The following is a 72,089-nucleotide window of genomic DNA, read 5'->3' on the forward strand; positions in this document are numbered from 1 at the left end:
TCTCGGTCTAGGAGGTATGTTATGTAGGCAACAACTGTTCCTAGGTTGCTCAATCGTAAAAGGCCAAAGAATCGATTACTAGCATGCCTGATATTGCCAGAAGATCGATGAGCCTTACCAGAGCGCATATTTTGAATAAAAAAGTCTTCTAAAAAGCCAATGATCAAAGAAAGAAAGATCTTATTTTCTCTAATGATGCAACTACAAGAGCCCTATCCCCATCAGGGTGGAGAACTTCATTTTCAGATGGTATATCCAGGTGACTGCCTTGAAGTTTCGTAGTAGAGGTCGCCCCAATATGCCATTGAAAGCGGACAAACAGTCTACCACTAGAAACTCAGTCATCTTGGTTATCTCGTTGGTTTTTCCCAACGTGACTGGGAGCGAGATCGTCCTCTTGGGGATTAAATGATCCTCGGTGAAACTGTACAAAATGATAGAGGCAGGCTTCAGACTTGCCTCGTCCAGTTTCATCTTTCGAAGGCTTGCTGGAACAAGATATTCACAGCGCTTCTATTGTCCACCAACATCCTGTGGACTTTGCACTGACCTATTTCAGGCGTGATGATGAGAGCATCATTGTGGGCATGATGCAATTGCACCGCGTTTTTCTCGGAAAAGGTGATTTCCTCATTTCTAAAAGCCTTGGCAGGTCGAGGCGTCATGCTTATGACACTTACGAGGTCATGACGGGCTTCCCAAGCATATCTTTCCTGGGCACCTCAAGAATTCCCCACGAGGTGCGGTCCTCCAAAGATTATCCCCACACTGTAGAGACCTTTGTGACCATGACGCTTTTTCCCTGGTTCCTCCTGATTTTTCCCCTGAATGGGAGCTGAGTCATCGAAAAATTCTTTGAAGTTCCCTTGCTTAATGAGGTCTTCAATTGCCTGCTTGAGGGCCCGACACTCATCGGTGTGGTGCTCAATATCCCAATGATAACGGTAGTACTTTTTATTGTTTCTGGCTGAGGAGGGATTCTTCATTGGGCTTGGGCTCTCTGAGCAAACCAACCGCCTATGATTTATCCAGAATAGCCGATACCGAAGCATTTAGAGGAGTATATTGACTCTTGTCGCGATCGCGACGAGGAACTAGGGCATAAGATTTCTTGGGCTTGTGCCGCTGTTTCTTTTCTTTTCGCTGATCATCATTAGCCCATTTGCGATCAGCCCTCCTATTTTCTCTCCGGTTGGGAGTACTGCCTGAAGGACCGGGGTCGTGGCAATTGAGAGCGGCCATGAAACTTTCAATGCGGAGGTACTTTTCAATAAGGTTGTAGAAGCGAGTGAGGGAAACATCATCCTCAGATTGTAGTTCCTTGCACAAGTCTGTATGTGGGCGAACTCCCGCAATGATGAGAGTTCGAACAGACTCTTCGAGAATGTGAGCCACTTTATAGAGCTCCCTGTGGAACCTGTATATATAAGATTGGAGGAGTTCACCCCTCTCCTGCCATATATTGCTTAGGTAATTTAGTGGCATCGAGAACTTTATGTTTTCCTGGAAGTGCCTCAGAAACGTCAAGCTCATGTGAGGCCATGAGTCGATTGATCCTGCTGGAAGTGACCTGAACCAACGCTTGGCATGGGCAATAAGGGTTATTGCCAAGCAATGACATTTTGCCAAGTCAAGGACTTGGTGGAGTTCCATGAGGTCGTTGAACTCGTATAAATGATCTTGCGGATCAAAATTCCCATCGAATGCTCGTATGTCGGGCATTCTGAATCTCAATAGGAGAGGGGCAGCCAATGATAAGAGCTTGAAAGTATACATTTTATTAGTGATTCAATTGGTTTATTTGTGGAAAAAGGTGTTTAATTGTTGGAATTTGAATTTATTATTTCATAAATACGTTTTACGGGATCACGGGTGTATTTTGAGTATTTTCAGGCTCAAACAGGTTGTTGAAGGGAAAAGAATGATATCGATAGGATTCACGACGCGTAGGAACAAACGGCACAAGAATCAGGGTCGAAATGAGGGAGTTGTGTTACGTCGAAGATGTTACAGAAAATCTGGAAATTCTTCATCATGAGTATGCCTCGATGTTTTATATTCGGGCAATCCGAGCACTTACCTTCTGATTCTTGCACTGTTGCCAACTTTTGTCCCCTTTCGCTCATGTTCTAGTAAGCATCAATCAGACAAACTCAGTTGATGATAAGAAGCACTTGAATGCTTTCTCTGCAGTTGCTCTCACCTTGGCTGCCTATATTATGATAATTATAATTATGGAGAACATCTTTAGTTTTCCATTTTGGGCTCACATCAGTACATCATTATTCTGGTGCTGCTACTTGCCTATCCTTTGAAAATCGCAATCACAGCACAGAGGAGAATACAGAGAGATTTGAACAACATTTTATGCGGAGAGGAGTCCATTCGTGGACTACCCTCACCTGGGACAGCGACATCCCCCAGGTTTTCGACAGAGCAAGATTCTTCGCGTATCATGAGCTGCCTGTGATGCATCTGAAGTGAAGCATGTTTCTTGTGATAGAAAATTGCCAGTTAAGAAGACATGAATCTTGCAAGCAATGGGCACTGGAAACTTCGGGCTTTTGTTCATTGCCATGATTTGCGGAATGGGCTCTGGGATGGCCACATAAATAATCTCAGTCATAGGAGAGTCTCTTGGTTACACAACGATTGAAAACAATTCTCTAGTCTCTTTATGGAGTATATGGAATTTTCTTGGCCGTTTCGGAGCCGGTCCGTTTCAGATATATTCCTGCACAGAAATGGGTGGGCAAGGCCATTTTTCACTGCACTTACTCTAGCAACAATGTGCATTGGTCATAAGTTATTGCTTCCGGCATTCCTAAAATCCTGTATGTGGGTACAGTTATAGTGGGTGTTTGCTATGGTTCCCAGTGGTCATTAATGCCAACAATAAGTTCAGAATTGTTTGGTGTTGGGCATATGGGAACTATATTCAACACCAAGGCATAGCAGTCCTGTTGGATCTTATATTTTCTCTGTAAGAGTAATAGGATATTTTTACGACAAAGTGGCAAACGTGAAAACGACTCTTCTATGGCACACATTGCTTCATGTTATCTTTTCTGATCATGGCATCTGTTGCTTTCCTTGGATGTCTTGTTGCCTTCCTGTTGTTCTTTAGGCAGAAGGTTCTATAACCAAGTAGTTTTCGGAAGGTTCAACATTCTTCAAGAACATGAAAATTAGCTGGGAGATAATATTGGCCAATAAGGTGGTTTGGTATTTTGTGCACAAATGAATTGAAAAAAAAAAGAATTCTAGATCTATAGTGTTGACTGTGAGTTTCAGTTTATCTAAAAAGCATTTGTCTTCAAATTGTAGAGGGAGAGTGAAATAGGCTAAATTTCTATAAGAATGTGTTCTTGCGGTTGTACGTTAAATTTACCTTAATTTTATTAGAATGTTAGCGTATGATTAACACTTGAGCAAAGCATCACTCGGGTCAGGTTGATTCAAGTTTTAATATTGAATTTAGAAATAGTTCTTTTGTTTTTTTTTAAAAGAAAAAAGTTTTTTTTTTCTTTGAGCTTCGCGCTCAAAGCAAAGCAAGATCTTGGAGCAAGAAAAGGTATCGAACTGTGGAAATCCCTGGTAAAGCACATCGCTCTCTCCAGGAGGTTGGCCGCCTTCCTAGATCTTCCCATTTTCAAGAAGATCCCGGACCGACAAACTGGAAAAACTGCTATTGCTACATAGAAGTGAGATAGAAAAATGATAAAAGATCCTGAAAATCTTTTAAAAACAGTCAAAAAAATTAGAAAAGCAAATTATATTATATTTTCCGACATCGAATAGGATCACCAGATCCAATTCCAAATCAGTCAGCTTTATTCTTTCTGATGATGATTCTCGTACACCAAATGGAGAACCTAAACTAGAGTGGATAGCAACGGTGGCCAGCATATGGATTCTATCAGCAACAGTCATCCTACACCGTCTCAGTCTTCAAGATATCGGTACCAACGTGGTATTCTCTCAGCCTCCTCTACTCCTTCGTCACACTCAACACAATATGGACCATGGGACGTCTATGTGGCTGGTGTCGGTTTCATCGGGTACTTCTTCAGTGGGTCTCAGTGGTGGGACTGATTCACAGACCTCCGCTGCCGTTGATGTGCTTCGTTATGTTTATGCCGGCTCAAACTCCGGCATTTTTTAGCACAGCTGATGTTTGTGACTGGTGTCATCAACTTTATTTATTCAGTGGCTCAATTATATGGGTATCTTGTTGTATCTGTTGTGACACACATCAGTCACATAATTAGTCTCATTCTTGGTTGCTTCAAATGGCCCTGCCTTTTTTATTTTATTAGGTGATCGCTCGATTTTGACACCAACTACTCGCACGTGTGAAATGCTAAAGCTTAGAAGTTACACGTGATATAAAAAGATCGATTAATAAAGGAAGAGCAATATTTAAAGTGATTTGAATGCTCAAAAGCGAATCCTACGTCCATACTATTGTATTAAAAAGAGAGAGATCAGGTCGCATTCAGCAAGCTGAGTTACAGTGTAGAGTGAGAATACAAAGAGGGAGAGAGAGAGAGAGAGGGCGCTATTTCAGCGTAAAGTTGGCTAATCCCCCAAAAATGAGAGGAAGTCCTCCATTTATGTGGGAGAGTTCAAGGTAATGATTATAAAAGCTGTAAGTGGGTAGTGCCATGCAAATCCTTCCCTGTGTCCTATGATTACCTGCCCGAGGGATTTTCTCGACTAAAGTAGAGCTTTGACACGTGGGCGATCTCCAGCCGCTGGCTGGCCTGGCACTCACCTGCTGTATTGACATGAGCCATACCACTTGCGCTAGCGCGACGTCAACCCAGCCTTTTCAGGCATATCAAAGTCTCCTAGTTTTTAAGGTTTAAGGATCGAACCTTGGTAACTGCATAATTATGCCATGATTTGACATGTCCAAATGACGCCTGGTCGCCGACCTGGCTACAAGGAGGTCGTAGAACATTTTTAAATGAGCGACCTGAGATGGTCTTCTTCTGCAAAGTCGGCGACTTGGATTAGACCCTACTCAGTACCGTCGATGCGCCTCTCATCTAATCGAGGCCAGGGACCTGATTATACTTAGCATATTTCTACTAGAGGCAAGGAATCACAGATCTCCGCAACAGACATACGACGAAGAGTGTTCTATTTTAATGACCGCTTTAGATGTTTATCCATTGAACTTGACAGCTAATCCATTAATGAGTGTCCTTTATTCTAACGAATGTGTCCTGTGCGCAATAAATGCCAGTCATGCTCTTAAATGCAAGTCATGCTGAAACAACATTCCTTATCAGGGCATTAAATGCGGATGAGAGCTCATTTAATGTGGAGGAGAGAATCGAGCCGTCGCCGATTATTTCAACGGAGAGATACGACGATTGAATTTCTTGAAGCGGGTGGTACTCTTTCTTGCTGATTGATGACACTGGTCATGATCAACAGCCAAAAATGCATTCCGTCTAACGTTGCTTGGCCTCGAATCCCAATTGCCGTTTCCTCCACTATAAAACCCCAGGTTCTCTTTAAACAATGTCACAACACTTACATTTTTAGAAAAAAAGCAAGGAGCTCTCGTGAGACCAACTTTCATTTTTTAAGTTGGTGTGCATTTTCTGTTTACAGCAAGAAGTTTGACCCCCACAGAAAAAAAAAAAAAAAAAAAGGTAGGAAGACTTCCATTGCTTTTTTTTTTTTTTTTTTTTTTTTTGTTTCGATGTAGTTAACCAGTCGATAATGGCAGTTTTTGTAAAGAATAGGTTTTTAGGATACAAACCATTGGGGATGGTCCCCAAGGGTTTTTAGGGTTTTGCCCTTCCACGTCGTTGTACAAAATTTTGTACGAAGACTGAGTAATCTCCACGTGTCCCCCTTTTTCAAACCGTTGAAGACATGGACCCTACAACGACTAGATCGGATGAGGGGACAAGCTTGCAAGCACAAGACGCCCTAGTGGATCTTGCGTAAGAGATTCTGTCGGTACTACCCGAGGCGAAAATTAGGAGGCAGTAGACCAATACGCAATTAGCGTGGACGTCTACGGGTATTGGAGGCATACTACTTGGAATCTGCCAGAGGGAATGGCTGTGATCTCCGAAGCTATATTCAATGTGGAGCACTAATTCCCTTCCATCCCTTTATTAGTTGATCCTTAATCACTTCGAGGTCGCACCTTTACAACTGACGCCTAACGCATATATGATAGCCATGGCTATGTATATCGCGTGCGCCGAGTGTGGCCTCAGCCACCTGACTACGCTGGAGCTCGCTTGCTCGCACTATTTAAAGAAGAGCAAGGACAAAGATTCTTACTACCTCTCAAGGCGACCCACGATCGAGGGAGGCATTTACAATTACCCTAGCAATGTTGGGGCATACAAGACCAAGTTTTTCTTTTTTCATTATGATGGCATCTGCCACTTTAGGGAGCCGAGTAGGTCTTCCCTTTATTATACTTGGTGAATTTTTCTTTTCTTTTTGGCTTTGCTTTCTAACGTCTCTCTTATCTCTTCGCAGGGAACAAGTCGACTAGGTTGATAGTCTTTCTGCCTCTGCCAAATAGTTTCATTTGGCACCCTGCCAGATTACTGTTGGCGCGTGAAGCGACTCTGACAACCGCGAATTTGAGGAAATATGGCTTCTTCGCCCTAAAGCGAACTTGGAACCCCTACCTCGTAAGTATCCGTAGTCTTTTTAGATTTTACTTTTGCATGCAGCGAACCCTTTACTAACATTACCTATATGCAGCAAATATGCTGCTAGAGTGCCGAATTGTTGAGAGAGAGAGTGTTCGTTTTCCCTTGGTCGACGCCACGGACCAGTCGAGACGGCCCTAGCGACATCCCTACCCAAGGAACGCAAATGGGTGTAGCCACCCACCGAACAACCAGTTGAAACTGCTCACCCGCTGCTGCTCGCCCAAAGCAGAAAACCTGGCCCAAAGGCCAAGAAAAGAGGTGTTGCAGCCCAAAGAGTCAAAGTCCGAACCTGAGGGCTTGGGGGGCAACCTGAGAGGTCATAGCCTTATCAAGCTCTTCGCGTTAAGGGAGATCAAGGCGCGCGACCAGGGTTCAATTCTCCCTAGCCGTTCGTAGAGAGGACAAACCGCGGCTCCCAGGAGAGAGAAGGCAAAGGGTCAGCTAGTGAGGTGCCCTCGACCGCAGAAGTTGACACGCTAGTGTTGACTCCATGGGTCAGCTCCGAGCACCTGTAACCGATGGTGTTCACCCTTTTGGAGTGCTAACTTGCCAAAGTTTTTGAAGAGCTCGTGGCCTCCAACCCTACGGACCTGATGATCAGGCGGTCCAACTGCAAAGCCAAGTAAAACGGTTCGCCTTTTCGAAGACTTTCCAATACTTACCTTTATTCAAGGAGACGTCTAACACTTGCTTATTTCTTATGCAGTCTTTGCTGCCTTGCACTTGACCCAACAAACGACCCAATTGGAAGCTGCCGGGGACTCTTCGAGTTGAAGAAGAGAATGTGTAGCTGAAGTAGGACTTGGCAGCTGCGAAAGAAGAGCTGGACTTGAACATCGCTAGATAAATCAATACACGTCGAAGGGAACTCTGCTCTACAACGGTGGAATTCCAGAAGACCGATCTGGAGAAGAGGGAGAGGAGCTTAAACAGCTTCAAAGGACGGTGGCCAAGCTCACTAGAGAGGCTGGCAAGAAAAGGCGGTTGTGCGAGCGAACTCTAAGTAGGCCTTGCGGGCAGAGGAAGAGAGAGCTTGGTTGTGGTAGACTTCTAAGAAGTAGAGAAAGCTCTTGAAGTGGACCTAGAAATGTCCCAAGGGCGTCATTTCTTTAACTAAAGAGATGAAACGACATGACTGGAATCGAGAGAAAGGCTACTGACTGGTCGATCCAGTCAATTTATGCCCTTAAGCCAAAGAACCCAACCATAGACCTTACCGACCTTTCGGAAGATTACTAGAGGATCCTTGCCTATATGTGTATAGCCGATAATGAGCAGATTAAGGCTTTATCCGAAGATGATCATCCGAATGAGTATGTCTAGAGGACCCAACATCTATCCAAGAGGTCGGCGACCACCTGGAGATACCGAGGTCACACTGAAGACCGAGGTCGCACCGAAGGGCCTAGGGATGAAGACCAATGTCGCTTCTACCTCTACTTTTCCCACAATTGCTAAACTGTCTTTGCATAGTCCCCTGTACTAAATGTTTATGAATGAAATTGATCGCTTTTCAAATTATTTGTGAGCACTTATAATTTTTCGCACTTCACAACATTCACACATGCGAACAGGAGGATGCCTCTAACATTTTGCGATATTAAATTTTTGTGAGTACTTATAATTTTTCGCACTTACAGACATTACATATGCGAACAGAAGATAAGATGATGCGAGTAACAAAATCACATTCATACAAGATGAATTTGACTTAACAGCGATCTTAATTACAAATCTTCACAAAGGAATCTTTAAAGAAGAGACGAATTCGGAATTATTGATAATAAGGGCGAAGATGCTTAGAATTCCAAGCTCGCGGTACTTCAGAACCGTTGGCATTTTGAGGTGATAAGTCCCTGGGTGTATGACCTTAGCGATGCGGTAGGGGCCTCCCAGTTTGGTCCCAACACTCCCGTGCTTGGTTCCCTTATACTGAGAAGAACTCTTTTAAAACCAGGTCACCAACTGAAGTCTCTTCTCTTAACTTTAGAGTCGAAAAATCTTTCGTACGCTACTAGTAGGCTGCTATCCTTACCGAGCTTTGTCGCAGTGTTCTTCAACTAAGTCCAGACTTGCATGCAAAAGGGCTTCATTGCCTGTTTCATTAAACAAGTCTCTCTGAAGTGAACCAGTCCCCACTTCCACTAGGACCATTGCCTCGCAGCCATATGCTAGCGAGAAGGGTGTTTCTAAAGTAGAGGTTCTCGAGTTGTCCTGTATGCCCATAGGACTTTGGGAGGTCGTCGACCTAATTTCCCTTAGCTTGCCAAGCTTAGCTTTCAAAGTATGCTTGATGGTCTTGTTGACAGCTTCAACCTGACCATTGGTTTGCAGTCTTGCAACTGAGGCGAACTTTTTATGGATCCCCAACTCATCGCAAAACTGCTTGAATTCCTTGTTGTTGAATTGGTTTTCATATGATGAGCGTATGAGGAATTCCGTAGCGACATACTATATTTCTGAAGACGAAGTCCTGAGTTTCTTGGTGGTGATCGCGACCAATGGCTCAGTTTCGTCCACTTGGTGAAATAATCCACCGCGACCATAACATACTTGACTCTTCCCTTTCCAGCTAGCATGGGTCTGATAGATCAATCCCCCACATGGAGAATGGCCAGGGGCTGGTCTAGTTATCGTGGTGGGAGGAGCTCGCGGTATGTTCGCGAACCGTTGACACTCGTCACACTTTTTTCAAAGTTGAAGTATCTTCATGAAGTAGGGGCCAGTAGTGCCCTTGACGACAACTTTGTTGGCAAGGGATCATGTGACAGTGTGATTACCACGAGCCTTCATGTATCTTTCTCATGATATAGTCTGCTTCCTCATCGGTTACACATCGAAGGAGAAGGGTGTTAAACCCTCGTTTGTATAACTGTCTCCTATAAGTGTGTACGAGCAGCTTTGGTTCGTAGGTTCTTGCCTCAATTTTTTCATTGGGCAAGGTACCATCTCGAAGATACTGAATAATTGGGGTCATCTAGAAAATTAATTCTGTTGTAACCACGACCTGTTCGGGCGAGCAATACTAGGATCTCCATATACCGAATAGGAATACTTTCTAGGGCATCTGATCCAGCGACGAGACTATTTTTTCCAAAGCATTCTCGACAGAATTACTGTCTCTAGGAATCTGCGCGATCGTGAGTGCTTGAAATACTCGAGTGCGACCCTAGCTTTCTTCAGATAATTGATCATGTTTTTCTTCCTTGGTTTGATACTCTCCCAAAATCTAATTAACAACTAGCATGGAATCGCTATGAATACTGATTGCAGTTGAACATTTCTTTGCCAACCGTAAACCAACGAGTAGTGCTTCATACTCGGCCTCATTGTTGGTAGCTTTGAATCCAAACTGGAGAATATCGTGATGCGAGTCCCTTCGAGACTAAAGAGGAGAAGGTCTACCCCAACCTTCTTCCTGTTCGAAGATCCATCGACACAAAGACTCCAGGTTGATAGATTCTGAATAGTTTTCTAGGCGACTTCGCTGGACTGTTGCTCAGATTTCTGGATCGATTGGTATTAAAACTTCAAAATGATTGGCAACAACCTGTCGTTTGATGGTTGCTCTCGGTCTATATTGCAGATCAAACTGACTTAGTTTCATTGCACACTTGAGCAACTTACCCGAAACTTCTAGCTTCTAAAGGACTTGCCTGAGTGGTAGTTGGTTAATACTGAGTAATGGGGGTATGGAAATAAGTCTAACTTCTTGGAGGCGATCAGCAGGGCATAAGCTATGTCCCATTTCTGATACCGTATCTCTACGTCTAACAGAAGCCTGCTCGCGTAATTATTGGCCTGAACTTTTTTTTCTTCCTGAATTAGAGCTGCACTGACCCCGCCGCCAGAGAGATAGATACAGGAGAAGAATTTCTTGAGGAGCGGCTTGGATAGGAGAAGGGGCTTTCCGAGGTGCTTTTTTAAGTTATGGAAAACCATTTCAGAGTCCATTCAAACTTCTTGTTGCCCTAAGTATATTGAAAAATGAAAGCAGTATTGTTGCTCTTGATATAAAGCGACCAAGAGCCGTTATTCGCCCGTTAAGACTTTGAACGTGTTTTTGGTTGGTCGGACTGCTCATATCAAAGAGAGCTTGGATCTTTTCGGGTTGATTTCTATTCCCCTCTAGTCAACCATATACACTAGGAATTTCCTGAGGATCCCTGAATGAATATTTGAGAGGATTGATTTTCATTCTGTACCCTGGACATACCAAACATCTCAGCGAGATGTGCTTGTTGATTTGAAGCGACATACGACTTGACCAGCATGTCATCAACTAGACCTCTATTGATTTTCTGATTTTCTCAGAAACATTGGGTTACCAGCCGCGGGTATTTGTCCCAGTTTTTTCAGACCGAAGGGCATAACTTTAAGCAATACAGCCCTTGATCCATAACGAAGAGGTATGCTCTTCATCTGGTACGTACATCAGAATCTGATTATATCCCGAGTAGGCGTCCATAAAACTTAGTACTCGTGCCTGGAGGTGTATCGATGAGTTGGTCGATTCTCGCAAGGAAGTTGTCCTTTGGACATGCTTTATTAAGGTCGGTGAAGTCACACAGGTTCGCCATTTCCGTTGGGCTTCTTCACCAAGACTGGGTTGGCAACTTAGCTCGGGTAGAGTGCCTCTCGATGGACCTATTTAAGGAGTTATCTACCTCAACTTTCAAGGTGGCATACTGCTCGGAGTCCATTGCTCCCTTCTGAGGGTTGGCCCAATTATCCAATTAGCATTGTCTTTGTGCACAAGATATTGCCTCAGATAACATGTTACCTCAACGTCTGCAAAATCCAGGGACTGAAATGTAGTATTTTTGAAGTATTGTCCTTGACTAAAGTTAACTAAAATTATAAGGATGAAAAAGAGAATCCTCATAAGAGAGTTTGGAGATTTTGCTTTGAGATCGTTTTCCACACTGCTTAGCAAAGCCGTGGGCATGCATTTAATATCCCATGTCTTAATTGTTTAGGTAAAATTTGTAAGGTGTGACATACCACCTCGGTGAGGACTCCATGGCCCAATGGATAAGGCGCTGGTCTACGGAACCAGAGACTCTGGGTTCGATCCCCAGTGGAGTCGTATTATGCAAATATATTTATTTAACATTTTCTTTAATCTTTACACCGTTGATTTTGCATTCCAAATGTGTTGGAGGGATAAACTAATTGTTTATGCTCTAATCTTATGATTCGCTCTTAAGCAAAGCATCTACTGTCGTTCACGTTGGCTAAAGTTTTAAGAATAACAAACCACAAAGAATCGCATAAAATCTTTTAGAAAATTCAATAGCCTTCTGACATCCAATGAGATCACCAGATCCAAATCACGAAATCATTCTGTTTTATTCTTTCGATCGGATTGGTACAACCTGGACCCGTTTAAAATAACTCGCATGTGGGTTAATGAAAAATAAATTAATTAATAAACAAAATCTACCATTATTATGCATGTGTATGAAATAACATATATATGTATATATATAGTACAACAAAAAGCAGAACTGAATGTCGAACACAGGACATGGACAGCCTAAACGCAAAATGGATAGCTACGGTGGCCAGCATATGGATTCAGTGCAGCACCGGTGCATCATACACCTTTGCCATCTATTCTTCCACCCTTAAATCTACACAAGACTATGACCAATCTACGCTAGCCATAGTCTCAGTCTTCAAAGACATCGGAGCCAACGTCGGCATTCTCTCAGGCCTCCTCTACTCCTTCATCACACTCAAACACAATATCCGTTTCAAGTTTCTTCGCGGGCCATGGGAGGTCCACTTGGCCGGTTCTATCCTATGCTTCATCGGCTACTTCTTCATGTGGCTGTCAGTGGTAGGACTGACTCACAGACCACCGCTACAGTTGATGAGTTTGTATATGTTTATGGCGGCTCAAGCACAGACGTTTTTTAACACGGCTAATATTGTAACTGGTGTCATCAACTTCGGTGATTACAGCGGAACAATTGTGGGTATCTTGAAGGTATGTATACACAAATCTGTCACGTAATTAGTCTATATATTCTTGGGTTGTTTAAAATGGCCCTGCCCTCCTATATAAACATTCAACCAGTTCACACACGTGATCTGAAAGCAGAGACTTTGCTTCTATAATGTCAAGTCACAGGCTGTGGAAGATCTCTTTTGTCCTACACAGCCGAGCTTAATTACCACTTCAGTACTTACTCTTATGTCAGCTTTATCATATAGAATTTGATTAGTATAAGAATTTGAACATTTTGTTACCACTTCTCTTACTTTCGCGCTTTTGCATTGAACTTAATTTGATTAATTCTAGCTTCCTGGGGGCAGGGCTTTCTTGGTCTAAGTGGAGCAGTGCTAATCTAGTGTATGAAACCGTTGATGCGTGATTTTTACACCAACGAAACGCACGTGTGAAATACTGAGCTGGCCGAGAAGACACATGTGAATATAAGGAAATATAAGAGTAAATGCAATGGGGACAACTTTTAAAGTGGTTCGGATGCTAAGGTAGCAAGTCCTACGTCCACTGATGTTTATATTAATGATAAGGGTCAGGTTGAGTTAACGGACTGACATACATATGATAGTACAAGAGAGAGAGAGTGCTATATTATAGAGAGAGAGTGTGTAGCTAATCAAGAGTAAAAATGAGCGGATCCCTTGATTGGGAGAGGAGCTCTCTATTTATAGTGGGATACGTTGAGCTAATGATTACTGAATCTGTGAGTTGGTGGGATTAAGTATACAAATCCTTCTTTATGTCACATTGCCCACCTTCTAGAGTGATTTATGCGATTTGGAGCAGGGATTGGACACGTGGGATCACCACAGCTTCTGGCTGGTCTAGCACGCATCTACTGTTCTGACAGAAGCAGGCTGCCCCTTCCCTCACGTGACTCGACAGTGGGTGTACCCACGCTCTGACTTTTGCATGCTGATTAGACCTTACGTCAGCCCTATATTTTTCAAGCATAACAGAAGTTCCCTAGTTTTTAAGGTTTAAGGATCGAACCTTGGAAACTATAAGTCATGCCGCGATTGGATGATTTCTAGAAATTCTGGTGATTCCGACTTGTTTGAAAGTAGGTCAGGGTAGCACTTTTCGCTAACACGACCTCGCATGGTCATCGCTTGTTAAAGACGGGTGACTTGACTTCGTCAGGCGTTATCTGTTGTACTTTAGGTATGGGAGCATTTAATGAATCATTCTCTGCGCTGACAAACGTGTCCTGTGCATGATAAGTGCCAGCCAGGCGCATTAAATGCGTTGTATGCTAACACGTACCACTTTATTAGAACATTAAATGTGTGACATGCTGAAACGATAACCTTTATCACAACATTAAATGCAGACTGGGGCGTAATTAATGCTGAGAGAGAGAGAGTGCCGTCGCTTGAGTTTTTTAACGGAAAAGAAGAAGATTTGATTTTTCTTTAATCATGTTGCTCACTCTTCCTCACTGATCTGCGACACGTGATCGTGATCAAAGGTGAGAAAATTTGCTGCCCAAATGTCGTTTTGATTCTGAGAAAAACAAGCGTCGTTTCATGCACTATAAAAACTCAGATCTTTCTCAGGCAATGTCGCCACACTCGTCTTTTTCATAGAGAGCAAAAGATTTTCGCAAGCTTGGAACCTTTGTCTTCCAAACCAGCGTTTTTTTGATATTTGAAGCAGAAGCTATTTTCGTACTCCGAGAGGTAAGAATCTTTCTCTGTTTTTGTTTTCTTATTCTCCATAGTTGGTAAATGGCGTTAGTCTTTCGATAACTCATTGGAGACGTGACGCTCATGTCGGGTTCGAGCCATGAATGGCGGCTTGAATCATGCTGTTAGGGTTTTCTCTAGGTTTTAGGGAATTTGTTTCCTTCCATGTCATTGTACGGAACTGCATACGATGGCTAAATAACCCTCCTGCTTGTCACTTTTGCAGACCAGCAGAATGGACCCCTCAACGACTAGATCAGAGGAAAGAACCGGTTTGTCCTCACAGGATGCTCCAAGTGTCACTCCTAAGGTCTACTCGGTACTCAGCGGGGAAGAGCTTAAGAGAGTGACAAAGTAGTATGGTGTCGACGTGGAAGTTTTCTGCGATAGGACCCACTCATCTCGATACCAGTCAAGAGGGATGGCCGCGGTGGAGCTCAGCTGCTCGTATTACTTGAAAAAAAGCAAGGACAAGGATTCTTATTACTTGTCCAGGCTACCTACTATAGAAGCGGGGATACACAGTTACCCTAGCAATGCGGGGGCCTACGAAACAAAGTTTTTCTTCTTTCGTTACAATGGCCATTGCCGCTTTCAGGACCCGAGTATGTTCTTTTCCCTTGGTGAATTTATTAAATTTGAAGTGCACCCTTTTCCTAACGACCTGTTTCTTTCTGGCAGTTAACAAGTCGATCGACTTAGGGCTGCTCTTCGATCCGGACAGGATTGTAGCTTTCGGCTTCCTGCCCAAAGCTAGTCATGATGCGAAGAAGATCATGACAACCGCGAATCTACGGGAATACGGTTTCTTCAATGCAAGAGCGTCCTTAGAGCCCCCATTGCGTAAGTCTTGCTAACTGGGTCTTTTCTAGTCGTGCAATGAATTACTTTTGCTAACGATGCTTGCATGCAGCGACCATGCCTCCGAAGGAGTCAGAGCTGCCGCGACAAAGGTAATTCAATTTTCCGCGGGGAAGGACCACTGGGGCAACCGATGCTGCTCTTGCCGATCCCCCGGCTAAAGGTGCCACATCGGGCCCCCTGGTGGGACCTGCTGGGACTCAGAATCAACCTTTGGAGGACGCACCAATCCAACCCGTGAAGGCTTCCCAGCCATCGGCTGTTCACCCAAGGCTAAAGAAAACGGCTTAGCGAGCAAAGAAGAAGAGAAGGCAAATTCAGGTCGAAGTGTCAGAGACCGAATCCGAGGGTGATCAACAAGGGAGGTCATAGCCAGACGTCGAGAAGAGATCGGGTAAGGAATTGACGGGCAACACGACCTCTACCGAAGGCGCGAAGAAAGAAACCCCAGTGCTGGACTCGCTGGGGAACCTATCGGAGTAGCTACAGCTGATTCTCTACACTTTGCTGTAGTGCAGACTCTCAGAAGCATTCGACCAGCTTGTAGGTTTTAGCGACGTGGACCTACTGTCCATATTGCTCCAGCACTTAAGCAAGGTAAACGAACTGTTCTCGACGAGGACTTCCCTTAGTTCCTTTTGGTAAACTAACGCTATTTTTTCTTGTTCACAGGCCCTGCTTTCCATGCAACTGTTCCTAGGGAAGGTTCGGCTGGGAGCCGCAAAGGGGCAGGTCGCACTGAAGGAAGAGAACGCATAGCTCAAGCGAGGCCTGGAAGCCGCCGAAGCAGAAAAAGCAAAAAGAAACCTATCCTCTGAGTCGGCGAATCAGTACCTGAGAGAAAGAGACGCGACTCTTCGCACAGTGGACTTCCAAAAAGCCGAGCTTGAGAAGCATGGGGAGGAAATAAAAGAGCTTCAAAGGACCATAGCCAGACTCTCCAAGGAGGTCAGAAAGAAGGACTAGGAGCTCAAAGTGACCTCTTTGCGGGCTTGGCAAGCATAACAAGAGAAGGACGCCTTCGAGAAGCAAAGGCAAGCTCTTGAGGCCGAGCTCCAAGCAAGTCAGGGAAAAGTTGCTTTCCTGATCGAAGAGATGCAGAATTAGGCAGCGGAGGTCTAAGAGAATACTGCCGATTGGGCGATTGAGTCTATCTATGCCTTGTGACCAAAGAATCCGCTCCTTGATATGTCCGATCTCCCGGAGGACTGGTGGGAAACCCTCTTGTCAATGGCGTGACAGGATGATGAAGCGACAGCCGCCAAAAACTATGATCAGACAGAGGGTTTGGGACACGCCTCAGAAAAGCCCCCAACCGACCAACCTTAGGATGATGAGGTCAGTCCTCCAAGAGTCAGATTAGGGCTGACAGTTGTACCGTTTTGCCTGCTGTACTCTTCACATTAATGAAATGCATTTTGCTTTTACAATTTCTGTTCGCTTTATTATACATGAGTTTACATTCTGTCTACAATATTGGAACAAGTCTATGCGAACATGATAACACATTTATACAAACAAGATTACATGCGAAGACTGTTACAAGCGAACAGAATAATACTTTACAAAGATCAAAAATTAATTTAAAAGGAAAACTGCGTTCGAAATTACTGATAGTAAGGTCGAAGATGCTTAGCATTCCAAGCTCGGGGTACTTTGGAACCATTTAGTCTTTTGAGATGATAAGTCCCCAGTCTTATCACCTCGTCGATGTGGTATGGACCTTCGCAGCTCAGTCCTAACACTCCCGCACTTGGTTCCCTAGCACCAAGAAGAACTTCCTTTAATATAAGGTCGCCGACCTAGAAGTCTCTTCGTTTGACCTTAGAATTGAAGAACCTCTTCGCGTATTGTTGGTAGGCTATTATCCTTAGCGAAGCCTTGTTGCGATGTTCTTCAACAAGGTCTAGACTTTGTAGCATAAGTGCTTCATTGTCAGCTTTATTGTACAAGTCCCTCCGTAGCAAACTAGTTCCTACCTCCACAGGGATCATCGCTTCGCAGTCGTATACTAGCGAAAAAGGGGCTCCTGAGGTAGAGGTTCTCAGAGTTGTTCTATATGCCCATAGGACTTCTGGGAGGTCGTCAGCCCAATTCCCTTTGGCCTTGCCAAGTTTGGCTGGGAGGTCGTCAGCCCAATTCCCTTTGGCCTTGCCAAGTTTGGCTTTCAAAGTGTGCTTGATGGTTTTGTTGATATTTTTAACTTGACCATTCGCTTGCGGTCTTGTGACTGAAGCGAATTTTTTATGGAAGCCCAACTCGTTGCAAAACTGCTTGAACTCCTCGTTGTCGAACTGTTTTTCGTTATCTGAGATGAGGGTATGAGGAATTCCGTAGCGGCACACAATATTCTTGAAAACGAAGTCTTTGAGTTTCTTGGTTGTGATTGCGGCTAGCGGTTCGGCTTCCACCCATTTGGTGAAGTAATCTACCGCGATCACAGCATATTTGAATCCCTCTTTACCGATTGGCATGGGGCCGATGAGATTGATTCCCTACATGGAAAATGGCCAGGGGCTAGTCATTGTTATCAGTTCGTGGGAAGAAGCTCGCAGTATGTTCGTGAACCACTGACACTTGTCACATCTCTTGACAAAGTTGTAGGTGTCATTTTGGATTCGGGGCCAATTGTACCCCTGACAAACAACCTTGTTCGTAAGAGATCGTGCGGCAGTGTGATTACCACAGATCCTTTCATGTATTTCCCTCATGATGTAATCCGCTTCTTCGCTGGTTACACATCGGAGGAAAGGGGCGCTAAACCCTCGCCTGTACAGCTGGTCCCCGATGAGGATGTAACGAGCAGATTTTGTTTGCAGAACCCTTGCCTCGACCTTGTCGTCAAGCAAGATCCCATCCTTGAGGTATCAGAAAATGGGGGTCATCCAGGAATCGAATTTTGTTACATTCATGGCCTGTTTGATCTGGCTGATACTAAGGGCCTCGATGAATCGAACAGGAATTCTATTTGGTGCTTTTGAGTCCAACGATGAGGCTATCCTTGCTAGGGCGTTCGCCACAGAGTTGCTATCTTTGGGAATCTGAGTGATCACGAAGTGATTGAACGGCTCGAGTGCGGCCTTAGCTTTCTTCAGATAGCAGATCATATTTTCTTCCTTGGCTTGATACTCTCCTAAAATCTGGTTAACGACCAGCATGGAGTTGCTGTGTATGCTGATTATGGTTGCACCCATTTCTCTAGCCAACCGCAATCCAGCGAGCAGAGCTTCATACTCGGCCTCATGGTTGGTTGCCTTAAATCTGAACTGGAGAATGCCGTGAACGCGAGCCCTTTCAGGATTCAAAAGGAGAAGACTTGCACCAGTCCTCTTCTTGTTTGATGATCCGTCGTAGAGGCTCCAGGTTGATAGATTTTGAGTAGTTTCTTGGATAGCTTCGCTTGGCTGTTGCTCCGACTCACTTGGAAGATAGGAGAATTCTGAAATGAAGTCAGCAACAGCCTGCCCTTTGATAGTCGATCTTGGCTTGTACTTCAGATCGAACTGACTCAATTCCATGGCTCATTTAAGTAATTTACCTGATGCCTCTGGCTTCTTGAGGACTTGTCTGAACGGGTAATTAGTCATTACATGGATAGTATGGGTGTGGAAGTAAGGTCGCAGCTTTTTGTAAGCGATCAGCAAGGCATAGGCTAATCGTTCCATTTTCAGATACCATATCTCGGCATCCAACAGACGCTTGCTCATGTAGTATACTGGCCATTGGACCTTTTCCTCTTCCCGAACTAAGGCTGCATTGACCGCGAACTGAGAGACAGATAGGTACAGGAGTAGGATCTCTTACGGAAGAGGCTTGGACAGGAGAGGTGGCTTCCCTAGGTGTTCTTTTATACTTTGGAATGCCTGCTCGCACTCGAGAGTCTACTCGAACTTCTTATTGGCCTTCAGAACATTGAAGAATGGCAAACAGCGATCTGTTAGCCTCGATATGAAGCGACTCAGCGTCGCTATTCGCCCATTAAGGCTCGACCTGCTTTTTGCTGGTCGGGCTTTCCATATCGAAAAGAGCTTGAATTTTCTAGGGGTTGATTTCTATCCCTCGTTGGTTAACCATGTATCCTAGGAATTTTCCTGAGGATACTCTAAACGAACACTTGAGAGGATTCAACTTCATTCTGTATAGTCGGAGGATATCAAACATCTCAGCAAGATGCGCTATGTGATCTGAAGCGACATGGGATTTGACCAACATGTCATCTATATAGACCTCCATTGACTTACCGATCTGGTCGGAGAACATCTAGTTAACCAATCGCTGGTAGGTTGCGCCAGCATTCTTGAGGCTGAAGGGCATAACTCTGTAGCAGTATAGTCCCCGATCTGTAATAAAAGATGTACGCTCTTCGTCCAATGCATACATCAAAATTTGATTATATCCCGAGTATGCGTCCATAAAACTTAGCAGCTCGTGCCCCGAGGTGGCATCCATGAGCTGGTGGATTCTAGGCAGGGGGAAGCTATCTTTAGGGCAGGTTTTGTTGAGGTCGCTGAAGTCGACACAGGTTCGCCACTTGCCATTGGGCTTCTTTACCAGCACCGGGTTGGCAACCCAGGTCGAGTAGAGTGCTTCCCAGATGGACCCGTTTCAGAGGAGGTTATCCACCTCTAGCTTTAAGGTGGCATATCGCTCCGGATCCATCGCCCTTCTTTTTTGGTGAACTGGCTTGGCTTCGCTGTTGATGTTTAGCGCATGGTAGATGATATCAGGGCTGATCCCGATCATATCTACATGCGACCAGACAAACACATCGATATTTTCCTTGAGGAAGCTAATCAGCTCGGAGGCGAGCTGGGGGTTGAGATTGCTCCCAATTCTTAGCATTCAGCTTGGCTCACCTTGGTCGACCGATACTTCGGATAAATCGTCAACTGGCCCACTGGAAGGGCTTTCTTGGATTCGAGGATCCATATTATCCTCGGCTGGACCTGGCTGGGGCTCGATCCGATTGATCGCCATAGTCTTCCAGGGAATGCCACGCGAGATACCCTTCCCTTTGCACGCCATCTGCGCTGCTTTTATGTAACAGTTGCGAGATGCGCTAACTTCCTCTATCCCCGTCGGGGTGGGGAACTTCATCTTGAGATGGTGTACCGAAGTGACTGCCATGAAGTTTCTTAGTAGAGGTCGCCCCAGAATTCTATTAAAAGCAGATAGGCAATCCACTACCAAGAATTCAGTAACCTTGGTCACTTCGTCAAAGTCACCCAGCGTGACTGAAAGTTGGATCGTTCCTTTGGGGATCAGGTGGTCCCTTATAAAACCATGAAGAGGGATCGAGGCGGGCTTCAGGTTAGCCTCGTCCAAGTTCATTCTTTCGAAAGCGGTCTGGAACAGGATGTTCACAGCACTTCCATTCCACTAGCATCCTGCGGATGTTATGGTGCCCTATGAAGGGTGTGATCACAAGAGCGTCATCGTGGGGATGATGCAAATGGGTTGCATCCTTTTCGGAGAAGGTGATTGGCTCCTCCTTGCGAACCTTTTGTGGTCGCTGTAACATGCTCATCACACTGATTGGGTAGTGATAAGCCACGCGAGCATATCTTTCCTGGGCACCTTGCGTGTTCCTCGCGAGTTGCAGCCCTCCAAATATGATGTTGACACTGCAATATCCTTTGCGATGAAGATGCTTCTTTCCTTCATCCCCTTGACTTTTCTCTTGTGTGGGAGCAGAGTCATCAATATGCTCCTTGAAATGCCCGTTCTTGATGAGTTCTTCAATTGCCTGCTTGAGAGCTCAGTACTCATCGGTGTGATGCTCGTTATCCCAATGGAAGCGACAGTATTTCTTATTATTTCTAGCCAACGTAGGAGTTTTCATGGGCTCGGGCTCTCCGAGTAGGCTAGCTTCTTCTGATTTATCAAGAATAGCCGATACAGATGCATTCAGAGGTGTATATTGGTCTCTGTCGCGATCATGATGAGGGACGGGAGCATAGGACTTTTTGGGCTTATAGCGAGGTTTTTTTCCTTTGCGTTGGTCGTCAGCGGCCCCTCTACGATCAGCTTTTCTACTTTCCCCCAGACCTGACGTACTGCCTGAAGCGCCGGGGTCGCGACGGCGGAGTGCTGCTAATGAATTTTTAATCCGGAGGTACTTCTTCGCAAGGTTATAGAATCGGGTGAGGAAAACATCGTCCTCAGCCTGTAATTCTTTCCACATGTCAGTTTGTGGACGAACTCCTGCTATGATGAGAGTCCGAACAGACTCTTCGGAAGTATGAGCCACCTTGTTGAGTTCTCTGTGGAAACGGTCGATGTAGGACTGAGGGATTCATCCCTTTCTTGCCTTATATTGCTGAGGTAGCTCAAAGGCATCGAGAACTTTCGGTTCACTTGAAAATACCTTAGGAACGTCACGCTCATCTGAGGCCATGAACTAATCGATCACGCTGGGAGTGACCTGAACCACCGCTTGACATGAGAGGTTAAAGTCACTGCCAAACAACGACATTTTGCAAGATTTGAGACCTGGTGAAGCTCCATCAGGTCGTTAAATTCATATAAATGATCCGGTGGATCAGAATTTCCATCAAACGCCCGCATGTCAGGCATCCTGAATCTTGATAGGAGTGGAGTAGCTAGTACTTCAGGAGAGAAGGGGGACGCTGACGCGACCTGCCCTTGCTCATTTTGTTGAGCTCTTAGTCAGTCTAGAGCTCGTTGCAGCTCCTCAATTTGTGGCAATGGAGCCACTTAGGGATTGCTTTCACCCATGCGAGTTCGACCCTCGCGATTACGGTTGAGGAAAGTCTGGAAGTCGGGTTCCCCTTCGCCTTGGCTGGCGGTTACGGTCACTCTCGACACGCGCTGGCTAGAGCCGTGTGATGGCGATGAATGGTACGAGGTATTTTCACGACCTTCGCGGTGGTAAGAACCGCCCTGCGAAGTGTGGGACCCTCTTGCACGGTGACGATCAGGATCGTTTTGCTGGCGGTGATGGGAATCACCTCGCTCGGCACTTTTATATGGGTGTACTTGCGATGTGGCATGGGACAGCTCGGGCTACGTATTTTCACCGAGTCTCAACGAGATTAGTATTCTGCTTGGGACGCGGTCAGTGTTTGCTAGCCCTTTGAGCCCGTATGCCTAGTTTTTGCCACCTGCTTACCCTTTCGTCTACGCGCTGCAGTGCTCGCGGCATGGGCTATTTCCCTTTGCTGCGCTTTCGCGTAACTTGCAGGCGTTTTTTGCGGTTACACCGCCCCAGCTGATTTGGATGGCACGCCTTGGTCCAAACGGTCCAACCTTCATTTGATTGTCTGGAGAGTATTGTCGAACCTTTTCAGGTAGTTTCTAATGGTAGGGTCAAGTTGTGAACTTGATGGGATATCCCCTGCAGCATTTTGTGGAATTGAAGGTATTTTGGAAGAGGTGTCCCCCTGGGCTTGGGGGGTCCCCTCAGCACCCTGGTTGGTTTGCTTAGGTTCAGGTTGGCGAGCCATTTGCTGTTGTAGGACCAGTAAGTTAGAGATTCTCCTGATGAAGGATGAACACTAAATTAGCCCTCCGTCTAGCGCCAAACTATTGATGTGTGATTTTTACACCAACGAAACGCACGTGTGAAATGCTAAGCTGGCCCAGAAGACACACGTGAATATAAGGAAATATAAGAGTAAATGCAATGGGGACAACTTTTAAAGTGGTTCGGATACTAAGGTAGCAAGTCCTACATAAACTGATGTTTATATTAATGATAAGAGTCAGGTCACGTTAGCGGACTGACTTACAAATGATAGTACAAGAGAGAGAGTGTGCTATATTATAGAAAGAGAGTGCTATATTATAGAGAGAGAGTGTGTAGCTAATCAAGGTAAAAATGAGCGGATCCCTTGATTGGGAGAGAAGCTCTCTATTTATAGTGGGATACGTTGAGCTAATGATTACTGAATCTGTGAGTTGGTGGGATTAAGTGTACAAATCTTTCTTTATGTCACATTGCCCACCTTCTAGAGTGATTTACGTGATTTGGAGCAGGGATTGGACACGTGGGATCACCACAGCTTCTTGCTGGTCTGGCGCGCACCTACTGTTCTGACAGAAGCAGGCTGCCTCTTCACTCACGTGACTCGGCAGTGGGTGTACCCATGCTCTGACTTTTGCATGCTGACTGGACCTTACGTCAGCCCTATATTTTTCAGGCATAACAAAAACTATATGCAAGTGCAATCCGAGCACTTACCTTCTGATTCTTGCACTGTTGCCAACTTTTGTTTCCTTTTCGCTCATGTGTCTAGTAAGCATCAATCAGACAAACTGAGTTCATGATAAGAAGCACTTGAATGCTTTCTCTGTAGTTGTTCTCACCTTGGCTGCCTATATTATGATAATTATAATTATGGAGAACATCTTTAGTTTTCCATTTTGGGCTCACATCAGTACATTCATTATTCTGGTGCTTATACTTGCCCATCCTTTGAAAATTGCAATCACAGCCCAGAGGGAGAATACAAAGAGATTTGCACAAACATTTTATGCGGAGAGGAGTCCATTCGTGGACTGCCCTCACCCTGGGACAGCAACATCCCCCAGCTTTTCAACAGAACAAGATTCTTTAGCGTATCATGAGCTGCCTGGTGATGCATCTGAAGTGAAGCATGTTTCTTGTGATAGAAAATTTCCAGTTGAAGAAGACATGAATCTCTTGCAAGCAATCGGCACTGGAAACTTCTGGCTGTTGTTCATTGCCATGATATGCAGAATGGGCTCTGGGATGGCCACAATAAATAATCTCAGTCAAATAGGAGAGTCTCTTGGTTACACAACGATTGAAACAAATTCTCTAGTCTCTTTATGGAGTATATGGAATTTTCTTGGCCGTTTCGGAGCCGGGTACATTTCAGATATATTCCTGCATAGAAATGGGTGGGCAAGGCCATTTTTCACTGCACTTACTCTAGCAACAATGTGCATTGGTCATATAGTTATTGGTTCCGGCATTCCTAAAACCCTGTATGTGGGTACAATTATAGTGGGTGTTTGCTATGGTTCCCAGTGGTCATTAATGCCAACAATAAGTTCAGAATTGTTTGGTGTTGGGCATATGGGAACTATATTCAACACCATAGGCATAGCAAGTCCTGTTGGATCTTATATTTTCTCTGTAATAGTAATAGGATATTTTTACGACAAAGTGGCAAATGGTGAAAACGACTCTTGCTATGGCGCACATTGCTTCATGTTATCTTTTCTTATCATGGCATCTGTTGCTTTCCTTGGATGTCTTGTTGCCTTCCTGTTGTTCTTTAGGACAAGAAGGTTCTATAACCAAGTAGTTTTCAGAAGGTTGCAACATTCTTCAAGAACATGAAAAGTAGCTGGGAGATAATATTGGCCAATAAGGTGGATTGGTATTTTGTGCACAAATGAATTGGAAAAATAAAAAGGAATTCTAGATCTATAATGTTGACTGCTGAGTTTCAGTTTATACATAAAAAGGTATTTGTCTTTAAAATTGTGGAGGGAGAGTGAAATAGGCTAAATTTCTATAAGTATGTGTTCTTGCGGTTGTATCGTATAAATTTACCTTAATTTTATTTAGAATGTTAACAATATGATTAACACTTGGGCAAAGCTTCACTAGGGGTCAGGTTGATTCAAGTTTTAATATTGAATAATGTGGTGATGTGGCTTGTGTTTGTGCCACGGTGGAGTCAATTAAAAACTGGGAGAGTCAAAGGGGTCCAAGCGACACCGTTTTATGATGAGCTAAAAATGGTTTTGTCTACTCATTTGATGCAGCCCTCCTCTTTTACACAGATTTCTCCTCTCTAACTGTTTCATTCCAGAATGTTCTAATAGGAGACGAAATCTGTTGCTCATCTACGGCTGGATCTTCTTGGGGTTCCAAGTGGAGGTTGATCCTGGAAGGTGACTGATGTATAAATTGATTCCATTTGATATGGATTTGTAGCAAGGGGAAAAGGGAAGAAAGCTAGGGTTTCTTCGGGTTGTATTCTTCTTTGCTCAATCTGTTTCTTTCTTTGTTCAATACTCTGTAAATTGTTCTCTTGACTGTGATAGTAATGACATCCTATTTGAGCCTTGAAGAGTGGATGTAGGCTACCCAGCCGAACCACAATAATTCCTTGTGTTGATCTTTATCTCTTTACTTGATCTGCTGTTTATTAATGCTTGATGATTCAGAGATCTTAATATGTGATTACTTTGTTGTTTGGATATTGGTTGTTATTCAGAGATCTTAATCTGTGATTACTTTGTTGGTTTGGAGATTGGTTGTTAACCAAAGATCTTAATCTGTGATTATCATCTTGTTATACTATTGATTAGTTAGCCTTAGATCTGTAATATGTGATAACTTAGGACAAAAACTTGACAAATAACATAGAAGATGAGATAGAAAAATGATAAAAGAAGATCACCGAAAATCTTTTAAAAACAGTCAAAAAAATTAGAAAAGCAAATTATATTATATTTTCCGACATCAAATAGGATCACCAGATCCAATTCCAAATCAGTCAGCTTTATTCTTTCTGATGATGATTCTTGTACACCAAATGGAGAGCCTAAACTCGAAGTGGATAGCAACGATGGCCAGCATATGGATTCTATGCAGCAACAGTGCATCCTATACCGTCTCAGTCTTTAAAGATATCGGTACCAACATGGGTATTCTCTCAGGCCTCCTCTACTCCGTCACATTTAAACACAATATGGACCATGGGTGGTCTATGTGGTTGGTGCTATCCTCTGTTTCATCGGGTACTTCTTCATGTGGGTCTTAGTGGTGGGACTGATTCACAAACCTCCGTTGTCGTTGATGTGCTTCGTTATGTTTATGGCGACTCAAACCCCGGCATTTTTTTAGCACAGTTGATGTTGTGACTAGGGGTGTAGCTGAGCCGAGCCGTTCGAGAATGGCTCGGGCTCGGCTCGAGAAAAGCCTGAGTTTAGCTCGGCTTGATTCGACTCGAGCTCGAGCTCGAGCTCAAGCTGCTCAAGTGCCTTTTCGAGCCGAGCCCAAGCCACCCAATGCTCGGCTCGATAGGCTCATGAGCCTCCATGGCTCGAAAGGGTATGAGTGTAAGTTTTTTAAATATAAGGTGTAAGTTTTTCAAGTATAAGGGTGTCTATGTAATTTATTATTTTACATATAAATTGTTTATTCTAAAAACCCTAACACATTTTTCATCACAACCGCACTTCTTCTCCTTTCTTTTCTGTTTTCTTTTCTTCTCCTTTCCATCACAGCCGCACTTCTTCTCCTTTCTTTTCTCTTTCCTTTTTCTTGTCATTTCCTTCTTCTTTCCCTTTCCCTTTCCTTTCTCTTTCCTTCTTCTTTCCTTTAGCTCTTCTACCTCAAATCTATGGCATTACAAATCTTGTCTCACTCTCCCTTCTCCAACCTGCTTTTTCTTCTTCAAAAATGAGGCTGTTGCTTTTACATTATCATTAAGGTTTTGAAGAATCTAGTGGGTTGGCTTTAGATTGTTTTTTTTTTTTTTTTTAAGATTATTGGTGGGTGGGTTGCATTGAATTAAAGCCTGTTAAACAAGCTGAGCTCGAGCCGAGCTTTGAGCTCAGCAAATCTCGAGCCGAGCTTCGAGCTTGGTTTCCAGAGCTCGTCGAACCTGAAAGATTCAGCATGCATGAAGAGTGGTGGAGATGGAGAATGAAAGCATGAAAGCATGGATTAAAAAAAAAGGGTTTACATGCAAATCTTGGATATGAGATTATACCTACTCCTTTGCTTTGGATTGATGAAGATTAGCTTCAAAAAGATGGAACCTCCACACTTTAACACTACCTTGAGAGGATTAGAGAGTGGCCGTGGCTAGGGAGAGAGAGCTTTTAGTTTGTGTTTGAGTGAACAAGTGAATAATGAACAAAAATGCAACCTTTTGCACTTATATATACTTGGGCTATTTTGCAATTATTTATTTTTCACTTCCAAGCCCAATAAAAACTTATTTTATAAAGGGACCCCACGAATNATGTTTTGCAGGACCTAGGTGAGGACACTGTCGGATGGATGTCAGCGTTCGAGAAGAAGCGGTTACACTGTCCCTTATGTTTTTGATGACTTTTGTATATGTTATACATTTTATGTAAAAATGTATATGTTTGTAGAATATATATATATCTATGTTTAATAAAAGGAAATTTTGGGCCCAATTTCTTTATATTTTTTCATATGTATTTTATTATGAGAATTTGAGTAGTAGTGACTATTACAGAAGAAGAATATGAAAACTTTATCACATTTAAAATTATAAAATACTAATAAGTAGAAAACAAATAACTCCCAAGTATTGGTTGAAGTTTGGGTATTTTTATGAGTATATATCTAAATTTATCATTTTAAAAAACTGTCAAAACCGCTGGAAAATAAACTCCTAAGCACAAGTTAAGTGTTTTAAAAACCATTACTAAAAACCCCTCGACGCCGCTATGGAAGTTTACCCTCAAAACTGCTACGGTGGTTTACCCTCATTACCGCGACCATGAAACTCCCAAGAGGATAAATTCAAAAACCTTTACGTTTAGTTTTAAAAATGTTGTATTACTGAAAATGTTTTATTTATGAAAAGATAAATAACTTTAAAAATTATTAGAAAAATTTTAGGAAAATGTGTTTGGTTAGGTTGAAATAAATTGATGGGTATGTTATATTAATATGTTTAGTTGAGAGGAATAAATTGATAAATATATTATATAGATTACTAAACCATTTTTTAAATATTAATATAATATTATTTTTTAAATAATTTCTTTTAACCATTTATATTTGAGATTTTGCTAAAACACCCCAAACATATAAAAGTTTAATTTCTAAAAAAATCACCCCCACCCACCCCAAGCCACTGCCAACCGCCACCACCACCGCCAACCGCGCGTCAACAATCACCGTAGTGGCGCACAATCGATCGAACCTGGCCAGTCATGCACCGATATGACCGTTTATGGCCAAATCAATAGTCGTTAACAGCTAGATTCATCGATCTAGCCATTTCCGACCATTGATCTAACAAGAAACAACAAGATTGATGCACAATCGACTAGATCAAATCGATCGTGCGTCGTTTCAACGACCGCCGACAATGGCTAACGATAGCCTGCAATGGCTGGCCAACGACCAATGGTAGTCTTAGATGGCTTGCAATTTATTTTAAATATAAAAACATTATTGTCCAAAAACTTAACTAATTAGGGGTAGAATTGTAATGACATGTTCATGTAAATTAATTTCAAAATAAAAGCATTGTTGTCCAAAAATTTTAATAATTAAGAGTAAAATTATAACAAAATTAATATTACCAAATAATCTTAAAATATTTAAGAAAATTGAGATAATCAGACTTTCACCTATACAACCAATAATTAATATTACTCGAATCTTATATTACTTAAAAACTAAACGTGATAATTTAAATAATATAAGATTAATTAAAATAATTTAAGTAACTACCTCATTGATGGAGAATTACCCCCAACTAAACACACCCCATAAGGTTTTCTATTACATATATCACGTTGATTGATATATTGATTTTAATCTTAATCAAGTTGACAACTCACTCTCCATCTTCAACGTTTTGAGAAGTGAGGCTTCCGGTACAGAAGTACATAGAATGATGATTGATGAATGAAGCTACTTTGAGTGACAACGGATCTTGTTTAGACTTCGAGTTCATTTATATGTAAAATTCAGTTTCATAAAGTTAGTAAAATGGCGAGAGTATCTTTACGCAGATTTAATCAAAAGGAAAATTTTCATTGATGGCAGGTAAACTTTAATACGGTACAAAAGTAATGGAACCCTTAAGCCCCCAACAGACCCTAACATTTCACATTCTGTTAACTTACTGCTCAAAATGGACAAAACACCCCTGCTCACAAACTTAGCTCTAAGCAACATGGAAGGAATGGTAGTGGGGGCTGCGGCATCATACCTTGATAAAGCTGAATCTGCAATGTGAATCTCTTCGGCCAATAAATATTTCTTCAGGAAGTCGATTGCTTAAGAATCCCATGTTCGTCGATAACAAAAGTATATTTCAGTCAAAATCACAAACAGATTTCACCTGTTTTGAAGACCCTCGATCGCCTTTTTCCACTGCCACGCTCTCTGTTTTGCGTCTTCAAACGACATGACCTTCTTTGGCTGAATCATTACATAATCATGAATCAGAAATTAAACAAAGGGAAAAAGCCAAACAAATGAAACTCTAGTCGCGGAGAGAAATCGCTTAAATTCATTAACTCCTATTTAAGTTTTGTGTAATTACAAGTAGCATCAGGCATTATGCAATTCCAAACTTTATAATTCATATGTTGAAGGAAAGTTCCTCAACAATCGTAGAGTATCACTATGGTTCACCACAAGGACTACATCAACAATTTAGGGAAGATAACTTCAAAGGTATGAAACTGAGAATTTTTAGAGGGAATAAGGATAATACCGTGCAAATCTTGAAATGTGATGGACTTGTTACTTGGATATTGAGGTCGTTCGAATTGTCAGACCAAATTATGTTTCCCTTTACCACAAGCTTTGAAGGGTCCACATAGATCAATTTTGGCTTGTTGGTGAGAATAAGCTGAACCTTCTTACTTGTTAGTTTCTGTAATTTCTTCACCATTGAGATCATAAGAACGGATTCACCCGGATCCAAAAATTGTTGCCTGTTATCATGATTAATAGACAAATCAATATGTATTCATTTGCAAAGAAAAAGAACACCATGGAATCTGAATATTCATTTGCCAAGTTAACTAGAAGGTAAGTGTAAGGCATCATTAATTGATATAGCATCCAACAAAGTTAATGGCAACGAAGTCCGATCACTGGCTTTGATTATGTTTTAACTTCCAAGTTCCATACCAGGTGACAAGAGAAACCAAAAATATTTAAGAACAATAATCTCCAGCAGTTTGAAGCTAAAAGACTTTGAATACAAAAGAATTACTAATCTCTTTAACAAAAAATATAGTTAAAAATATAGTAATGGGACATCAGAAAAATTGTTCCAAATACCATTTTGAGTCGAAGGAGTCAATTGAAGCAAGCCGAGTTATATGAGATACGTCACATGATGATGAGGCACCACCACTCCCATCATTTGCTTTTGCTGAACCATCCCCAATGTGAGAAGGGTTCCATGAAGAATCGTTAACATCATCACAATCACCCGAATGAGCCTAAAAGATAAAAAGACACGGTTACATGATATCAGAACTGTCAACAATAGGCAACACCAAGGATGCCAGTAACCATTCGATAACAATTTAAATCAGACTACACCGTAAAGCACAATAGAAGTTTACCATTGGTTCTAAAGCAAGTTTTGGAGGGATTAGCCCCCTTATATTCTTCCAGTCAACTCCCTTGAAGAAAGGATGCATCTTCAGTACAGCATAACCATCAGGCCCAGCACCCGGTCTTCTGCTTGGGTCTATATCCTGTGTCACAATTAAGTGGGTCCAAATAAAGACTTCCTAAAGAAAAATCATGATAGACATCCTATCACCACAGATCAAGATTTTTCAAGGAAAGAAAATTATATGACAACATGTTTTTTCCCTTGGTCAATTTCTTATCATATGTGTGTTTCTCTGGGGTCTAAACAATGTCTAATATGCAAGCACAACAGACTCCCATCCGACAGGGAAAAGTGAAAACTCCATAAAAATATCTTGCCTTTCGGCAGTTAATGTTTAGGCCAATGACTCTTTAAGGGAGAAAGACCAAAACTAAATATGTTCTGAACTTAGCTTTTTGGGTTCATGCTGTGTAGTATCTTCTGTTTATGTCAAAAATCAACACCTGTTTCAGAGGTTGGCTTCAATAAAAAGCGAAATCAAATGAAATTTATTGGCACTATCAAACTTCTATACTTTGGAGAAGCTATTACTGATCAGTATCAGATATTTTACCCTATAATAATTTCATTTCCATGCTTTGTATGAAAAACGGTTTTTGAATCCATCCTTTTATGCTTTCTTCTCCATTTCCACCACTCTTCATGCATGCATGCTGTTCTATCAATGTCCGCCCAAGTAGAAGGGTTAATGACGTTGTACGCTCTAGCATTTGTGTTCTTATGATTATAGTGACACTTTTTGGTAATTGATGAAGAAAAGGCAAGCGAGAAGAAAAAAGAATTTAAGTTTTAGACAAATTTCTATTTTAGGAATTTGTAACTGAGAATATTTGTTTTCCTTTACTTTGAGTTGTATTAGGAAAGACGAATTGATTTAAGATTTTATTTAGAGTTAAAATAAGAGAATAAATTAAATTGGTGGAGTCTTATTAGGATTTGAAACATGAATCCTAATAGAAAAAGAATTTCCTATTCTACCTATAAATAGCGGGGTTAGAATCAATTCAAGGTTATGAGAGAAGTCACTAAAGAAGGGAGAATGTAAGAAACACAAGATGTGAGAAGGGGTATTAATTAAATACTATAGGAACATGATGTCCGCCTAAGTAGAAGGGTTAGTGATATATGTTGTATGCTCTACCATGTGTTCTTAAGATTATAGTACAACTATCTCATCTATGGAAGTAGGCAAATTATTATGCCGAACCACGTAAAATATTATATTTCTGTGTGGTTGATAATATTTGCATATGTTGCTGTTCTTTATATTAATTTTTTACTCCTCCCATTTTTAACATGATATCAATGCATATTCTAATTTTTAATATTTTCTCAGGTTTAGACATATTTCTATATTGGTAATTAGCCCTTTTTTGGTTGAATACAATTTTGCATGGGCAAAAAAGAACCATTTAAAATAAGTAACAAGTTTCAACGAAATTCAATTTGCTACAATAGAATCATATTTCGTAATCAAAATTAGATTTTGTAATCACGAATGAGGAATTCTCAAAGATTAAATATTTGATTTAATGCAAGTTAACAACTTTCTCACACGCCTTTTTCTTTTTGAGCCGCATAAATTAAAGTCAATACCAAGAGCATTTCTTATGCGTTTTCAGTTACTTTCAGAAAGAAGAAAAGAAGCCAACTTATTCATTACTGTTGATGTGGGATTTTGACACCAACGAAACGCACGTGTGAAATGCTGAGCTGGCTTAGAAGACACACGTAAATGTAAGAAAATGAGATGAGAGTAAACACAATGGGAACAACTTTTAAAGTGGTTCAGATGCTAAGCAAGTCCTACGTCCACTGATGTTTGTATTAATGATAGAGGTCAGGTCGCGTCAACGGACTGACTTACAAATGATAATACAAGAGAGTGAATGCTATATCTTTTTGAGAGAGAGAGAGTAGCTAATCAAGAGTAGAATAACTGAATCCCCCAAATGAGAGAGTAGCACTCAATTTATAGTGGGATGGATTAAGGTTATCATTACTGAATCTGTGAGTTGGTGGTATTATCCGTACAAATCTTCCTTTACGTCCCATTGCCCACCTTCTAGAGTGATTTACTCTATTTGGTGCAGGAATTTGGACATGTGGAAGCTTTCCAGCTCCTGGCTGGTCTGACGTGCACCCACTGTGCTGATAGGAGCATGCTACTCCTTTCCTCACGTGACTCGGTTGCGGGTATACCCAGGCTTTGACTTTTGCATGCTGACTGGACCTTACGTCAGCCCTGTATTCTTTAGGCATAACAGAAGTCTCCTAGTTTTTAAGGTTTGAGGATTGAACCTTGGAAACTATAATTCATGTTGTGACTAGATGCTTTCGGGAAATTCTGGTGATTCCGACCTGTTTGAAAAGAGGTCGAGGTAGCGCTTTTTGCGAACACGACCTCACATGGTCATTGCTTGTTAAGGATGAGCGACCTGACCTTGTCAAGCATTACCTGTTGTACTTTCGATATCGATGCATTTAATGAAGCAGCCTCTGCTCTAACAGATATGTCCTGCGCGTGATAATGCCAACCAGGCGCATTAAATGTGTGGTATGCTTGACACGATACCCTTTCTCAGAACATTAAATGAATGACATGTTGAAATGACACCCCTTATCAGAGCATTAAATGCATATTGGGGCGTAATTAATGCTGAGGGAGAGAGAGTGCCGTCGCTTGAGTTTTTCAATGGAAAAGGATGAAGGTTTGGTTTTCTTTAATCGTGACGGTCACTCTTCCTCACTGATCTACGACACGTGGTCGTGATCAATGGTGAGATATTTTTTGCCCAATCGTAGTTTTGATTTCGAGAAAACCGAGCATCGTTTCCTTTGCTATAAAAACTCAGATCCATCTCAGGCAATGTCACCACACTGCGTCTTTTCCAGAGAGAGCAAGAGACTTTCGCAAGCTTGGAATCTTTGCCTTCCAAATTAGCGTGTTTTTGATATTTTAAGTAGAAGGAGCCATTGTCGTATTCTGAGAGGTAAGAATCGTTCTCTGCTTTTATTTTCTTATTCCCTGTGGTTGGTAAATGGCGTTAGTCTTTCGGTAGCTGATCGGAGACAAGACGCTCATGTTGGGTTCAAGCCATGAATGGCAGCTCGAATCATTCTGTTAGGGTTTTCTCTGAGTTTTAGGGAGTTTGTTTCCTTCCACGTCATCATACGAAATATCGTACAATGGCTAAATGACCCTCTTGCTTGTCACTTTTGCAGACTAGTAGAATGAACCCCTCAACGACCAGATCCGGGGAAGGAACTGATTCATCCTCGTAGGGTGTTTTGGACGTCACTCCTGAGGTGTACTCGATACTTACTGGGGAAGAGCTCGAGAGGGTGATAAAATAGTATGGTGTCAACGTAGAGGTTTTCCACGATAGGACCCGCTCATCACGATACCTATCAAGTGGGATGGCCGCGATCTCCGAGGAGATCTTCAACGGTGGGGGGTTGATTCCTTTCCACCTTTTTGTTAGGTCGTTCTTGGATCACTTTGGGATCACGCCAATGCAACTCACGCCGAACACGTATGTGATTGCTATTGCCATGTACATCACGTGTCGTGAGAACGGGCTGGGCGAGCTAACCACGGTGGAGCTCGGCTGCTCGCATTACTTGAAAAAGAGCAAGGACAAGGAATAAACAACTACCCTAGCAACGCGGGGGCCTACGAAATGAAGTTTTTCTTCTTTCGTTATGACGGCCATTGTTGCTTTCAGGACCCGAGTAGGTTCTTTTCCCTTGGCGAAGTCATTAAATTTGAAGTGCATTCTTTTCCTAACGACCTGTTTCTTTCTGGCAGTTAACAAGTTGACCGACTTAGGGCTGCTCTTTGATCCATGCAAGATTGTAGCTTTCAGCTTCTTGTCCGAAGCTAGTCGCGACGCGAAGAAGCTCGTGACGACTGCGAATCTGTGAAAATATTGTTTCTTCAATGCAAACGCGTCTTCAGAGCCCCTACTGCGTAAGTTTCGCTAACTGGGTCTTTTCTGGTCGTGCAATGAATTATTTTTGCTAACAATGCTCGCATGCAACGACCATGCCTCCGAACGAGTCAAAGCCGCCACGACGAAAGCAATCCAATTTTTCGTGGGCAAGGACTGCCGGGGCGACCGATGCTGCTCCTGTCGGTCCCTCGGCTGAAGGTGCTACATTGGGCCCTCCGGCGTGACCTTTTGGAACTTCTCAGCCTCAACCTCTGGAGGACGCACCAATACGACCTGCGAGGGCCTCCCAGCCATCAGCTGTTCACCGAGGCTAAAGACAACGGCTCAGCGAGCAAAGAAGAAGAGGCAACAAATTCAGGTCGAAAAGTCAGAGACCGAATCCAAGGGAGATCAACCTAGGAGGTCGCAGCCAGACGTCGAGAGAAAGTCGGGTAAGGAACCGACAGGCGACACGACCTCTGCTGAAGGCGCGAGGAAGGAAACTCCAGTGATAGACTCGCTGGGGAACCTGCCAGAGCACCTGCAGCCGATAGTCTACACTTTGCTGGAGTGCGGACTCTTGGAAGCATTCGAGGAGTTCGTAGGTTCCAGCGACATAGACCTAATGTCCACATCGCTCCAACATCTAAGCAAGGTAAACGAACTGTCATCGGCGAGGACTTCCCTTAGTTCCTTTGGATAAACTAACTTGCTATTTTTTCTTGTTCGCAGGCCCTACTTTCCATGCAACTGTCCATGCAAAAGGTTCGGTTGGGAGCTGCAAAAGGAGAGGTCATACTTAAGGAAGAGAACGAGCAGCTCAAGTGAGGTTTGGAAGCCGCTAAAGCATAAAGAGACCTATCTTCTGAGTCAACGAACCGGTACCTGAGCAAAAGGAACGCAGCTCTTCGCATAGTGGACTTCCAAAAAGCTGAGCTCGAGAAGCATGGGGAGGAAGTAAAGGAGCTCTAAAGGACCATAGCCAGACTCTCCAAAGAGGTCAGAGAGAGGGATTAAGAGCTCAAAACGACCACTCTGCGAGCCTTGTGAGCAGAACAAGAGAGGGATGCCTCCAAGAAGCAAAGGCAAGCTCTCGAGGCCGAACTCCAAGTAAGTCAGGGAAAAGTTGCTTCCCTGACCGAAGAGATGCAGAATCAGGCAGCGGAGGTCAAGGAGAAGGCTGCCGAATGGGCGATCGAGTCCATCTATGCCTTGCGGTCGAAGAATCCGCTTATTGATATGTCCGACCTCCTGGAGGACTGACGAAAAACTCTCATGTCCATGGCACGGCAGGATGATGAAGCGGTGGCCGCCCGAAGATCCGATCAGAGAGAGGATTTGGGACACGCCCCGGAGAAGCCCCTAGCCAACCAGCCTTAGGATGATGAGGTCGGTCCTCCAGGAGTCAGATCAGGGCTAACAGTTGTACCGTCTTGCCTGTTGTACTCTTCATATTATTGAAATATATTTTGCTTTTACAATTTTTGTTCGCTTTACTATACATGAGTTCACATTCTAAGTGTTTATAATATTGGAACAAGTCTATGCGAACATGATAACAGGTTTATACGAACAAAATTACATGCGAAGATTATTACAAGCAAATAGTAATACTTATTTACATTTTCAAAGATAAAAAAATAATAATAATAATCTTTACAAGGAAAACTGAGTTCAGAATTACTGATAATAAGGTCGAAGGTGCTCAGCATTCCAAGCTCGCGGTACTATGGAACTATTTAGCCTTTTTAGGTGGTAAGTTCCTGGCCTTATAACTTTAGCGATGCGGTATGGGCCTTCCCAGTTTGGTCCCAACACTCCTGCACTTGGTTCTCTAATGCCGAGGATAACTTCCTTCAATACAAGGTCGCCAACCTGGAAGTCTCTTCGTCTGACCTTAGAATCGAAGAACCTTTTGGCGCGTTGTTGATAGGATGCTATTCTTAGCGAAGCCTTATTGCGATGTTCTTCAACAAGGTCCAGACTTGCTTGCATAAGCGCTTCATTTTCGGCTTCGCTGTACAGGTCCCTCCGAAGTGATCCGGTTCCTACCTCAACAGGGATCATCGCTTCGCAACCATATGATAGCGAAAAAGAGGTTTCTGAGGTAGAGGTTCTCAGAGTTGTTCTGTATGCCCATAGGACTTTGGGGAGGTCGTGGCCTAATTCCCCTTGGTTGCGCCAAGCTTCGCCTTTAGAGTGTGCTTGATGGTCTTGTTGACTGCCTCAACTTGACCATTTGCTTGTGGTCTTGCGACTGAGGCGAATTTTTTGTGAATACCCAGCTCGTCACAAAACTGTTGGAACTCCTCGTTGTCGAACTGTTTGCCATTGTTCGAGATAAGGGTATGAGGAATCCCATAGCGGCACACGATATTCTTGAAGACAAAGTCCTTGAGCTTTTTGGTCGTGATCGCGGCCAGTGGTTCTGCCTCGACCCACTTGGTGAAGTAATCCACCGCAACCACGACATATTTTACTCCCCCTTTACCAACTGGCATGGGCCCGATGAGATCGATTCCCCACATGGAGAATGGCCAGGGGCTGGTCATGGTTATCAGTTGGTGGGAAGGAGCTCGCGGTATGTTCATGAACCGCTGGCACTTGTCACACCTCTTGACAAAGTTGTAGGCATCTTCTTGGACTAGGGGCCAGTAATACCCTTGGCAAACAACTTTGTTAGTGAGGGATCGTGCGACGGTGTGATTACCGCAAATCCCTTCATGTATCTCCCTCATGATGTGGTCTGCTTCTTCGTTGTTTACACATTAGAGGAGAGGGGTGCTAAACCCTCGCCTGTACAGCTAGTCTCTGATGAGGGTGTAACGAGCAGACCTTGTTCGGATGGTCCTCGCCTCGACCTTGTCGTCAGGCAAAGTTCCATCTTTGAGATATCGAATGATAGGGGTCATCCAAGAATCTGATTCGGTTACATTCACAGCCTGTTCGATTGGGCTAATATTGGGGATTTCGATGAATCGAACAGGAATGCTCTCCGGTGCATCCGAGTCTAACGACGAGGCTATCCTTGCTAAGGCGGCTGCCACAGAGTTGCTATCTCTAGGAATCTGTGTGATCGTGAAGTGCTTGAATGGCTCGAGTGCGGCCTTTGCTGTCTTCAGGTAACTGATCATGTTTTCTTCCTTAGTTTGGTACTCTCCCAAAATCTGGTTAATGACCAGCATGGAGTCGCTGTGGATACTGATCGCGGTTGCACCCATGTCTTTGGCCAACTATAGTCCAGCTAGCAGAGCTTCATACTCGTCCTCATTATTGGTTGCCTTGAATTCGAACCGGAGAATGCCATGAATGTGAGCCCCTTTGGGACTCAAAAGGAGAAGACCTGCCCTGTCCCTCTTTCTGTTCGATGATCCATCGATGTAGAGGCTCTAGATCGATAGTTTTGGACAATTTCCTGAATGATGTCGCTGGGTTGTTGCTCCAACTCATCCGTCGGATGATGTGAAAATTCTGATATGAAGTCGGCAACAGCCTGCCCTTTTATCGCTGCTTTCGGTCTATACTTTAGGTCAAACTAGCTTAATTCCGTAGCCCACTTGAGTAGTTTACCCGATGCCTCCGGTTTCTAGAGGACCTGCTTGGGCGGGTAATTCGTCATTACGTGGATCGTATGGGCGTGGAAGTAAGGTCGTAACTTTCTGGAAGCGATCAGCAAGGCATAGGCTAACCGTTCCATTTTCGGATACCTTATCTCGACATCCAACAGACGCTTGCTCGCGTAATACATTGGCCCTTGGACCTTTTCCTCTTCTCGAACTAAGGCTGCACTAACCACGAACTGAGAGACGGACAGGTACAGGAAGAGGATCTCTTGTAGGAGAGGCTTAGATAGGAGAGGTGGCTTCTCGAGGTATTCTTTAATACTTTGGAACGCCTGTTCACACTCGGGAGTCCACTCGAACTTTTTATTGGCTTTCAGAACATTGAAGAACGGCAAACAGCGATCTGTTAACCTCGATATGAAGTGATTTAGCGCCGCTATTCGCCCATTAAGGCTCATGACCTGTTTTTTGCTGGTCGGGCTTTCCATATCGAGAAGAGCTTGAATTTTCTCGGGGTTGATTTGTATTCCCCGTTGGTTAACCATGTATCCTAAGAATTTCCCCGAGGATACTCCAAACGAGCACCTGAGGCGGTTTAGCTTCATTCTGTATAGTCGGAGGATATCAAACATCTCTACGAGATGTGGTATGTGATCTGAAGCGACATAGGATTTGACCAGCATGTCATCTACATAGACCTCCATTGACTTACCGATCTATTCGGAGAACATCCAATTAACCAACCACTGGTAGGTCGCGCCAGCGTTTTTTAGGCCGAAGGGCATAACTCTGTAGCAGTACAGTCTCTGATCTGTAACAAAGGATGTATGCTTTTCGTCTGGCGCGTACATTAGAATTTGATTATATCCCGAGTATGCATCCATGAAACTTAGCAGCTCGTGTCCTGAGGTGGCATCCACGAGTTGGTCGATTCTGGGCAGGGGAAAGCTATCTTTCGGGCATGCTTTGTTGAGGTCGGTGAAGTCGACATAGGTTTGCCATTTGCTATTGGGCTTCTTTACCAGAACAGGGTTGGCAACCCAGGTCGAGTAGAGTGCTTCTCGGATGGATCCGTTTCAAAGGAGGTTATCCACCTCTAGCTTTAAAGCAGCATATCGCTCTAGATCCATCGCTCTTCTTTTTTAGCAAACTGGCTTGGCTTCACTGTCGATGTTCAACGCATGGCAGATGATATCCGGGCTGATCTCGACCATATCTACGTATAACCAGGCGAACACATCGATATTTTCCTTGAGGAAGCTAATCAGCTCGAAGGCGAGCTTGGGGTTGAGATTGCTCCCAATCCTTAACACTCGGCTCGGTTCACTCAGATCGACCGACACTTCGGACATATCCTTAACTGGCCCACTAGAAGGGCTTTCCTGAATACGAGGATCCATATTATCCTTGGCTGGACCAGGCTACGGCTCGATTTGGCTGATCGCCATCGCCTGTTGGGGAATGCCACGCGAAATACCTTTCCCTTTGCACGCCATTTGTACCGCTTTCATATACCAGTCACGAGATGCACGTTGAGACCCGTTGACTTCCCCTATCCCCGTTGGGGTGGAGAACTTCATCTTCAAATGGTATATCAAAATGACTGCTCTGAAGTTTCTCAGCAGAGGTCGCCCCAAGATACCATTAAAAGCGGATGGGCAATCCACTACCAAGAATTCGGTTATCTTGGTCACTTCGTCATAGTCACCTAGCGTGACTGGAAGCAGGATCGTTCCTTTGGGGATTAGGTGGTCCCTTGTAAAACCATACGAGAGGGAACGAGGCGGGTTTCAGGTCGGCCTCGTCCAGGTTCATTCTTTCGAAAGTTGTCTGGAACAGGATGTTCTCAGCACTTCCGTTATCCACCAACATTCTATGGGTGTTATGGCGCCCTATCAGGGGCGTGATCACAAGAGCGTCATTGTGGGGATGATGCAGTCGAACTGCATCCTTTTCGGAGAAGGTGATTTCCTCCTCTATGTGAACCTTCTGTGGTCGCCGCGACACGCTCATCACATTGATAGGGTAGTGATGAGCCGCGTGAGCATACCTTTCCTGGGCGCCTCGCGAGTTCCTCGCGAAGTGCGGTCCTCCGAAGATCAAATTGAGGCTGTATACCCCTTTACAGTCACGTCGCTTCTTCCCAGGTTCCCCTTGACTTTTCTCTTGCGCAGAAATGCCCTTGCTTGATGAGGTTTTCGATTGCCTGCTTGAGAGCTTGGCACTCATCGGTGTGATACCCATTATCCCGATGGTGACGACAGTATTTTTTACTATTCTTGACTGATGGGGGATTTTTCTTGGGCTCAGGCTCTCCGAGTAGGCTGGCTTCTTCTGATTTATCAAGAATAGTCGATACAGACGCATTCAAAGAAGTATATTGATTTCTATCGCGATCGCGACGAGGAACAGGAGCATAAGACTTTTTGGGCTCATAGCACGGTTTCTTTCCTTTTTGTTGATCGTCAATAGCCCATTTGCGATCAACTCTCATGTCTTCCCAACCAGACGCACTGCCCGAAGCGCCGTGGTTGAGACGGTGAAGCGCCACCACTGAACTTTCAATACGGAGGTGCTTCTCCGCAAGGTTATAGAAACGAGTGAGGGAAACATCATCCTCAACCTGACACTCTTTCCACAAGTCGGTCTGTGGGCGGACTCCTACTATGATGAGAGTCCGAACAGACTCCTCGGGGGTGTGAGCCACCTTGTTTAGCTCTGTGGAATCGATCGATGTATGATTGGAGGGATTCATCCCTCTTTTACCTTATATTACTGAGGTAGCTCAAAGGCATCGAAAACTTTCGATTTGCTTGGAAATGCCTCAGGAAGGTTGCCCTTATTTGAGGCCACGAGCTGATCGATCCCGCTAGGAGTGACCTGAACCATCTTTTGGCATGAGAGGTCAGAGTTACTGCCAAACAACGACATTTCGCTAGATCTGAGACCTGATGAAGCTCCAGAATTTCCATCAAATGCCCGCATGTCGGGCATTCTAATCTTTATGGGAGTGGGGTGGCTAGCACTGCCAGAGAAAAAAGGGACGCAGACGTGACCTTCCCCTGCTCATTTTGTTGAGCTCTTAGCTAGTCTAGAGCCCGCTGTAACTCCTCAATCTGAGGTAGCGGAGCTATCTGGGGATTGCTTTCTCCCATGCGGGTCCGACTTTCACGGTTGCGGTTGATAAAAGTTCGGAGGTTGGATTCAGCTTCACCTCAGCCAGCAGTTCCGACCGCCCTCGACACACGCTGGCTAGAGCCGTGTGATGGCGATGAATGGTGCGGGGAATTGTCACGACCTTCGCGGTGGTATGAACCACCTCGCGAAGTGTGGGAACCTCCCATACGATGACGATTAGGGTCGTCTTGCTGGCGGTGATAAGAATCGCCCCGCCCAGCACTTTTATGGGGGTGTGCATGCGACGTGGCATGGGACAGCTCGACTTGTGACTTTTCATCGAGTCTCAACACCACGGGTATTCTACTCGGGACGTGGTTGGTGTTCGCCAGCCCTTTGGAGCTCTTAGGCCCATTCTTCGCCACTTACTTGCCCTTTCTCCGACGCGCTGCAGTGCTCGCGGCATGGGCTATCTCCCTTTGCCGCGCTTTCGCTCGACCTGCAGGCGTTTTTGGCGGTTGCGCCGCCCCAGCTAATTTGGTTGGCATGCCTTGGTCCAAATGGTCAAACCTTCGGTTGACCGTCTAGAGAGTATTGTCAAACCTCTCCAAGTAGCTTCTAATGGCAGGGTCAAGTTGTGAACTTGATGGGATACCCCCCGCGACATTTTATGGAACCGAAGGTATTTTGGAAGAGGTGTCCTCCTAGACTTGGGGTATCCCCTCAGCACCTTGGTTGGTTCGCTCAGGTTCAGGTTGGCGGGCCATTTGTTATTGTAGGACCAGTAAGTTAGAGATTCTCCTGATGAAGGATGAACACTAAATCACCCCTCCTTCTAGCGCCAAACTGTTGATGCGTGATTTTGACACCAACAAAATGCACGTTGAAATGCTGAGCTGGCCCAGAAGACACACGCAAATGTAAGAAAATGAGATGAGAGTAAACACAATGGGAACAACTTTTAAAGTGGTTCGAATGCTAAGGAAGCAAGTCCTACGTCCACTAATGTTTGTATTAATGATAGAGGTCAGGTCGCGTCAGCAGACTGACTTACAAATGATAATACAGGAGAGTGAATGCTATATCTTGTTGAGAGAGAGAGAGTAGCTAATCAAGAGTAGAATAATCGAATCCCCAAAATGAGAGAGTAGCAGTCAATTCATAGTGGGATGGATTAAGGTTATCATTACTGAATTTGTGAGTTGGTGGGATTATCCGTACAAATCTTCCTTTACGTCCCATTGCCCACCTTCCAGAGTGATTTACGCGATTTGGTGTAGGAATTTGGACATGTGGAAGCTTTCCAGCTCCTGGCTGGTCTGACGCGCACCTACTGTGCTGATAGGAGCATGCTGCTCCTTTTCTCACGTGACTCGATTGCCGGTATACCCAGGCTCTGACTTTTGCATGCTGACTGACCTTACGTCAGCCCTGCATTCTTTAGGCATAACAATTAACTAAACCTATTCCTTGAATCCGAATGAAAGTGAAGATATAATAATACCCTTTAGATTCTCTTTTCCAATTGTGAACGCATACATCCCAGGTTGAATAGTAATGTCATGGCACGAGGGGATGGACTTTGACCGGAGTGTTCATTGTAAAATTCAAAAGAGTGTTGAATTAACCACTACAGTACTATAATTTAATTTAAACATGTTATACGCGCTTCTTGCTGTCCTTATTGTGTATTCTTCTAATGTTAATTCAAAGTAAGAACTTAGACCTTTATAAATTTTAATTAAAGTAATCGTCACCGCGTTCATAAAATTCTTACTCAATCGTGAAAGATTTATTAAGTCATAATAAACTATAGAAATTTGAAGTAGGACGTCATTTTTTAATATAAAAACCTGCCCGGAATCTGCCACCTTCAAATTACAATAGCTAGGCTGTCTTTTCTGCTAGCTTAATCTCATCTGATTTTCGAGTGCTTCTAAAAGAATTATTTTTTTAATCATTGATGATTTAGATTATCCAAAGAAAAATAAAGTTCAAAGTGGGTGTAGTATTTTGTCGTCTTCAATTGTCTAATCCTTCGCATCAACTTCTTGTTTAAAATGCTTTAATATTTTCTCTCAAGAAAAATAATCCAGTCATCATCCACGATAATGCATTAAATTTGTGCATCAAATAACGTAATAAAATTCTGATCGCTGATAAATTTTAATTTAATATTAATCAATGATAAGGATTTTATCACGTCATTCGATACACAAATTCGATACATTATCATTAATGACTGTAACATTACTCTTTCTCCTAATTAAGTCTATGTTACCCAGAACAAAGCTAAGTTAAGTACCTGGACGTCACCAGACATCTTCTTGGTATAGCATGTTGCTATACTGAAAGCATTTTCTTAATCAATCATTAATATGAGCCTTAGAATGCATGTTTACGCGTTGCTGGCTCTTTGATGGAGGGGATAAACTAGGAGTAAATCACTTATGTAAGTTGTTTATCAACTTATGATTCTAGTGTGATAATACTAGTCATGGTATAAACATTTTACTTTGAATATTGTACAATCATTTCTGTTTAAAATTTTCAGTGTGACGACTCTCTATCGAAGTGACCATTTTCAATTAAGTTTGTTTTCCGTTATATCGTATGGGCACTTCAGAGTCTAAGTAGTCATATGCATCTAGCAGATATTTTTGCATAACGCGTATTACATTTTGTTATTCCATAAACTGCTTTTATTCTCTTTTGAGATATTGTTTGTGGTCTATAACACTTGTCATTTATTCATATAATGTGTTGGAAACTTTGTTTGCAATTGTTGGTGGTCCCAAGAAAGTTTGGAATAAACTTTCCAAAAAGGTAAAACCAAAAAGCATCTTGTTGGCCACTTGTCCCCTTGCATTGGAGTCCAAGTTTTCTATATATTCGTCTTCTCCAATGTAATTCTTCTTAAGCCTGAATATACCTATGATATTACTTTGAAAATTCTTTAAGGTTTCTTTTGTTTGAATCAGGTTTCATATGCATTAAGTAGGCTTACAAATACCTTTGATAAACTTAGTTAATTTGTTCATAACTAGAACGTGGGTTTCCATTGGTGATGCTTGATGGGATTTCAAGCTTTTGAAGCTAAGTGCGTCTTCGGTGCTGTACCTTGAGAGGAGCTTAAGATTGACCAGGTGGTCTCGTGAACGTAGAGTTTGTTGTGGTAGTTCGAAGTTTGATCAAAGGGTGGAGTTTGAAGTGTTGCAAAAATAATGAGTGTTCTTGCAATTGACACTTAATTTTGGCTTTGTAATTGAACTGTAAATGTTTACTATAGTAGATTGGTTTCATCTGGATTTAGTTTCATGGATGCAGACATTTTGCCGAACCATGTAAAATCCCTTGGTGTGCTTTATTTTGTTTCATGAACGACTTATTTATAATGGTAATGAATGAACATTAAAATCAACTTAACAACCCATTTCACTTAGGTTTAATTCACTTGGTAAGTGAATAAAACTTTCAATTTAGGATTAGTTTTTTTTTTAATTTTTTTTATTGTTTATATCATTAATTTCTTAAGTTTGTTTTCATCGTATTAGATCATTTTTATCTTTAGGTGTTAATATATATTTGTAATAGCCAGAGTTCCTTTAGGTCATAAATACAGCAGTACCCTTCAATCAGAAATGAAGAATTTCATCAATGCAACTATGCAAGAGAAAGGGTTTTTTCTTTTTTGGAATTCTCAATCATAGTTTTGGCTTTTATCACTTGTAAATTTGAGTTATCCTCATCTCGTAGATTTGAGATTGTTTATAAAATGATATTTAACCCGTATTCATTACCTCAACTGACAATTAAATAAACTATAAAGTCGAGATTACGTTGCTCCTGCTGGACTTTTGCATCACTTTTAAATCTTATTTTTGTACATCAATCAATTCAACGGTCACCTCTCAGGTTCATGATAATCAGAATTTGTTGGTTTGACAATAAAAGATTTTAGAAACCAAGAAGAGAGAGACAGAGAGCTCTATACACCTTAATCAAGATATTGTGCAGAGTAAAATGATGCAAATTGTTGCATTCAGTGTTCGCAGATCTAACCTTGTTAAAATTACATTGAACCACATGTCAGAATTGAATAACTATCAGTTTCTTTAACATAGTTTACAGAATTGAAGTCTACTTGTCTGTCTGTCTGCCTATATAGTAACTTTTCTCTGTTGACCAATATTAGCTATAAGTAGAATCAATCCATTGAGCTGCTTATTTCCGCAAATTAAAGAGTTGCAGTAGAGTTAATTAGCCATATTCTCTTAAAGATGGTGAAGGCTTGAGATTCTGAGAACACATCTAATCTGAAAAGAGCCTCTTGGAGTCCTGAAGAAGACCAGAAACTGATAGCTTTTATCAGCAAATATGGCATTTGGAATTGGACTGAGATACAAAAACCTGCTGGTAAGGAACCGGAAAATTAACCTCATTTGCTATGAATGAGAATTATATAATGCTTAATTAACCTATTTTTTTCTTTCTCCTCTTCTAGGTTTGTTGAGGACTGGGAAGAGTTGTAGACTTCGTTGGATGAATTACCTAAGGCCAGATATTAAGCGTGGAAACTTCACTCAAGAAGAAGAAGAAATCATAATCCAGATGCATCAAGAACTAGGAAATCGGTAAGTAGTATATATGCTATATATACATGACATCAAGAACTGGGAAATCTCGGCGTTAATTAGAAGTTTTCATTTGTTATCAAAACATAACATCATTTTTCATTAGCTCTTATCAGGAGGCTGCGTGGATGTGATTATTATTATTTACTGGAAAGATGAACAGTTTTTTTTATTATCTAAATATCTTTCATCAGTAGCCTTTTCTTTTCCATTGTTCTTCTCTTGTTTCCATTACATATACTACTATATACAGGTTAATTTCAAGTAGTTACTTCCGTAAATTGATAGATGTTATTAAAAGCACAAGAACGTTAAGTAAACTTGAAGAGTAATTGCAATCTGCTAGCTAGGTTTTGTAAGTTCGTTGCAAAAATCTAGGAATATTTTCCACACAATATAAATCCAATTTAAGAGTTGTTGATGCGTGATTTGGACACCAACGACTCGTATGTATAAAATGTTAAGCTGTTTTTAGAAATTACACGTGAATGATTCATAAGAAGTGTTTATAGCGCTGAGATGATATATGCTTGATGAAACATTAATAAAATATTAGCAAGAGAAATTTTTATAGTGGTTGAGGTGCTTAAAGCAAATCCTACATCAACTGTTATTTTATTATTCTTTGACTTTTTTTTCTCATATTGCTTGTAAGGCGTACAAAAATGGAGAAATGCTTTGTTTGTAAAGAAAAAATAATAAAGCTCAAATGTTTGTCTAGCTCTCATATTCCCAGTCGATCTTTTTTCACGAAGAGAGGTGCCAATTTATACCTTTAGGGTCAATGTAATGAGTGTTTTTGTAAGTTGTCTTAACACGTGGCGACGACTCCTTAATCTTTATCTTAAAACGGGATAGGATTGATATAAAATATCTCTTGGAGGCGGTCTAGGTTTTTGACAGCTAATACTATCTTATCTTTAAATAATTATTGAACTCTGATTGGTGGTGTTGATATTAGTGTGTATTTTTGACACAAGAAGAGTATTTTCTCAAACTGAAATTTTTAACTCATTAAATAGCAAGCATGCTATTATTTTGCGAAAATAAAAAAGGTTTTACTGTTTTTTATTTTTATTTTGGTCGGAGGTATTAGAAAACAAAAATTATGAGATTCTCAGTGAAAAGAATTTGGAGAAAAGTTTTAAAAAGATCTTACTGATTTTGATTTAAAGTTTAAGACTTCGAAAAAAAAAAAAAAAAGTTGAGAATTGAGAATCATTCATGGTTGTGGATAATTGATGCTTTGAAGAATTTACTTATTTTGTGAAATTTCCAAAACTAAGATTATATGGAATGCTTCGCAATAATTTCTTAGGGCATTTTTATACCTTAGTAACATGTTTCTTATCTCTTATATCTATATCAGGCGGTCCACTATTGCAGCAAGACTTCCAGGAAGAACAGACAACGAGATTAAAAATTAGTGGCACACCCGCTTGAGTAAGAAATGCTTTCAAGAAATACAAGCCGCCATCGAAGACAACCAGAATAATCCACATGGAGTCGATTCCTTACTTGCCAGTGCTCCAGAAGTATCAAAACATGGATGGCTATAAGGAGTCTCCAATATCCTCAGAGCTATCTATTGATGATTATTCTTCATCAAGCCCCCCTGATCCCGCTGGTGAAATTTATGAAAACCAGACCATAAAAGGGAACATAGGTTCATCTAATATATATAGAGATCTCCAAAGTTTATTGGAGCAGTACTCATTTCCAATGGAAAATCTGTACATGGTGGAAGGCTGTGGGGCTACAGCTCAAGGAGGGTTATCAAAGGAAGAACTACAAATTATTTTTGAGCAGTCATTTCCAATGGAGGGTTCAGACATGATGGAAGGTTATGGGGCTATTCCATACCATGGAATTGAAGTATCAAATTCTTAGTGGGGGCTTCAAGAATTAATGTCCATATCTATTTTCTTCCAATTATGAAGGCTGGCCCTATTTTTTAACGGAAGCAAATGATGATGGGATCTAACAGTGTCTGTTTGCTCTTAATTTGTTTCTTCTCTTCGTATATCGTATTTATTATATGTATTATATAATGAGTACCTAGGCCCAGAGGCATCCTGGTATTTGTTTCTGAAAGTTTTGATACCTTACCAATGTATTAAACCTAAACAGAGGGGTTGCTAAGTTGATTTTAGTGTCCATTTATCATAAACATAAAACAATCAAATATGAACCGAAATAAAAAACACTAGGTTTTTACATGGTTCAGAAAAATGCCTACATTTATGGGACCAAGTCTAGAATGAAGCTAATCCACTATGGTAAACTTTTCAATTTAATTACAAAACCAAATATTAAACCTCAGTTACAAAAGCACTCCCTATTTAGCAACGCTTCAATCTCTATCCTTTGGTCAGACTACATACTACCTCAGCAAGCTCCAAGTATACGAAACCACCTGGTTAGTCTTGAGCTCCTCTTAAGGTATAACAACAAAGATCCACTTTAGTTTAACCAACTCAACAATCTTCAGGCACCAGCTACTTAACCAACGTAGAATGGAAGGACAAATTCAAAGTATTTTGACGAAGGTATTTGTAAGCCTACCTAAACATTGATACCTGATAAAATAGCAAATGAAACATTTAGGAAAATTCAGAGTACTTTCAAAGAAATAATCAAGCTTAAAAAAAATTGCATTGGAGAAGAGTTTATATAGAAAATATCTGACCAATGCAAATGGATAGGTGGCCAACAAGAAAACTTTATGGTTTCACCTTTATGAAAAATTTATTCCATTTCTCTTGGGACCACTGACCATTGAAAACAAACTTTCCAGCTCATTGTGTAAATAATTGACAAGTGTTATGGATCGCAAACAATATCTCATAAAGAAAATAAAAACAGCTCATAGGAATATTGAAATGCAATACATGTTTAACATAATATCTGCTAGATACATGTAACTACTCTGACCCTGAGGTGCTCACACAATATAACAAAAAAAAACTTAATTGAAGGTGGTCACTTTGATAAAGAGTCGTCACACTAGAAATTTAAACAAAAACACTTGTGCTAAAATCAAAGTGAGGTGTTCATACCATGACTAATGTTACTACACTATAATCATAAGTTGACAAATAACTTACAGTTTCGAATACTATGAATAATATCGAGTGAAGCGGATTAACAGCATGTGAAATAAATTACAAAAATTAAAAACGATAATTGAACAAAGCAATGCAAGCTTTACTATTTGCTTTTCAACTCACAAGATCATTAAATATGCCTAGTTAATGGTGGGTAAGGGATCCATAACCAAAGTTGTTGTGTTTGAGCAGAAGCGATAAACGTATGTTGGGTAGCACTCAGCTGCACTGCTGAATCTGAACAAAAAGCTTAATAGGAAGAGAAACCCAAAGATCATGAAAGGTTTCATTTTGATGTTTATGTCTCAGCATTTGTGAAGTACAATATCTCCGGTTTGTTTTGTATCTTCTGACATGTTTGTATTATTTCTTGTGATTGTGAATCAGATATGTAATGTGGACACAAGTGATCACTATGCGTACATTTGGGTTAGCAGAGAAGACTTGTCTACACAAGTCAATAAAAATAATTCAAGCCAATTAATTTTCACGAAAAGGACAGAAAATTTGAGTCCAATCTGGGGAATCTTAGACGAGAGAAAAACACATTTAATGGATAGTGACATAAGTGATGCAAGATGCGTAACATTTTATCCAACACGTCCAATTCCGCTCTTACTTTCTGGGCCCATTCTCATATTTTTAAAAGATTTGACTAATAATTCAAGTATAATAAAAGGTCATTTCAATTAGTTTAGTTTCAAAGACTCAAAATGCAGCAGATTAAAAAATCAATGGAAAGTTGTGACAAATTAACCATTTGATACTCTTTCCTCAGAAAACTCTGTTTTATACAGAGCATACCATCAAGGCTGGCGACAGCACATAATGAAAATTATATCATAAACAAGAAAATACTGAGCATACATCTCCTCCCTTTCAGGCTACATCTGCCTGAATAAAGTTGGCCAATATAGGATCACTATATGAAATGAAGGATCCTTCAGTTCACCAAACTACAATATAGAAACAAGCATTTTTGTCACTTTTGGTTGTACAAGTGAATTAAATTCTAAAACACCCTATTATCAAGGATATACTTCGGTAATTGATGCATCATCAACAGACCATGGCATTGACTTGCTTTTAGATTGATCAAAGTCAAACTCCTTTGTTGCCATGCTAGCCTCCCTTCTACTACCAAGGAAAAATGCTGGTTGTTGAGGTGCTGGAAGAGTAACAGAGTAACTGTTAAGCATTAGAACTACTGTTGCCATTGTGGGTCTGTCAGTTGGATCTTCCTGGACACATAACAACCCCAGATGGATGCATCTAATCACTTCATTTCTCGAGTAAGACTCTGTCAAAGTCGAATCTAACAATTGCAACGGTGTCCCATCCCTCCAATGTTTCCAAGCCTGAAATAGTAAATTAGTCACGATAAATGCGCTTTAGTTCTACCTCTTTTATTTCTCCGCTCTCTATTTGATGTAAAGATACTAACTCTGTTAAAGGGGAAATACAATATATAATTTGCTTACCTAGCTCATGAGATCCTCAGCACCATCTGTTTGATAGAAATCGTTGTTCTTTCTTACCAGTAATGATCTCTAGTACTAAGACACTAAAACTATACACATCGAATTTCACTAAGAATTGCCCATGGATAGCATATTCTGGAGATATGTAACTACTGTGTAATAGAGATAATATTACTATTAAAGATAACAAGAAACCATTGAAAATTAATTGGAAAAGTTTACACATTAATTTATTTAAGGCTAACCAATGGGTTCTCCAGATGTTATGCCTAGAGCTATTTGGTATACCAAATGAAGAATGCATTTGTGATATAAGAAAGCCCAAAGACGCATTGTAACTTTCTGCTGTGATTTCAAGTAGAAATTTGCAAACCATCAGTAGACATTTTTTCCCTTTCCTGATGATTCAACAGTTAGGACTATATAATTAATGAATGAATTCATTAATATGCTTTCCTCAAGTAGTAGTCAAAACTTACTATATCCCAACAATTCTATTTGTATTCACTTGAGTTTGATCAACTCCAACTATCCTTGCCATGCCAAAATCAGAAATTTTTGGGTTCATATTCCATCTAACAATATATTGTTAGCTTTAAGATCACGATATATAATTCTCAATCGAGAATCCTCATGAAGGTAAAGCATTCCTAGAGCGATGCCTCTAATTATCTTATAACGTCTTGATCAATCCAATTTTGCTTATCTTTTAGGGTTTGCATATGTCAAAATCAAAATCTCAAATTAAACCATTTAGGAGTTGAGTTCAAATGCATAATGAAGCAACTCTTCCCATCAAAAAAGGATGAATAAAAGAATCAATGTGGTCAAATGCAAAACAAGGATATTAGACTAATGAATCGTTGAAATTCATGGAGACAGTTCAAACCATAGATAAAATAGTGAAGGCTTTTGTTCATCACAAATTCATAGACGAGAATCTTTTCCTCTCCCTCCAAGCAAAATCCCTGTAGTCTAACCAAATTTCTGTGTTGAAGCTTGGCTACCAATACAACCTCATTCTTAAATTCTTCTGCCCCTTGCCCAGAGCTGTTTGATAGCCTTTTTAGCTATTGCTTGTCCATTAGGAAGTATGCCCTGAGAATATTCGTTAACAAATCGTTAAATCATCTGCTGAACCGACTATGTCTAAATAAATACAACATGAATACTTTGTAAACTTCACCAAATCCACCTTCGCCCAGCTTGTTATCAGTTGAGAATTTTTTTGTGGCTATTTCAATTGTCCCCAAATCAATTTGCAAGGACTCTACAGTTGTAATATCATCATTTCCATCTGCACAGCCAGAAAATAAATATTTAGTCTTCCGAAAGATTGCAAATATAGCATTTATGCACAGACAATGGGAAGTAAAAGATTGTTTGGATGGTTAATAAAATAGCTTTTTAAAGATTTACCATTATCTTCCGGTGGAGGGCTATTCTTCTTTCTTGCTCTCCTAATTAGGAGGCAATAGCCGGCTATGAAAAGCACTACAGCGACAACAATTGGAGCAATGATGGCTATGATTATTGAAGATGAAATTCCGCTTTTTCCTGCAAGAACAGTAAAACTTTTGTTTTGTACACTAGGATTCAGAAGTACTCAGTTCTTGTAAAAAGCTCAAATTTTTAGTGTAAAGTCAAAAAATAGCTATAAGCTGTAAAACAATCTGAATATTATCATCTCTGTTTTTCCCCTCAAAACATCTTTAGAAATGGTTTAATATAAATGTTAGAATTCTATAGAAAAAGGCAAAGAATTCAAGAGAGAAATTTTAAGAATTAAATTGTATTTCAATTGTATATTTTCCAATGAACAAGGGCTATATTTATACTTATAATACATGCTAGAATCATGCTAATGATTTATGCTAATGGCTAAAATCAAGCTTTGCTTGATTCAAGCCATGGATCAAACTTTGCTTGATTGTGGCTAACACCCCCTCAAGCTGAATGTGGTAAAGTAGATTCCAGTTTGAGATTGGAAACTAACTCCGTAAATCGTCTTGGGTGAAGAGCTGATGTAAGCGATTGGAATAAGACAAAATAGTTGATCCTGAAATAGAGTCAATGCTAACAAGAAAGCAAACGATGATATGCAAGTCAATGATGACGTGGCATCGATGACATGGCAAAGGCCAACAATGGCCTAGTAAGTCAACGATGACGTGGCAAAACCAACAATGGCACAGCGAGTCAACGACGACAAGGCATCGATGATGTGGCAAAACTGACAAGGCAAGGCGTGTGTGGAACGCGTGCGGAGGTGTGGCAAAGGCAGGGGATTGTAATGGCAAAGGCAGAGGTCCTAGACAGTGCAGAGCAATAAACCAAGATAGTAGTAAGTGCTATGCTTATTTGGTTTAATATACCAAGAAAATTCCCAGGAAATCGAAAAGGTCACAAGTAGTCCCATTTGAAACCCAGTTTTCTAAGACTATTATCGTCTTGGTGACAGAATTTTCCTAGACAAGCATATACCATAGAAATAGCAACTCGCTGTCCTAAACTTAGGCTCTGATAGCATGTTAGAACTCTAAAGAGAAATATAAAGAATGAAATTGTACTTTAGGTGTATATTTTCCAATATAAAAGGGTTCTATTTATACTTATAATACATGCTAGAATCATGCTAATGATTTATACCAATGACTAAATTCAAGCTTTGCTTGATTCAAGCCATGGATCAAGCTTTGCTTGATCGTGGCTAACAGTAAAAACAAAACATTAACAAATGAATAAAAATTTGGCAGTGCGTTCAACTTAGAATAATAAATAAACAAATGTATCTTCGGTAATTCAAAATGATAAAGCTTAATTTTACTTGAAATAATGAAAAAGAAATAGATTTAAATCAAAGTGCGTTAGTTCAACTCTACCTTCAGGGCTAGCTACAGAAACAGGAGGTGGAGGAGAGAGCACAGGCGTCTGTGGCGGTGGCGGTGCGGCAGTAGCTGTTTCATTATAAAACGGGTACAACTCAAACCGGCTATAACAACTTGGAAACAAAATTCTTCCTCCCACCTTATCAGACGGCAAACCTTCAAAAGATTGTTGAAGACAACTATTGTTGAAGACAACTATCACATTCAAGACTTGATAGGTCTGGTGTGCACTGTACGAGACAGTACAGTGTTTGAGAGGTTGTGAAATTTCCCTTTCTTGTAGAAATTTTTTTAGAAGAATCACCAGCCTGAGTTGCTGCTTCGTTCATTGTATTCCCTAGTAGCTGCTTAAACCGGGCTGCTTCTGTGACATTATTTACATTGGACAGAAAAATCATTGGGCTAGCGTCCATAGTAGAAAAGATAGACACGTTTGAGTAGCCAAAAAGGCACTCGTCGTACCATATTACAGTATCTTTTTGAACGGGACAAAGTTTAAGAGCATCTGAGGTAGCAAAATTGACAGAGTCTCGACAGGTGGTGGGACTGACATCACCACGGCAAAGAAAGAGACCATAGACCTTATTAGGGTCTTGGCCTGCGGTGGCGTTGTAGAAACCGTTGGAGAATCCATTCCTGCGGCTGGCATTAGAGACAAGTGAAGAAAGGACAAAATTAAGGTTGGATTGATAGGTGCTATTTCTGGAAAAAGTTGTTGCGTTTGGGCAATCGTGATTAAGGTATGTTGGGTCAGCTGCACTTGTCAAACCGGTAAGAAAACTTGCAAGATAGATCTGAACAAGAAACAACACGAAGAATTTCAAGGAAGGCATTTTGATTCTTAGGTCTTAGGCTCTTAGCTTCTCTTTGAGGACAACCTCGTATTAATATCTCTACCTAGTTCTTCAGGATTAATCAAATTTATTAAATAATTCGGATTCTATTAACAAATAGAAGAGATAATATAAATTAATTTTATAAATATATATAGTTTCCTCCTCATTCACAGCTTGATTATTCATTTTATTTTAATCTAGTCAATAAAGTTAAGTCAAGCCTATTAATTTCCATCTGTTGGTGGAAAAGGACAGAAATGGGTGAGTCAAATCTGCGGAAAATTAAACCTTAGGAACGAGAACACGTGTAACAGATAGTGACTTGAATGCATATTAAATGCCCAAGTTTTATTCCAGGCGGCCCATCCTTATCACATTTAACAGTGGGAAATTAATTCGTTAGACCCAATTAAATAGGGGTTTAGAACGAAAATTTCATGCGCGAATTGGGATTGTCTAATAATCCCTTATTATTGAATTTTATAAATATATTTAAATAAAAGTTAGAGTAAATGACATTTTTTCATCCAAGGTTTGGTGAATCTGCAAGTTCCCACCCATGGTTTCATAAATTCCAAATTTCTATCCTTAAATTAATAGAAAACTGTTTAATCTAACAATTAAAATGGTGAAATGGTCATTTCAAAGATAAAAATTTCAAAATCGCCCTCCACTTCTCAATTCACCCTATTAGAAAATTTCAAAATAACCGTTCCCTTCTCAAATTCACTCCATCAGAAAATTTTAAAATAACCTTTTACTTCTCAAATTCACTCCATTGACGATTTCAAGCCATTCCAGCCTATTCTTGGCGTAGTCAACCCCTCCCGGCACCACCATTACAATCCCCTCAACCCCCACATCAAAACCCCTAACCTCCCCACCTGATTGAACATCCCAATCGCTGGTCGTCGCTCTTAGTTTCAGTTGGCGTTTCATCCAAATTTTGGCAATCCTCTCACCGAAAACCACCTTAACACCACCAATAGCATCACCAACTTCCCCCCACCAAAACCCCCAATATCGCCGATCACAATTGCCTGTCGATCACAGTCGCCTCCCTTAGGTTTTCGTGTGTTGTCGCACTTTTCCAACCAAATTTTGACACCTCGCCGAGGTGCACTCTAGTGGAAAAGTTAGGGATTTTGGTGAGGAGGATAAGGGGATGTTGATGGTGGTGTCGAGGAGGTCCAATGGTGCTGGAATCAGGCTGGAATTTTGGCTTGGCTGGGATCTTCTGTGGGGGTTATTTGAGATAAATTTGAGATGTGGGGGTTATTTGAGAAAAAACTAATGATGTTAATTTAAGGGTGGGAGTCTGGAATTTATGAAACCATGGGTGGAAACTTGTAGTTTCGTCAAACCTTGGGTGGGAAAATGTTGTTTACTCTACAATTAAAAACCTACACATGCCAATCTAGCACACAATCACATATATGCGATTAATAGTCCAATTAAAGCTCTGACACCACTTGTAGGAATCGTGTCATGGCAAGCACGGAAGAACAAAAATTTTATTCTTGCCATGGCACGATTCCCTTACCCAAGATCACGATTTCGGCTAATTAATCAAAATAAAAATAGCAACCATGCAAGGTTATGTGATTTACCTCCATTGGCGGCTCCTCTTCTAGATCTCTCTAACTAGTCTCTATCAATCCAACGTAGGATTGAGTCCATCGGTATCCACATGAAGGTAGGCTCAAGATCACCCTAGGATAGACTACTAGATCAATCAAAGGGCTTAAGTGGTGGTGGCGGAAATTGTGTGAGAAAAACTCACAAGGTGGCTTGGGTTTTTGGTGCGAATGGGAGAGACAGAGGGAGAGAAAAAAAAACAGTCCAATTTATTTCAAACTATTTTTTGCCAAAAAAATATTCTTACTCAAACTATAAAAACCCTCTTCCTTTTATAGTGTAATTCAAAATAGGAATTCAATAAAAATTACAATCCTTGAATTCCTATCTTGGAAGGATTCCACTAATCCTAAAAGGAAAGAATAATATCTCCTAGAGAAATTATCCTATTTAAATATTAAATATTAAATCAAATAAATAAAACTATATATTTAATTCCATAAATATATATAAACAAATTAAATAAATACATTTATTTAATCCATATATATATATATATATATATTTAATATTTGGGTTTTTAATATATATATTTAATTAAATTAAATATATCTCCATATTAATTAAAATTAATATGAATCCAATTTTGCTAAATCCTCTTCCAATAAATTGGGTAATGGCGTCAACCCCTTAGCAAAATTACCAGAGTGCTATTTTCGCCCATAATGATGAAAATGCCTCTAGACTCCCAAATTATCGAAATACCCTTTTCAGCCCAAGGACAAGATTGTCCTTCCATTTCTATTTTTCACTTAACTACCTTGTATGTGTGTGACCCGAAGGCTCTTTACTTTGCCGACAGTGTCCCGATAACTAATTAAGCATCAAGCAATTAGTGCTTTCATACACCAATTAAGATTGGCCTATAGCAAGGCATCATGATTCCTTGGTAAGCAAAGAATTGACGATTAGGCTTACCTTGTCTACAGTATGGTTACCGTGCAATTTGATCCATTTCATCATCTTATATCTCATCAAGGTTTGAGATACAAAAATAGTGTCTACCTGAAAATGCATGTTCTATATTTGGTTTCCGAATCTGATGACTATATAAAATTGGATTTGAGCACCAACTCGATTCCACCATGGCCACTGATTTGAGGTTGTAGTTCTTAACCAAATATCTCACCGAGATAAGATCTCCTATAACCAAGAGTGATGAATCCTTTGTTAATCCACCATAGCCATAATGTACTTCTCGATGTAACCAATCACCATCGTTCTAGTAATTACTAAGAGAGACGGCATGATTTGGTGTCAAATCACATCGATATTTACACATGGCACTCTAGTGATTTCAAGTCAAAGCACAACATGCACCACCATCCGTAAGAGGATATATTCTACAGACACTGTGTTTGCTATCTTGTGTGGAATCCTCTGATGGGTTAGTCTTATGGCCACAAAATTAAACCTAAATACCGTAGTTAGCGGTAAGCAGGGTCGAATCCACAAAGAGCAAGACTAATGACCTAATGTATATTTGAGTTAACGAAAGAGAAATTGGCAAATTGATTGATTAAAACTAAGGAAACTAATTAGTTACAGGAAATTAAAAACATCAAATAAATTGCTAACTAAAACACAATATTAAAAGCGTTGCCGCTACGAATTTGGTTTGACTCAAGACCAACTCTCACAATTCCTCTCCTCGCTCTTCAATTTCCTAAACCTACAAGGCTAGGCAAATCAATAAAAATATCTCTCGGCAATCTAGGTATAATCTATCATGTCTCCCCGTCGTCTTAGTTACAGATCGATTAGTTAAAGACTATCATCAACTAGCCAAAAAATGCTAAACCTTTAAACACCACTAGTTGGTACAACGTTAACAAGTACAACCTATCAACTTATATCATCCAATCAACTAATTACGCAACAAATGCATTCCTAGTAGAAATGATATTAAATGCCAATACAACTTGATTGCAATCAGTACCAAAGCAATTTAAAGCCATAATCAACATTCAATAATCTCAAACCGACATTCTAATTATGCAAAAAGTTATATATCAACAAACGTTTTCAATGGATATTATCAATTCAGCACATCAAGCATCAGAATAATATTAAAGCATCGCAAACAAACTGAAACGAAAACTTAACCAAATGTCCAACATTTGGGCTCATCCAACTAGTCGAGAACTGCCAAGAAGATCCATGAGTGTCGATCTTGATCTCGCCTACACCGTAACAGGCAACTAGGAGCTCAGCTGCTCATGGTGGTGTTGACGAAGGTTGGAATGTCGGGAACGGAGCTGGTCATAGTGAAGAGGATGTAACCGATGACGAGATGATGTGAAGAAGGGATGAAAATGACCAAGGGAACTCCTGGAAGACTAACAGACGCAACTCGCCGAAATCCGGCGGCGGCTCACGGTGGCTCACAACGGCGATCGACGAAAAGTAGATCCAAGGGTGCAGGAAGATAGATTAGGTGATGGAGATGATGGATTTGCTGGTTGGAAGGTGAGATGTCGCCAAAAAGTGAGCGAAATCACTGCTGGAAGATGAAGAGGCGCTGCGGCGATTTGGCGAGATGGCAATTGAACGGCGGCGATTTGGCAAGATGGAAGGTAGATCTGACCGTAGGAAGGGTGGCCAGCACCTTGAGAAGCTGGATCGACACCGGAGAAGCTCCAAGGTCACCAAAAAATGAAGAGATTGATGGTGGGAGGCGTACGTCGCCAGAGTGCATTGAATGGCGGTGGAAGGTGGCCGATCGGCGTGAGAAGGTGAAAGGTCGCCGGCCTGGAAGATGAAAGGTTGATGGCCAGCGACCAAACTCCAGTGAAGAGGCTAGGGTTTTTGGGTTTGGCGCGTCCCCCGTTCACGACCTTTTACCAACAATTTATACACATTACGACAAATATCCATTTGCTCCCTACATACTGAAAAATGACAAAATCAACCCTAAGTCTTATGACAATTTGACCCCTTAACAACATAAATGAGACAACATCAACCCTAGAAAATAAATCACATCCTAATGTCAACTTACACAATCTCAAATTTCAATCCAAACATGCCAAATTAGTAAGAAAAACTCAAAATATGATTTTTATACATAAATTCATAATTTCTCTTAATTGTCTCAATATAACTTCAATTTAATTATACATAAGATCTTTTTATCACAAAATAGAGTTACTTTCATGACTCTAACAGTGGACTTGCACAAGCAAGCACCCATGCGTTGCACTAGGTTGATGCCCACAACATTTACATGTCAGATCTATCACTACCTTTCAATAGGGTTATTCAACATGATGATAGTCTCTTTGTATAATATGTGTCCTTGGTCAGATTTATACTATGAATACAGACGATTTTAAAAGGCCCACCATTTGTGCTAATAAGGTTCTCACAATTAAGATTTATAACACTTAATTCCCTCGTTACTGGTTTCAACCTTTCTAAGAACATATACTATTTTCTTTATACGCAATAAATAGATGCTATAGTATATATGCTCATAAGTAAGTGATGCCTTTTATTCATTTATAAAATGAGTTTACAAGAGCTAAAATGTTGGCTCTAGTGCACCTACTCTAACATTAAATTTACTGAAGGTCATTGCCAATAGTCAATATTTATATTGAAGTTAATTTAGCATCTCGTGCCATCAAAGAAAGAATTTGATATCTTGCTGAATTTATCTTCTACCAACACAAGATATCAAAGTTTTGGTCGTTCTCATCTTCAAGGCTTTCCCGTAAATATTTATCCAACTCAGATTTGGGCTCCAAAGCATGCCATCTAGCCCTTTGCTGATTAAACATAATCTTCATAAAGACTTTAGAAGCAACATTTGCATCTGTAACTTCAATCCCTCTTGCAATTTGAGATTGCTCACTTGACTACACATTAGGACTAGCCTTACGCAAACTATACTCCTCAAATAAAGAGAACAACGTGTCATTCACTTTTTTTTCTCCAACTTATCAGCATTAACAACATCATACACTTTATCAATTGCCCAATATGCATATTATAACTTGTACCTAGGATCCAATACCATTGCAATGAATATCATTAAGTTGATATTATCAACATTTGCCCAATATTTATTGTGTTTTACCTTCATCTTAGCTGCCATAAAACATAAGCCAGGATCATTATGTTAGAGTAGGTGCCCTAGAGCCAATCAATTATTGTAGAATTGACTCTTTGTAATTATGTTCATTAATCGATAAAAGACATTTTATTCTATATCATGTAAATCATATTGATATGTATTGATATATGTCTTCAGAATGGTAAAACCATAACGAGGGTATCAAGTGTTTGAAATCTTGATAGTGAGAACCCTATGATCACATACGGTGGCCATTCTAGAAATGTTCGTAGCCCTAGTATTATTTTGACCAAGGACACAGATAATATCATAAGGTTATGACAGTGTTGAACAACCCTATCAAAAGACAGTGACTAATCTCACTTGTCAAGGTTGTTTGCTAACAACCTGGTACAACACATGGGTGCTTGCTGTAGGCAAGTTCACTGAACTAACTCACCAAAGGATTCCATATAGATGGTAACCCCAGTGTCTATGGAATAAATCCTCTAACAAATGGTGGTGCATGTGATCCTTAGACTTGAGATCACTAGAGCACCTTGTGCACCGATTGGTGTAGTTTGACATTAGCCCAACATAGTTCTATTCAGAGCTATCAATACGGTGGTGATTGACTGCATCGAGGAGTATATCAAGACTATGGTGGATCGACAAAGGATTCATCACTCTTAGGTACAGGAGAAGTTATCTTACTGTGCAATTCAGTAAATGGCAATGATACTAAATTTGTAGCCCCAATGGAATTGAGTTGTTGCTCAATCCAAGTTATTATTCCGGTCATTGGTCCAGTTACTGAATACAAACACATCGAGAGTAACCGAGGTTAACACTATTTCTGTACCTCAATCTCGATGAGATAATAGATGATTAAAGGATTTGATTGCACGATAACCATATCATTGATAGGTAGCTATTTCGCTGAATCCGAATCTATCGGGTGGCCATGATGCCTTGCTAGGGGCCAATCTTGGTCTCTATGTAGTGAGACAATTAATTGGTGTTAATTGCGATACTACTCACTACCAATATGATGAGGAGCCTACAGGTCACACACTTAGAAGATAATTTAAGAATCAATTTATACAAGGGTATTTTTGTCTTTTAGGATGAAAGGGTATTTTGGTAATCTCACAGTGCAATTAAATTTGTGGAGGTTGTTGCCTATGTTTAATTTAATATTAAAATTAAATTAGTGAGATTATATTTAAATATATGTACGCATAAATCTAAATGAATTATTATTATTAATTAAATGTTAATATATTTCATATATATATATTGATTTTAATAATAATAATAATTAATTAAATATAAAATACCATAACAAGGGTGTTTGGATACAAGGGTGGATTAGGGTTGGAGCCCATGTCTATTCCATATAGGAATAAGGTTTTTAACTCATGCACTATATAAGTGCAACTTGAGTTAAAAGAATAATTCAATCAATCATTATTCAATTGAAAAGGAAAAGAGGCAGCCGCCCTTACCCACTCTCTCCCTCACGTCCAAGGCATAAGATTGAAGAGAAATTCTTTCTCTTCTTGATTCTTTTAAAAGCCTCTGATTCTTGAAGCCACCCCTTTGTTCTAGCAAAACAAGGGTTGGTTCTTCGGATTATCTTCGTATGGATCACCATTCGTGCGATTCTACATTGAATCAGTAGCAAAATAAATTCAAAGACACTTGAAGGAGCCTCCAAACGTGCATAAGATCTTTGATCCTTGGATGGATTGATATTATCTTTGTTGTTTCAGTTTAAGCATGCAATATATATATTAGACCTTGATCTTGGCGAAATCAGAGTAATCGATGGGCAATAATTTTTGTTTTTTTGCTGCCTCTGCTCATCGATTTACTAACAGTGGTATCAGAGCCTACGGTTTTGATCGTATATATTTTAATGGTATTTTTTATTGATTAACTGAATTGATTGTTGGATATTGCATGTTTAGTTTTTTTGACCTGTTAAAAATGCTTAAATTGATTAATACATGTGTTGGATTTGTTGAGGGATTTGCATTGGATCGTTTTTGTAATACGCACATGAACAGTATTATGGAAACTACGATTTGCGCCGCGGCACAATTCTTCTATGCTGTGGCATAGAGTTTCGTAAGCCTGGAACACGTAAGTGTGCTGCGGCAAAATAAAACTTCACTATGGCGTAATTATGGGAAAACGTTGAGCGACTGTAAGAGCGCATTTGGGCAACGGTGAAATAAACTTCATCGCGGCTTGATTATGTTACATGATTGAGCAATCGCAATTTGAGCCGCGACAAAATAAAACTTCGTTGTTTCGTAAAATCTTCGTAGAGGGCGGTAGCATAATAGAACTACGCCGCAACGTGAATACGACGATGTTGCATGCCAAATTGTAAAATTGTGTGATTGCGTCACAACATAAAAAGAATACACCATAGCGCAAACGAGTCGTCAGAGTGTGGGTTGCTTGTTTTGCACCACAATGAAATAAAACTTTGTTGCGGCACAAATTTGTTCCCATTGTGCACCATGGCATAATAAAACTATGCCATAGCATGAATGCTGCTATAACATTTTTTAATGCTGGATCGTCTGCAAAATTCAAGAGGGTAATTTTTATAAATCAACCCACCCAATTCAAAATTGATTATTTTGAATGTATGCAATAATTCTTGTTTGAAAAATTGCATGGTGCCCGGTACATAAGCCTTGGACCTGTGGTGAATGTTTTAAAGTATTTTTGGGTATGTCTGATTGTAAATTTTAAATAGGGATTGTGTGCCCTGTTTTTCTCCTACATTCTCAATGTACATTCTCTTCTCATCTCATTCCCCTTGAATGTAAATCGAGGTTTCTAAATTTATTGATGTAAAATTATTGTAGAATTAATTTCACTGTAAATTTAGTATGATGCATTTTGTAATGTACTTGAAGACAGAGCAAGGATGAGGCAATCATACTTGAAGACTCAAGATATTTATAATAAGACCCCTAGGTAACCTACCGATTCCTCTAGGCTCGAGGAAATCAGTTTTAGTTAGGCCATGTACCGACACGTTTCCTTAAATGCATAGAATGCATGCTAAGGGTGTATGTTATGACTATAACATGCTAATAAAGATAAAAACTGGTGAGACATAAAATAAAAACCTTCAAATAAAGTATATTAAGTCATGTGTATGCCTTCCATCACCATGGGTTTAATCAAACCACTGTTCGTCGGAACCTTGTTTGCCAAAGCGAAGGGTATACTTCTACCAGTGGGAGGTTAAAGTTCATTGGAGTTTTCCTTAATGGTGATGGGTTGACTTGAAATGATGTGTTTTGCTTGTTCGCTAAAGTGAAGGTTGATAAGCGAGTCATAAGCATAGTAGAGAAGTACACTTGTTGTGTGTACATGGCGACATGTAGTGTCCACTCTACTGATACTGAGAATCACACTTGAGGACGATGGCTAGGCCATTGAATTGTGTGATTGGCTTTTTGGCTTGCTTCACATTTGAGGTTAGTAGTAGGAGTTATCAACTGGTATGGATTAAGTTTGTTGGCCTACCGAATCAACCCATTTTGGCTTGTCCGCCAAAGCGAAGGTTTAAAATGGGCTAGATGGGATCTCAATCCACTAGGAAAGCAATGGGCTTTCTCGAGTTAATAGTGAGGACAATTTGCTTGAGGAAAATAGTGGGAGCGATTATTTAATAAAAGACCTTATTAAATAATAATAATAAACATTGTAATAATGTTTACTTATTCTGTACTTGTAGATTCACTAAAAAATTGAGATATATGATCCCATCATCACTGCGACAAATCATCGAACTGGGAAATAAATGGAATGGTGAGAATTTTGTTGACTGGTATGGAAGTATAAACAATATACTTCAGTCAAGCAATAGGTTATACACCATTGAGCAGGCTTTGTCACTAGAGCCTGCTAATAGTTCTATTCATGAGACTAGGTATGGATATATGAAGCATACACATGATGCAAAAGTAGAAATGACAAGATACATTGTGCTTGCATCAATGACACCATTACTACGACAATAGTGCCAGAAAATGGACTTGGCTTTTATTCTTCATTTTCTTCAGAGAAATGAGAGCATATGGTGTCTCGGTCACTGTTCAGATGCAAGATGGAAGAGGGTACCAAAATTGGCGATCATATACTCAAGTTGATCGAGTATATGAACAAGCTTGAGATTTTGGGATGCAGACTTACTAAGGATTTAGCGATACACCTAATATTACAGTCTTTGCTAGATTCTTACTCTCAATTTGTCTATGATTTCATTGAGGATGATAAGAAGAATACCCTTTCCAAGCTTCTGGATATGTTGAAGGCTACTGAGTCAGGCATGAAAATGTCAGAAACATTGACGTTGGTTGAAGCCAACTCAAGTGAAAAAGAAAAGACCCAGAAGTTGTTGGAAGGAGTTGTTGTAGATAGAAATGGTGTTTGAACTCACTGTGGGAATCCCAGCCACTGGAGGAAAGATTGCAAGGCCTTCCTAGCAAAAAGGAAGAAGAATGTTACTTCTTCGTTAGGTATGTTTTTTATTGAGATGAGCTTCTCTCGTCAACATCTTGGGTCATTGACACAAGATGTGGTACTCACATTTGTTTTGATGTGCAGGAACTATAGTAGAGTACATTGCTTCCCGAGGGAGAGGTGGACCTATCAGTTGGAAATGCAACATGTGATGCTATATTAGCTGTAGGATCTTATCGTCTGATTTTGCCTATAGGCTTGTTTCTTGGAACTTGATGATTATTATGATCTTTCTTTAGTTTCTAGAAATTATATTTCTGTGTCCACTTAGGACAAGTGAGAATATTACTTTACTAATGGATTGTTGTCCTTGACTATAAATAATATTCTTTATGGAACTATTTCATAATAATATGTTTTTAAAATAGACAATTGCTAGAGTAGATGCCCTAGAGCCAATCAATTATTGTAGAATTGACTCTTTGTAATAATTTTCATTAATCAATAATAAAAGGCATTTTATTCTATATTGCGTAAATCATTATTATTGCAATATGTATTGATATATGTCCTTAGAATGGTAGAACCGTGACGAGGGTATCAAGTGTTTCAAATCTTGATAGTGAGAGCCCTATGAGCACATATGGTGGCCATTCTAGAAACAGCCGTAGCCCCAATGTTATTCTGAAGTAAGGGCACAAATAATACGGTAAGGCTATCATAGTGTTGAACGACCCTGTCGAAAAGTCGTGACTGATCTCACTTGTCAAGGTTGTTTGGTGACAACCTGGTGCAACACATGGGTGCTTGCTGTAGGCGAATACACCGTAGCAAGTTCACTGGACTGACCCACCAGAGGATTCCATATGGATGGTAACCCCAGTGTCTATGGAACAAATCCTCTAACGAATGGTGGTGCATGTGATCCTTAGACTTGAGATCACCGGAGCGTCTTGTGCACCGATTGGTGTAGTTTGACACTAGCCTAACGCAGTTCTATTCAGAGCTGTCAGTACGGTAGTGATTGGTTGTATCAACGAGTGTATCAAGACTATGGTGGATAGACAGAGGATTAATCACTCCTGGGTGCGGGAGAAGTTATCTCACGGTGCAATTCAATATATGGCAATGAGACTAAAACTGTGGCCACAATGGGATTAAGTTGTTGCTCTATCCAGTTTATAATACAGGTCATTGGTCCAGTAACTGAATACACAATATTGAGAGTAACCCAAGGTTGACACTATTTCTATGCCTCAGTCTCGTCGAGATAATAGATGATGAAAGGATCGAATTGTATGGTAACCATATCGTTGACAGGTAGCTAATTTGCTGAATCCGAATCTATCGGATTGCCATGATGCCTTGCTAGGGGCCAATCTTGGTCTGTGTATTAGTGAGACGATTAATTGGTATTAATCGCGATACTATACACTACCGGTATAATGAGAATCCTATGGGTCACACATATAGAAGATAATTTAAGACTCAGGAAGTAAGAAGGGCGTTTTCGTCTTTTTTGGTGAAAGGGTATTTTGGTAATTTCACAATGCAATTAAATTTGCTGAGGTCGTAGCCTTTTATTTAATTTGTTGGAAAAATTAAATAAGTGTTCCATATGGAAATAGGGTAATTAAATTTTACTATAAAAGAAAAAGGTTAATTGAAAAAGAGTGAGATTATTTATTTCACTCATTCATTAAGAGGAAAAACATACAGCCCTCAAAACACTCTCTCCCACGCCAGTTTTGTTTTTGATTGAAAGATCAAATACATTTATTTTCTTCTTTGTTCTTAAGACTAAAGAGGATCAAGCAAATCCCTCTTTAGTCCCTTGCGATTATCTTCGTGTGGACTACGTCGGTTCGATCCTACACTTGGGTCGGTAGCAAAATACGCTTAGAGACAAACTTGGAGGAGCCTCTAAACGTGCGTATGATTTCTTAAACTCTAGATTAATTTTCTGCAGGTTCTTATTTTGATATAAACTGTAGATTTGTGCCTTGATCTTGGTTCTATGGAACGATCCGTATTGTTAAAAGTTTTTTTTTTTTTCCACCGTGTAAATGGATCGCTTCTTAACAGTGGTATTAGAGCCTAGGGTACCAGATTTTACAGTTATATGTGGATGTTTGATTACATGTATTTGATTGATGATATGTTGCCTAAAGAATCTGTGTAAAATCTGTCTTAAAAGCATGTTTAAAGAAATAAATTAATCGATTGATTTTAATTTGTTGATGATCTGCAAGTTTGGTATATTGGGTGATGGATTTTTGTTGAAATCGGTGTGTATAATTGATTGCAAAATCTGTTTGGTGTGTTTTTGGTTGTTGTTTGAACTGATTCGGAGCTACAGATTAGCGCACACTCGCCGCGGCGTGCGTATTTGGCATTCATGCTGATTACGAAATCAGCGCTTGCCGCGACGATATAAACCATCGCCGCGACGATATAAATCATCGCCGCGGCAATTGTCCTTTGGACGAGCACTGTGCGAAATCAGCGCTCGCAGCGGCGATCGCATGTAGAGTGTGAATGTCAAGTTAACCAGTGCACGCTGCGGCGATCTAACTCATCGCCGCAGCGAGCGCACTTCCGAGTGTGTAGGGGCTAGATTATAAAGTTTTAAAACTTTTGGACCAAATTACAGATCTATAAATTGTCAGGGGGTAATTAATAATTAACCCACCAATTTCAAAAATTGATTGTTTTTGAAATTTATGCTATGTACTTGTTTGTATATTGCATGGTGCCCGGTACATGAGCCTTAGACCTACGGTGAATGTTTTAAAAATTTTTGTGTATGTATGGTTGTAAATTTATTAAATAGGGCATGTGTGTCCTGCCTTTCTCCTCTTCTCAATGTACATTCTCTTCTCATCTCATTCCCCTTGAATGTAAATCGAGGTTTCTAAATTTATTGATGTAAATAATTTTGTATAATTATTCTTATTGTAAATTTAGAATGATGTTTTTGTAATGTACTTAAAGACGGAGCAAAGGACGAGGCAACCATACTTGAAGATTTAAGATATTTATTACAGGACCCCTAAGTGACCCACCAATTCTTCTAGGCTCGAGGAAATCCGTTTTAGTTGGGCCATGTACTGGCACGTTTTAATATTATGTTTAGAATGCATGCTAACGTTGAATGTTCAATAACATGTTAAACAATGTTATTCTAACAAAGATAATAATCTGATGAGACATTAAATAACAAACCCTCAATTAAAGGATATTAAGTCACGTAAGCCTTCCATCACCATGGTTTTAATCAAACCACTGTTCGTTGAAATCTTGTTCGCCAAAGCGAAGGGTGCACTTCTACCGGTGGGAGGTTAAAATGCATTGGAGTTTTCCTTAATAGTGATGGGTCGACTTAAAATGACGGTTTTGCTTGTTTGCCAAAGCGAAGGTTGATAAACCCGTCATAGGCATAGTAGAGAAGTACACATATTGTGTGTACGTGGTGGCATGTAGTGTCCACTCTACTGATACTGAGAATCACACTTGAGGACAATGGTTGGGGCCATTGGATTGTGTGATTGGCTTGTTGGCTTTTTCACATTTGAGGTTGATAGTAGGAGCTATCAACTGGTGTGGAATAAGTTTGTTGGCCTACCTAATCAACTCATTTTGGCTTGTTCGCCAAAGCGAAGGTTTGAAATAGGAAGGATGGGATCTCAGTCCACTAGGAAAGTCAACAGGCTTTCCTGAGTTAATAGTGAGGGCTATTGACTTGAGTAAAATAGTGGGAGCATCATTTAATAAAAGACCATATTAAATAATAATGAACTTTATAATGACTTTATTTTTTCTGCAATTGTAGATTCACCAAAATGAGCATTATGAACCTGCGACCGATAATCGAGAAAGAAAACAGGTTGGATCGATCCAATTTCTCATACTGGTATCATAATCTTCGGATTATACTTAAGTCAGAAAAGAAATTGTATATCCTTGAAATGCCATACATGGCTGAGCCTGATCTTGATGCCATTCAGAAAATAAATGATGCTTATCAAAAGTTCCTTGATGATGCTGATGGTGTTCAATGCTTAATTTTGGCATCGATGACACCTATGCTACAAAAGCAGCATGAGAATATGGACGTTGCTTCCATTATTCTACACCTCAAGGAGCTTTTCAAAAGAAATGCTTGACATGAGAGGTACAAGGTGTCGAAAGCACTGTTTGGGAGTCGTCTGACTAAGGGAGCCCAAGTTGGTCCTCATGTGCTCAAGATGATCGAGCACATAGAGAGACTTGAGACTTTGGGATTTGAGTTGGATGGAGAATTACAAATGGATTTGATTCTGTAATCCTTGCCTGACTCTTATGCTCCGTTCATAATGAATTTCAATATGAACACAATGGAGAAAACCCTGTCAGAACTTTTGAACATGCTAAGGACTGCAGAGCAGGATTTGAAAAAGTCCAAGCCTGTTTTACTAGTTGCTGCAAGTAAAGCAAAGGGTAACGGCAAGGGTAAGGCCAAGGCCAAACCCAAGCCCGAGCCCAAGCTCGAGCCCAAGCCCAAGCCCAAAGGACATGTTGCTCTTGGGCCTGAGAGTGGCATAGGAAAGGGCAAGGTAGTCTGCTTCTTTTGTGGCAAGCCTGGCCACTGGAGGAAACACTGCAAGGCTTTCCTCGCAAGCAAGAAGAAGTCAGATGCTACGACTTCAGGTATTTTTATGATTGAGATTAACTTTTCTCCCTCAACATCTTGGGTCATTGACACAGGATGTGGTACTCACATTTGTACTGATGTGCAGGGACTAAGGCAGAGTAGAGTGCTTACTAATGGAGAGGTGGATGATAATCCGAGAATTATACTGTTTTTATTAGGCTTTTTGGTCGGATTTTAAATACTTCTTAGTTCATTTTTGCTTGAATTGATTCTTAATTCTCTACATTTTGTGTTTTAGGCCAAAATGGACATTTTGAGTAAATAATGAGCGAATTGGAGTTTTTGGACCCAGAAGTGAGCGGATCTCGGAATTTGGAAGAGTTCTGAAGCAAATGGAAGCACTATGAAGCTTGTTCCGATTGGAAAGCATTGGAGATTGAAGATTCAAGCAAAGAAACAAGCGGAGGGCAATTCTGTAAATTCATAATTTTTCATGAAGGTTTGCCGCGGCAAAGCTCTATTCTTCGCTGCGGCGAAGGAAGTTAACAACGGGATTCCAACTTACCTCGTCGTCATGGCGAAAGTCCTTCTTTGCCGCAGCGAAGTCTGTGAATTTCAGATTTCTTCAAAATGCGCAGTTTCATTTTAGGAAGGTTTTAGGTTTTTAGGGCAACGTATAAAAGAAACACTTAAAACATTTTTGTAAAGAGAGAGACATTTTTGCCTTGTTTTAGAGTTTTCTTTGAACTTGGATTTATGTTGAGAAATAGAGAAGATTAGAGATTTTAACCTTGGAGATTCTTCAACTAGGGGAGATATCTTTTCTTTCTGTTTATTTCAATATGCTTACTATTTTATTTACTGTTTTCTTTGTTGTTTATGTTAAATTAGTTATGAACTAACCCTTTTTGGGTTAGGGTTTTGATGAACTTCGGATTTTTATGGATTAATGAATTGATTACTGTTATTTCCATCCTCTATTGCATAGATTGTGTGATTATTCTATTTTTATGGAATCTATTTGATGAACATGATGAGATTGAGAAATGAATCATGTTGAGTGTCTTGGGTAATCACCATTGTAGTATTAAATGCTAGAGATAGATTTAAGAACCAATGAAATCAACCTAGGGTTCTATTAGCTTAATGAACTTGATTCTATTATTCATCAATTTTTTGGGTGTGGAAGTGTAATAGAGAAAAGTAGGAATTCATAGCCTGAGAAGGTATGTGACAATTTAGAGAATTCGATTTACAATCTGTGCATGTGAGTGTGGAATTAGCATAATCCATTGAATTCATCCATAGAGTCCGAATAAAGTCAAAACCCTAACCGTTTGTTAAATTGATATTATCCTTGCGTTTAATTTCTTTCTTTCAATATTCAGTTTTTAGTACTTAGAGGTTTTGTTTTTAGTTTAAATTTAATCCTCCCATTGATCCAAACAATTGCGGTTGCTCCAACTTCAGAAAAACTTAGGAAAGTTAGTGCTTAACAAATCAATCCTTATGGGAACGATACTCACTCATCACTTTATTACTTAGTGCGACTAGTGCACTTGCTATCATTGCATGTTGTAGTAACAACGCATCAGTGGACCTACGAGTTGGAAATGGAGCACATGTGACTGCATTGGCTGTAGGGACTTACTGTTTATGTTTGCCTACGGGCTTGTTGTTGGAACTACATAACTGTTATCACGTACCTTCTATTTCTAGAAATATTATTTCAGTGTCCGCTTTGGATAATATGAGGTATCATTTTGAGATATCTAATGGATTTTCGTCCTTTAGTTTGAATGCTATTCCATTTGGAATTGCAAGGTTATATAATGGATTATATGTTCTTGATTTAAACAATAAAGATATTCTCAATATTGAAACCAAGAAAGGTAAACATAGCGATCAAAACCAGACATATCTCTGGCACTGTAGGTTGAGTCATGTTAATAAGACTAGCATTGCAAACCTTCAAAGGGATGGAGTTTTGGACCCTTTTGATTTTCAGTCATTTGAGGTATGCGAGTCATGCCTGTTAGGCAAGATGACCAAGTCTCATTTCACAGGAAAAGGTGAAAGGGCCACTGAGCTGTTAGGCATCATCCATAGTGATGTATGTGGTCCACTAATAGTTGAAGCCAGAGGTGGATATTCATACTTCATCACATTTACTGATGATTTCAGTAGATATGGTTATGTCTACCTTATGAGACATAAATCTGAAGCCTTTGATAAATTCAAGGAATTCAGGAATGAAGTACAGAATATGTTGGGCAAAAGTATTAAAGCTCTTCGGTCGGATCGAGGAGGTGAATACTTAAGCTCGGGGTTTTCTGAGTACCTGAAGGAATGTGGGATAGTATCACAACTCACCCCTCCTTATACACCCCAACACAATGGAGTGTCAGAAAGGAGGAATAGGACCTTACTTGACATGGTTAGGTCCATGATGAGTTTTAGTGATTTACCTGCATCGTTCTGGGGTTATGCCCTAGAGACTGCGACTCACGTTTTAAACCGTGTGCCGTCAAAGTCTGTAGATAAGACTCCATATGAGCTATGGAGTGGGCGAAAGCCCAACTTGTCTTATCTAAGGATTTGGGGTTGCGAAGCTTATGTTAAGAAATTGACTTCGAACAAGCTGGGCCCAAAATCCTGTAAATGTATATTTGTGGGGTATCCAAAGGAGACCAAAGGATACTATTTCTACCACCCAGAAGAGCGCAAAATTTTTGTTGCTCGATCTGGTGTCTTCCTAGAAAAGGAATATTTTCTAAGAAGTACTAGTGGGAGAAAAGTAGAACTCGATGAAGTTCTAGAACCACAAGATATACTAGACGAAGGACGGGATGATGTGCCACAAGGAGTGGTTGAGCATCATGAGGAGGTTACTCCACAACTTGTGGATCAAAGTGAACCACCTCAGGTAGCACAGGAGCTACGTAGATCTGGGAGAGTACGCCATGAGCCCGAGAGATACGGTTATCTCGTGACTCAACATGGTGACGTACTGGTCTACCAAGACGATGAACCCAGAACCTACGAAGACGCTATATCGGATCCAGATTCCGT

General features: G+C 40.7%; 1 protein-coding gene, 1 non-coding gene and 2 pseudogenes across 2 annotated transcripts; 2 read left to right on the forward strand and 2 right to left on the reverse strand.

Annotated features, from left to right (window-relative positions):
* The first annotated feature begins 11,717 nt into the window (after nucleotides 1–11,717).
* Nucleotides 11,718–11,790, forward strand: TRNAR-ACG. Its single transcript has one exon. It is a non-coding gene; the product is annotated as a tRNA-Arg (tRNA).
* A 441-nt stretch (nucleotides 11,791–12,231) lies between these two features.
* LOC116134717 lies at nucleotides 12,232–24,597 on the forward strand (annotated as a pseudogene).
* Nucleotides 24,598–29,001: 4,404 nt separating this feature from the next.
* Nucleotides 29,002–31,164, reverse strand: LOC116134800 (3-phosphoinositide-dependent protein kinase 2-like). The gene is made up of 4 exons (XM_031420447.1): nucleotides 30,576–31,164; nucleotides 30,286–30,449; nucleotides 29,711–29,933; nucleotides 29,002–29,412 (listed from the first exon to the last, which is right to left on the reverse strand). The coding sequence occupies exons 1-4, from the start codon at nucleotides 30,651–30,653 to the stop codon at nucleotides 29,329–29,331; spliced, it is 549 nt and encodes a 182-aa protein (XP_031276307.1). The 5' UTR covers nucleotides 30,654–31,164; the 3' UTR covers nucleotides 29,002–29,328.
* An 18,851-nt stretch (nucleotides 31,165–50,015) lies between these two features.
* LOC116134774 overlaps nucleotides 50,016–72,089 on the reverse strand; it is a 30,957-nt pseudogene continuing 8,883 nt past the window's right edge.

This window comes from Pistacia vera, unplaced genomic scaffold (assembly GCF_008641045.1).
Source record: "Pistacia vera cultivar Batoury unplaced genomic scaffold, PisVer_v2 Contig291, whole genome shotgun sequence".
In the NCBI taxonomy this organism is placed as follows: domain Eukaryota; kingdom Viridiplantae; phylum Streptophyta; class Magnoliopsida; order Sapindales; family Anacardiaceae; genus Pistacia; species Pistacia vera.

What these genes read in the sequence shown, in the direction of transcription:
- LOC116134800 (XM_031420447.1), bottom strand. Translation starts at nt 30,653, where the DNA reads ATGCATCCTTTCTTCAAGGGAGTTGACTGGAAGAATATAAGGGGGCTA. An exon ending in AACTTGCTTTAGAACCAATG is followed by an intron (nt 30,450 to 30,575) that starts GTAAACTTCTAT and finishes TTTATCTTTTAG; the next exon opens with GCTCATTCGGGTGATTGTGA. An exon ending in CACATTTCAAGATTTGCACG is followed by an intron (nt 29,413 to 29,710) that starts GTATTATCCTTA and finishes GTAATGATTCAG; the next exon opens with CCAAAGAAGGTCATGTCGTT.